Source organism: Nuphar pumila, chromosome 16 (assembly GCF_984573655.1).
Source record: "Nuphar pumila chromosome 16, dmNupPumi1.hap1.1, whole genome shotgun sequence".
Classification (NCBI taxonomy): Eukaryota; Viridiplantae; Streptophyta; class Magnoliopsida; order Nymphaeales; family Nymphaeaceae; genus Nuphar; species Nuphar pumila.
In genome coordinates, this window is record NC_143264.1 from 65,040,415 (window position 1) to 65,112,503 (window position 72,089).

Below are 72,089 nucleotides of genomic sequence, written 5' to 3' on the forward strand. Positions count from 1 at the left end.
TGATCGTCGGAGAAAGGTCTCCATTCTGTGAACTCAGAAATCATCTTCCATCCAAGACTTATCAGGCTAGATAGATTTCCCCCAGCCTTGCGACTAAGGGCATCCGCAATAACATTTGCCTTTTCGGGATGGTACGAGATTGTAAACTCATAGTCCTTGATGAACTCGAGCCACCTTCTTTGTCTCATGTTAAGTTCCTTCTGAGAAAATAGGTACTTCAAACTTTTATGATCAGTGAAGACTTCGAACTGCTCTCCATATAGATAATGTCTCCAAACCTTTAAAGCAAAGACCACGGCTGCCAACTCCAGGTCGTGAGTGGGGTAATTCCTTTCATGAATCTTCAGTTGTCGTGATGCATAGGCAATGACCTTGCCGTGTTGCATCAGTACACACCCCGGTCCAGTACCAGAAGCGTCCGTGTACACCACGAATCCTCCGCTTCCAGATGGTAAGGCTAACACCGGAGCCGTGGTAAGCTTAACTTTAAGGGTTTGAAAACTTTCTTCACTCTTCTCATTCCATTCGAACTTTACCCCTTTTCGTAAAAGCTTTGTCATTGGCATAGCGATTCGAGAGAAGTCTTGAATGAATCGCCTATAGTAGACGGCTAATCCTAGGAAGCTTCGAATTTCACTGACATTCTTTGGTTGTGACCAATTCATCACAGCTTCGACTTTGGCAGGATCTACTGAAACTCCATCCTTCGAGATCACATGTCCAAGGAACATGACTTCTTCAAGCCAAAATTCGCATTTCGAGAACTTGGCATATAACTGGTGTGTCCGGAGGGTTTCTAAAACGATCTTCAGATGTTCTTTGTGTTCCTCCACATTTTTTGAGTATATCAGTATGTCATCAATGAAGATAATGACGAAGGAGTCTAAGTATGGCCTGAATACCCGATTCATCAGGTCCATGAATGCCGCTGGGGCATTCGTGAGTCCAAATGGCATCACCACAAATTCAAAATGCCCATATCTGGTTCGAAATGCTGATTTTGGGATATCTTCATCCTTTATTCTCAACTGATGGTAACCTGACCTCAAATCAATTTTAGAAAAGACCTTTGCTCTTTTCAATTGATCAAATAAATCCTCAATACGGGGTAGAGGATATTTATTCTTCACTGTTGCTTGGTTCAGCATTCTATAGTCTATGCATAGTCTCATAGACCCGTCCTTCTTTTTCACGAACAGGACCGGTGCTCCCCATGGAGACGTGCTTGGTCGTACAAAACCACGTTCCATCAGTTCTTGCAACTGCTTCTTCAGTTCTTCCAACTCTGTCGGTGCCATCCGATAAGGTGCTCTTGATATTGGCTTTGTACCTGGCATCAGTTCAATCCCAAACCCGACTTCCCGCTGAGGAGGAAGTCCAGGAAGTTCTTCTGGGAATACATCAGCAAAATCGCGGACGATTTCCAGCTCTTCAATCGGAGTCAGCTTTCCTTCTCCTCCGATCATACTGACTAAAAAAGCCATATCTCCCCGACGGAGATACTTTTGGGCCTTGAAGGTCGAAACAACCTTTTTTTGAATACCTGGTCTTGCTAGACGAAATACAACCTCTGGCATGTTAGGTCGAGACAGGACAACCTTTCCTTCTCTACAGAGAATCCTGGCGTAATGTTCAAATAGCCAGTCCATACCTAATATGACATCATACTCGGTCATATCGAGTAATACTAAATTAGCAGGTAGGTTGTGATTCCCTAATATGATCTCTACTTCTGGCATATAGTTCACACAGATTTCATTGAGCCCTATGGGATTGTATACCACTAATTCATGGTTCAGTGATTCTGTGGGATTTCTAAGTTATTTTGCAAAATTAACAGATATAAAGGAATGTGAAGCTCCACAATCAAATAAGACAAGGGCAGCTTGGCTCGAAACAAGCACGGTACCTTGCACAAGGTTCCCCGTCTCCAGTTGGTCAGCTGTGGTGGCATACACGCGTCCTGCTACGCGTTGTGGAGCCGCCTGAGGCTGTGGTGGTGGTGCACGGTGTTGTTGAGGTTGTTGTCCTCCAGTACCACGTCGTGCATCATCGGCTTGCTTCTTCCGACACTCCTTGATATAGTGTCCCATTTTTCCACAGTAAAGACACCCTCCTGTCTCCCGGGGGCATTGTTGTCCAGGGTGAAAGCGATTGCACTTCTGACACCTTTGATTCTGTCCTGGCCTGGGTTTGGTGTCATTCTCGTGTCGTGGCTTCTTGTTCTGAGGGTGGAATCGCCTCCCACCAAACTTCTTGAATTCGGGCTTTTGAACCCCGATTTTGTTCTTCTGCGACCTTTGTCCCTCCTTCCAGTCGTCATCAAGGAGAGTCGCCACCTGTGTGTCCAGGACAGACAGGAACAATTCATTACCATTTAATGGTTAACGGTACCTTATAAACTTTTATGTAACTTATGACACGGAGAGAAATGATCTTTTACCTGAATAGCCTCCTCTAGGTTCTTGGGCCCTCGAGTGTATAGACGGTTTCTCAGGCCCATCTTCAAGCCTCGAGCAAACTTCATTGCCCGATCCTCGTCCGATGTGTACACGTTCGGACAATATCGTTTCAAACCTGTGGAACTTAGTGATGTAGTTTGCTAGGGACATCTCACCCTGTTGCAGGTCCAAGAACTCCTGCATCTTCTTTGCCCTCTCGTGCTTGGGAAAATAGGTGGCATTGAAGACTTCTACAAATTCAGTCCAGGATACTGGGCCGTCTTGGAACTTGATTGCCCTGGTGGTTTCCCACCACTTTTCAGCATGATCCTTGAGACGATAAGTCCCAAAGTCCATCGGACGCTCCTCGGGCACCTCCAGTACACGGAAGATACGTTCAATCTCCCGAATCCAACTCTCAGCAGCTTTTGGATCCGTCTTTCCGGAGAAAGCAGGGGGATCCATGTCCATGAATTTCTTGTAGGACATAGTCCCACCGTTTGCACTCCTCTCATGGGCCACATGGTGTAGATTGTCGCCCATCTGTTGCATTGTCGTAGCTTGCTGGCCTACTACTTCGGCCAGATTATGTAGTGTTTCCATAATATCGTTGCAACGATTTGCCCACGCCATCTATTCGAGCAAATAAAATTCATTACAACCTGAGCTATGATTTTGTGAATTAATCATACACACTCATATGTTTTTATTTCTATATTACAAAAACAACTTTTCTACATACTTACAGAGTCATCGCGGTCGCTGGAAGAGCCAAGATCTCAGATTATTCAGTCCTGCTCTGATACCAAAACTGTAACACCCCGACTTTTTATAGTAAAAATTTTAGAGTAATTTTTTTTTTGAAATAGCGGAAGTGCGAAAACACAAGTCGGGTGCATTACAGGGTAAAACAAAGAAGTACTAAACATACCATTCATTAATTGAAACATTAATGTCATTAATTACATCCCATAACAGAAATGTCAATCTACTAATCAGAGTTCGAACAGTAAACACTGAAAAACTGAGATTTCTTGACTACTTCCATACGCGACGCCAACGATGCTCCGATTTAATTACTACCTGAAAAACATTTAAAGCAGAAGGGTCAGACTCCCCTGTCTGCGTAAGAAGCATTATATTTATATGTGGTGCTCAGTGTCATGTGTACAAATATGTGCAACAACTATAGATATAACCAGCATGGAAATTTATATCATTCTAAGAAATTGATTATGCTTTCTAATCGTTGATACAGTACAACAGATAACTGAACTAAAGTTACATTTATTCACATTAGCATAAGCTGTAGATTCTACAAGTTTTGCAAAAGTCATAACGACAATTCCCGATTCTTCAAGAATGAGTATTTCATTTAACTTAAATTATTTAATGTTTATCTTACTCTTACGCTGTGGGTACGCACAGGCATAGACCTCGTAGCGGATCGAGACCATACGGGCGTCTATTGTTTAATAACCCATATGACTAGCCGTACGGATATCCAAAGGGGACGGTCAATGACCGAGAGAGAACTCCCCAGTGGCTAGAACAAGAATTATGATGCACCCTGTACTTCTGCAGAAGACTTGGATCTACCACCTAGGACATACTGGTAGTCCTGGTCCCCTAACTTCGTGGACTGGGGACCTGGTGAGACGCCTAGCTCTCACGAAAACAAGAATGTCCACGAAGCTTGTACCACCTACCCTCTCTGAGGTAGATCATGGGTCCAGTAACATACACCATCTTTCAGGTGTACCCAGAGCCCGAAGAATCCGGTAACATATACCGTCTTTCAGGTATACCCAGAGTCTCAAAGGTTTTATATTTCATTTTACATTTTTCTTTATAACCAAGTGCGAGCTATCACACTACGAGGGGTCCGGTAACATATACCTTCTGCCAGGTATACCCAAAACCATGTGATTTGATGTTTTACATTCTTTTGTTTGTTTCTCCTGTGCGAGTCATCGCACCATAATGAATTTTCCAAAAATCCCAAACCCGCCACGGGGTTCACACCAATTGTATGCATTTTATAGTCTAGGTGACATATGCACCACCAATGAGTGAAGTTTCCTTGGGATCGGCTTGGCCCGAAAACCCACGTTCAACAATTTAATTTTATGGTGTACTCTTTTGTACCCTAAAATAACAACATATCGGTGGCAAGCATTGTTGTCCCTCCTTATGCGCTTTACATTTTGACTTATCGGTGCCATTGTGGCCCTCGCCACAACTGTCGCCCAAACCTGGTGTACACACTTCCACTTGGTTAAAGTGGGTCGATTGGGTTGCAAAAATGACTAACCACATCCCGTGAGTACAACGACCACCAGGTCATTGTGGTCCGCAACAATGGTGCAACCTAAAACAAAAGCCAAGGTCAAGCTGTCTTTTGTCAAACCCATGCACGGGTACTGTGGTTTTTGGCAAACTCACATGGAGTTCCAAACACAACTCTGACATTCAGCCGGAAGCAACATTAACGGGTTGTTGATCCAGCTATATGCTGGATAGGCCAGCATCACCAAAGTGATAATTCACGGTTTCGATCAGCCGAACACGTTGTGTCGACGTCATATGATCACCCAACAGGTGTGGTCCATTTGCAGCCTACTCACCACAGCTCCTCAGCGTCGTGTGTGAATGTATAGCAATGCCATACATGGTCACAACACAAATCTACGTGTTTTATTTATATATATATATATATATGTATATGTATATACGTGAGAGCAAATGCGTTCCATAAAAGAAATGCACACAGTCTGATTATCAACTAATGACTGTTGTAAAAATTAAAACCACGTAATCCTAAAGGATTTCTAAGTAAAAATCTCATTCCTCTTGTTCATATTATAATATGTAAGCACTTTATGCAAATTTCTGTTAGGGGCCTATAAAATACATACAGAATAATAATACATGCATGACAGAAATTTTTTTTTTTTTAACCATGGGTAAACAAAGAATACAGTCATAAACTAATATGCTTGAGATGCAATAAACAAAAAAAATAATATTGATTCAATGAGGAAAAGACCACGCATATATATTTTTTTTCCAGTTTTCAAATAATGGTAAAAAAAATAAAACGCAGATCCCTATTCATGGACTTAATAAAAAAAAAATGTTTGGTTGCCAACACTTTGACCGTGTTTTTTTTTTCTTCCAGATTTTAACTAACCACCATCCACCTAACAGATTTAACATTTTTTTTTTAAAACAACTCAGGTCTTCACGCATGACCCTTTTCATAACAGTTTTAAAGTTTGAAAAAAAAAATTCAGGTCTTCACGCATGACCCATTACATAACAGCATTAATGTTTGTAAAAAAAAACAAATTCAGGTCTTCACGCATGACCCTTTACATAACAGCATTAATGTTTGTGAAAAAAAAACAAACTCAGGTATTCACATAACAGATTTAACGTTTTGTGCATAAAACTCAGGTCTTTCATGCATGACCATCACATAACAGATTTAACATTTTGTAAAGAAAACTCAGGTCTTTCATGACCATTCTCATAACAGATTTAACGTTTTATAAAGAAACTCAAGTCTTCACCAATGACCATTCACACCGGAGAAAATCGAGAACTTATCTTTGTATATCCTTACAAAATAGACACAATGCACTAATCACAGAACCAATATAATAAATATTATACAACCTTAATTAACCGAAAGAGAGAGCATTTAATAACTATCCAGATACATATATAAAGATACCTATATAGGTATATCTATATACGTCTATGCATAACTTTATATGTGTTATATAGCACCTGTGTTCAACCGCGCTGGGTTGGGAACTCATAACTAACCACGGTGGGTATGGTTTGATACTGGGTTTTGGTGAACACCAGCCTCATAATCGTACCACACGACAAGGAATACAACATATAAGCATAACACCCCTTACCTCGTTCGAAGCTTTGACCGGCAACGATGGTGGTTTCTTCTTCACGTTGGAGCCCACTACGATGCCAATGGAGTCCAGTCGTACAACAATAGAGATTTACACTACCAGCAGCAATGGAGGTTGACCCTCACAATGGAAGAGAAGGAGGAATAAGAAATGTTGAGAGAGAGAGAGAGAGAGAGAGAGAGAGAGAGAGAGAGAGAGAGAGAGAGAGAGAGAGAGAGAGAGAGAGAGAGAGAGAGATGGGTAGTCTCGTATGGCTCCCCATCATAACTTTCTCATTTAATCCCCCCCCTTCTTAGGGGAGTTTAGGTTTTTCAAAAACTCAACTTCCAGCCCACCTTTTTAGTGGGTGCTTGGAAATTCCAAAATTGCTCCCTTCCTCTCTTTAGAAAATTTATCTCAACCACCTATACTTGTTGCTTTAGTGGTACCCTTCTCCCTTATTGGTGGGATTCCACTACAAATGTGAAAACGTGTAATGAAGAAGCCTAAGTAGTAGGATTGGCTAAGATCCCACGTTTTTACCCTCTTCTTTATTTATTTATTATTTTTTTCCACTAAAGTAAAAATTATCACTTTTCTTGTGCAAAAAGGAAAAATCCATGCACAGGGGGTTTTGAATTGGGGTCTCCAACCTAAGGGGTAATGAGCCCCACCACTTGTGCTATGTTGTTTTTCATTGCAAAGGGTGTGAATTAAATTGTATATAACCCATTCAATTTTGTTCCGGATTTCATAAAAAAAATAATGTTTTTCACTTCTATGTGGACGCACCGTGAGTTTCGAATTTGAGATGTGACTCCAAACAACCATGTGCCCTACCACTACACCACACTATCACTTGGTGTTTACTTTTGCAAGAAAATTTCTTTTATGTCATATTTGGACGTTTTTCCTTGATGTATTTCTTTCATTTTCAAGTGAATTTTTCACCCGTTGGTTCTAAACTTGTACTCTCTCACCATAAATGTGCTTTGGATCTTACGCTATTATCTCAAAAACATCGGATTTCTCCACTTGGCCTCGTGAACCGGGTCGGATCATCGGATCTCGCTAAAGTTTGGATCCAAAAACCACCTTTAAGAGTTTGTTACAGGTTTCATTCTAGAAACCACAAGTCATAAAAATTGTACTGCCTAACTTAAAATCTTACTATTTCACATAACTGTTCCCTTTTTTTCATTTAGAATTTTGTAAATTTCACGGGTTTTACACGGTGTCCCCAGTCATCGGAGTTATGGGATGAAGCTATCAAATATTATCCAAAGTAATAAACTCCATGGACTTCTTTAGAAGTTGGATGCATCCTTTGCCACAAATGGTTTTAGAGAATCTTCTCTCGATCACCGACCGTCCCCTTAGAAGCAGACTTAACTAGTTACCCGGGGTATCAAAATACAAAGAATAATAAACCCCTAGGCAATTCTCAGTTATTTTTACGTTTCTCCTGTATGTACACTCAGAACAGTTAATATCAAAACAAAGTTATCATGTTCACTTTACTTATATTAAAATTGCTTATCATGTATGTAGTCAAGCATGTGTTAGTTTTGTCCTACAACTGTTATACTTATGCACCTAACAGTTTTTCATAAATCTGACTCATTTTATGGGTACAAGTGTTGATTAGGTCTGAGTGACAGGTGATGGCATCAAGATCCCATTGTTTCTCTTAGCTTCTCGCATCCTGGATATACTCTTTTAGTTTACTTTCGTATAAGAGTATCCTCAGAAAATCCCATTTTTGTATAAATTGAAATTTCCTTTTTATGCATATGGCTTCAAATGTTGTTTCAATGATGCAATTTCGTTATGAAACGGAAGGTCCGCAGTAATGCGCCCAAGGTTTGCTTACTTGTTATTTAAAAAAGAATCATTTTTTGTTGATTTGCTAAGTCAAAACTCTGAAAAATAAGGATTTCTAGTCTCTTTTAAGTTCTTCTAAAAATTTTACAAGTTCAAAATTTCGGGGTGTTACACATCACTCTTGGCTTCTCAGTAAAAGAACACTTTTACTAGCACTATTTTTCTTAGCGCTAGTGAAAAATGACATATTAGCGCTATATATACTGCACCAATATAATTAATTTTTTCTGGCACACATCATTGTATCATTGAAGATTTTTTTTTCTGGTGGAATGAAAAAGTGCACCAGTAAAAACAATTTTTTTTCAATAGAATGAAGAAGTGCATCAATAAAAAGAATGTTTTTCTGGCACACATAAAAAGTGCACCAATAGAAAACCCGAATTAAAATATGTTTTGCCCGTCTCTCTCTCTATTTCTCTCCCTCTCTCCTCTTTACACTGGTGAACGAGTGAGGACCACTGGCCACCACTGCGACCTGGCCACTAGTGCCCTTTGGTTACACTCTTTGAACTATTGGCCACTGCCACCCATCGGCCACCAGCATCGTCTCTCTCTCTCTCTCTCTCTCTCGCTCGCCTCTTTACCTTGGTGAATGGGTGAGGATCGCCAACCACCAGCAGGACCCCACCACCAGCACCCTCCGAACTTCCGACCACCACTGGCCACCGCCTCTCTCTCTCTCTCTCCCCTCTTTACCTCGATAAACGAGCGAGGATAATTGGCCACCTCTGTGACCCGACCACATGCACCCTATGGTTTTTCCCTTCGAACTGACGTCCACTAACTTCTATCGGCCACCAACTCTCTCTTTGTAAGACCCACAATTTTTCAGTATCTTTCAGAATAAATTCATGAGGCATTTTTAAGTAAAAATAACATTCGAACTCGAAATGCGAAACAAATCGATTTCTACGAACCAATTATACTTAGGATATTCATATATTCACGAATATATGCTCAAATAGTCAGAGAGTCATAACTTCTCTCCTGAATAAAATTAAGAGATTTGTACGAGCCAACTTTCTTAGTTACGTCAGTACGAAGAGAATGGCATACTCAGAAATTTTCAGAAAAATTGGCGAAAACTTGAAAGTTTTGCGAGTCCCACGAAAATGTTGGTGGAACCTACAAAAGTATTCCTCAAAAAATATCTTGTGGGACCCACATAATATTTCATAGAATATTCCAGATGGGCCCCACACAAAGGAACCTCTTGGAATTTCTAAAATAGCAAGGGCAAGAAGGGGAAAGAAGACCTTTGGATTTTTCTAGAAAAATCCAAAGAGGTGGGTTTGGGCTATAAATAGCCCTCCCCACTCTCTCTCCTTTCATAAAAGTCGACCCCCCCTCTCTCTCCTAAACCTTCCCTACCTAGCCTAGCCTAGCCTAACCTGAGTGGGTCTGAGCCTACCTGACCCGGTCTGAACCCACCTGACCTAGTTCAAACCCACTTGACTTGACTTGAACCTAGTTGGGTTTAGTCAAAGTCAAAGTCCTTTTTGGTCTCAAAGCCTAGTTTGGTTCGCTTGACCCAGACCCAACCTACTTGCGCTAAGTCTGAACATGCTTGACCCAGTTAACTTGGACCGAACTCAGTTTGGTTCAAACCGCTTAGGTTTAACAACTTGACTTGCTCTTCTTCTTTCTCAACTAGGTCGAACTCATCTGACCTAGTTTGACCTCTTGAAGGAAGGATCAAACCTTATTCGAAGTAGTCAGAGCGTTTCAGAGTCGTTTTTTTTTTTATCAAGATTAAGTTCGCTTCATTGATTTATCTCTCTCAAGTATTTTCTTGTTTGTATATGGCGTATACCTTCTGAAGTAGTATATACCCTAGTCCTTGGTTGAGCCCTCTAAGACACTTCGGTGTTCACGTGCTCACCTTGTGACTATCGTCGGATATATATATTTTAATGCACAGTATATGCATTCTTAAAAATGATATCTTGCTTTAGTTCTTGGTTGAACCTTCTAAGACACTTCGGTGTTCACGCGCTTGCCTTACGAATATCGTTGGATATAGATTCTCGTGTATATTGTATTTTGTCTTGACGTCACGTTATATAATGCCAAGGCTCTTGCTTTATATAATTTACATTATACACTTACATTACGCATTTTGTCTTGCCATCGCGTCGAACGATGCCAAGGCTCCTGCTTTCTGTAATTATATATGTAAGATATTTTGTTCGGTTTCACCCCCCGAACAATATGTATATACACTCCTTTACGCCACTGCTATATAAAGCACATGCTTCTACTTATACTACATATAGTGCGCGTAAATAAGCGTTCAAATGAAGATCAACTCTAAATCGCTGATATGATTTTATTGTCATACCTCGATCATGATTTTACTTGACGAATGAAGCTCCTATCAGAAAGACTTCACTTTTGTGCAAAACTGTTTTTTTGTAAAGACCTAAGTCACTTGCGCATGACCTGAATATGGCCCAAGGTTCTATCGAAGAAGAAAATGAGTTGGATCTAGGTAAGACCCATGCGTGACTCAAATTCGCCTCACTTGGGTTTTAACTGCAACTTGTTGGGTTTTAACTACAACTTGTCTGGCATAAATATGCTTTCCCTTTTAAATCATATTTTTGACTTGTATGAAATTATCAAGAGGAATAAATCATTTCCTTCCACTCTACATCTCTTACTACTGTCAACAATGCAATAATAATTAATAAGATATACTTTTCAAGTGATCAAGAGGAGTGAGCATAGTCTGGCAGCAATCCTAGGGTTGTCCCGGTTTCGACTGGCACCGATGTGAGGGTGACTTTAACTGGTGGGCCCAATACCACTAACCCCACGTGCGCATCGCAATAGAAGAAAAAGAAAAAAATATGGGTCCCTTCTGCCTAACTAGCATCCCTGTTTTTTCAGGACAAACGGGGTGTGACTATTTTGTCCAGGCAACTCGTCTTGGACAAGTTGCACCAATTGTCAAACAACACCTAAGTCCCCATCATGCTAAGTGACGTTGAATGAGTTAGCAAAGTTGCTCTATTCTTTCTTGAGTTGTAAATCACAATTGTTTTCAGATCTCGACAATCGCATTGCCTGCATACCATTCAATTCCATAATCAACTGAATGCTTGATTACTTAGCAGGACTTTAAGGCTTGACATGGCCCACCTGATTTTTATGCTTTTGAACTTGGAGAAATAGGGGGTAAGGATGTCAACGGAGTGATTTCGGGTCAAATATCCCACCAAACCTGAATCCATTGAGACAGATTATATAGATGATGCAAAATCCAATTAATAATCTACCGTTTTTTACATTTGATTCCTGATCAAAATCAGAACTGAATCCGGAGGTGATGGATAGTCTGAAGCCGAATAGATATAAAGATATGTCCGATTAGCTAGTCGGATCCAGAACAAGTTTCGGGTTTTCCCTTTAGACTCCGAGTGGGATTAGGCAATATCTGCTTAGATCAGATTTAGTAATCCCAACTGGAACCGAATCCAACCCTTTATATTCATCAACAGGAGAGATAGAGAATGTATAGGAATGGCCAACAAAAATCTGGGAATGAAGTGAAATTATCTTGTAGTCCATTGGATCGGACATCAAGTTCCCGTCATCATAGTCCTAACTCCTGAGGACATTGGTGGAGACTTCCCACCAAGCCCATTTTACAGTGTCTTTATTAACAAAACCAGGGCAAAGAGGAAAACTGAGTCAAATTCCCACTTCTATGGTCTCGGTAGCATTACGCATGTTGTTTTATATAGGCTCAACGACCAAAAAGGTTGGGTTAATTGTAATTTCATATACCAAAGCGGATCATTTCCTAACCATAGTTGCAAATCTCGGGAAGACATCGGTGCGGAAAAATCTGATGATATTTTGAAAATTTTATTTTTTAATACCAATAACTATAACTATAAATAAATAATTACACACACACATATATATATATATATATATATATATATATATATATATATATATATATATATATATATATATATATATATAAAGTGTTCATGCTAAGAATAAGTTAAAAACATGATAGCTTCACAATAGGTGATATTTTGAAATCGTCATGTTTTTTCATTAAAATTTAAAACTTTCAAATGTTGAGATCAAATTTCAATTTTTTTAAAAAATATTGTTTGAGATATTTGTGACTACGTTCCCAACTTGAATCAATGTATGTTGAGTAATGGGCCACATTGAAGCTGCACCAGAAAGGCAAGCTCTAGGTTGTTCCGGTCCAATTATGTTGTGTGGTGGGTCTAGCACTACAAGAAAAACATCTTTTACTGGTGCATCCTGCCCGCGTTTAAAAAAAAAAATGTTTGGATTCAGGTTGGATCCAACCAGATTCATCCTGGATCTAGGTCCGATTCCCCCTGCCACCGTGTGCTTCTTATTTAAACCCCGGCAAAGGGGGGGGGGGGGGGTGAGGGGTGTTCTTTTTAAAAATAATGAAATCCCCACCCCCTGCGCTCCTCCCTCTCTCCTCGACTTTCCCCCTACTCTTTCTCTCTCTCTCTCTCCGACGCTCTCTCCCCCTGCACCCCCGATGTGCCCTCGCTTCCCCCCGAGCTCTCTCCCGACCTTCTCGCTGGAGCCACCTTCGCCGAAGGTTCTGCTCGACGCCGTCGGCGTATGAACTCCCAGGTAAGAAGCCCCTCTTCCTGCTTCTCTCCCTCTGTCCTCTGTGGAGACATCAGGAACCACCTACGATGGTTTGCCCCCACCCTCCTCTCTGATTGGCGTTGGCAGGAGGGCCCCTGTACTCCTGCCTCCCTCTCTCTCTTCTCATTGAGTGATGCCGACCCTCTGACTCTTCTCTCTGTCGACAGGCGTAGGAGCGCATAGCCCTCCTGCCTCTTTTATTATGGCAATAGAGGGGGGCCACCTCTCCCTGTAGTGGAGGGGCACCATCCCTCCCTGCTCTCTCTCTCTCTTTTCCCTTTTCAGTAGAAGAGGGCACACCTCCTCCCTGCTCCCTCTTCTTCCTTTTTGTTAGCAGGCAGAGGCGACGCCCCTACCCCCCCCCCCCCCCCCCTACCCTGATTAACAAGCAGAGGTGATGCCGTTGCCTCTTTTTTTTTTAGGTTAGCAAGTAGGAGGTGACACCTCTGCCTCTCCTTATCTTCGTTGTTAGTAGGCAGGGGCAACACCCTTGCCTCCTCTTCTCGATTAACAAACAAGGGTGATACCCCTGCCTCCTTTTTTTCGGTTAGCAGGCAGGCGCTACGCCCCCGCCTCCTCCTCTTCCCCGCCTTTCGCTAGGCAGACATAGTGAAGCTAGGCCTAGCTAGCATCGAGCCCAGCTCGATTCATTGTCGGCATGAGCCCGACTCAGCCCAGTCGGCTCGAACTAGATTCGGGTTCGACCCCTGGGATGCAAGCATTTCTTTGTCCAATAACGTAAAAAGGTTTTATCATTTTCTTTGCAGCATGACCAAATACCTTTTTGCGCACCCTATCAGTGCAATAGATGTGGCACGTGCACCAAGGCAAGAGTCCTTGAAAACCTACACACAAAATCGTACCATCTCTCAGTTGGAAGAAAGTTGCATAATGAACAATAAAAGGACAATTCTAATACTTGTGAATAAATTTAAATTTAAATTAAAAAAAATATATAAATAAATAAATAAATAAATATATATATATATACACACACTTTTAACTTAAGGACACAGTTTTGTTATTCTTATCCTTTTCTTTTATGTCATTTACTTTGCTGTTGCGCTATCATGTGCATAGGCTACTGCTTATGCATTTATTCAACTCGATGTGTGGTTTCGCACATTGAGCCTTACATTATGTTATTTACTTCACCGCTGCGCTATTACGTGCACAGACTACTGCTTATACATTTATTTATCTCGATATATGGTTTCGCATATCGAGCCTTGCTTTGTGTTATTTACTTTGGTGCCACACTATTATGTGTATAGCTACTGCTTACATGTTTTATTTGGTCAAGATACAATTTTGTACCTCGTGCACTACTTACGCATTTATTTAGCCAATGTATAGTTTTGTAACTTATGCACTGCTTATGCATTTATTTAACCACGACACGATTTTGTACCTAGTGCACTACTTATTGATTTCACTCGATGTGTGGTTTCACACATCGAGTCATGTTGTATACATTAACGCCACACTCTAATGTGCACAAACCTGCGTTATGTGATATATGTATTGTACATACATATTCATAGGGTATGTGGTTTGCATACTTTGCCCAACCTTGTATCATGGTTACCATTTTCAAAAGATGCGGATTTCGCTCATGTGTGTCAATGCTCTAAAGGTAAAGATATTTCTTGTGAAAATTCGGTATTCAAGTATACGTGGTTTTGAAAAGTAAAAATTGAAAATGGCTAAGGCCAGGGATTTCTTTTGAAAAACCTGAACCCCATTTATCGTAAGTAGTATCACTAAACATGTGTCACATGCTGATACTACAATAATTGGATGAGAGATTCATGTCAATCTCGTAACGTGCAAACTGCACAATGATATAAAAGTGGTATATCTCACAAACAGTGATAATCACCTTCACAGACAAGATGCTCGAATGAGTTCAATAAACCAAAGCATGTAGAATGAGTCATCAGTTAAAATAGAACCTGACACACCTATTCGTCTCCTTAGTTACATCAAGAGAGAGTATGAGATAATATAAAAACTCTGATGGACAGGTTGTTAACAACTATGCTCTCCGATTAGCAATTGACTCTGTGTCTCCAGTCATCAAAGTTAAGGGATGAGGCTATCAAATATTATCCTAGGTGATAGACCCCCTAGACTTCTGCAGAAGTTGGATGCATCTTTTGCTACAAATGCCTTTGGAGAATCTTCTTTCGGTCAACTACCATCTTCTTAAGAGCAGACTCAACTAGTTACCCATGATATCAAAATACAAAGAATAATAAACCCCTAGGAAAATCTTAGTTGTTTCTACGTTTCTCTTGTTCGTGCCCTCATGACAATTAATATCGAAATAAAGTTATCATGTTCACTTTACTTATGTTAAAACTGCTTATCATGTATGGAATCATGTACGTAATCAAGCATGTGTTAGTTTTTTTCTACCACTGTTATACTTGTGCACCTACCATTTTTTCATAAATCTGACCCGTTTTATGGGTACAAGTGCTGATTAGGTTTGAGAAACAGGTGATGACGTGAATGCAAGATGGCATTAAGATCCCATTGTTTCTCTCAGCTTCCTGCGTCTTGGATATACCCATTTGGTTTAATTTTGTATAAGGGTTTCCTCGGGAAATCCCATTTTTGTATAAACTGAAATTTTCTTTTTATGCATATGGCTTCAAATGTTGTTTCAATAATGCAATTTCGTTATGAAACAGAAGGTCCGCAGTAATGCGCTCAATGTTTGCCTACTTTTTATTTAAAAAAGAATCGTTTTCCGCTTATTCGCTAAGTCAAAACTTTAAAAAATAAGGATTTCCAGTCTCTTTCAAGTTCTTCTAGAAATTTTACAAGCTTGAAATTTTGGGGTGTTACACATCCCGCTTGGCTCACCAGTAAAAGAGCACTTTTACTGGCACTATTTTTCTTAACGCTAGTGAAAAATGACATATTAGCGCTATATATACTGCACCAATATAATTATTTTTTTCTGGTGCACATCATTGCATCATTGAAGAAATTTTTTCTGGTGGAATGAAAAAGTGAACCAGTAAAAAGAAAGTTTTTCAGATACAATGAAGAAGTGCATCATTAAAAAGAATGTTTTTCTGGTGCACATAAAAAATGCACCAATAGAAAACCCGAATTAAAACATGTTTTGCCTCTCTCTCTCTCTCTCCTCTTTACACTGGTGAACGGGTGAGGACCGTCGGCCACCACTTTGACCCGACCACTGGTGCCCTCTGGTTCTGGCCTTCGAATTGTTGGCCACTACCACCCATCGGCCACCACCGTCGTCTCTCTCTCTCTCTCCTCTTTACCTTGTGAATGGGTGAGGACCGCCAACCACCAACATGACCCAACCACTGGCACCCTCTAAACTGTCGGCCACCACTGACCTCTCTCTCTCTCTCTCTCGCTTTACCTCGATGAACAGGCGAGGATCGTCATCCACCTCCGCTACCCGAACATAGGTGCCCTATGGTTTTGCCCTCTGAACCGCCGCCCACTAATGCCCATCGACCACCGATGCTCTTTCTCTCTCTCTCTCTCACCTCTATCTTCATTTCATTTGACCGCCAGCCACCACTACACTCCTCTCTTCAGTGTCCATCACTCCCAATGACATCCTCTCTGGTATCCTCACCAAAGGTGCTCTCTCTTCCTTCATGTGCTATGAGGGTTTTTTTTTTATTTTAAATCAGATTCTTATAATTTAATGAGTAAATGTGGGCTAAATTCAAAATTTTTATGTCGTGTCTACTTTAGATTTTAAGGGTTTTGTATGTTTTAGATTTTAAGAGTTTTGCATTTTAATCACTATTTATGCAATTTAATGATTGAATGCATGCTAAATCCATTTTTTTTGTTATGTATGTTTTATATTTTATGATATTTGCATTTTAATCATTATTTTTATAATTTATTGAGTGAATGAGTGCTAAATTCTATTTTTTTTGTCATGTATGCTTTAGATCTTAAGGGTTTTGTTTTTTAATTGTTATTTTTTATAATTTATTTATTGAATGCATGCCAAATCCATTTTTTTTGTTTAAAGAGGACTTTAGAGATTTTGCATTTTAATTGCTATTATTATATTTTATTTATTGAGTGAGTGTACGCTAAATCTGATTTTTTTTTGTATAGTTTAAATTTTGAGGGTTTTATATTTTAATAACTATTTTTATAATTTAATAATTAAATGCATGCTAAATTCATTTTTTTTCAAATACGATTTAGATTTTAAGGGTTTTGTATTATAATTTCTAATTTTATAATTTATTGAATGAATAAATGCTAAATCCAATTTTTTTCTTATGTATGCTTTAGATTTTAAGGGTTTTATATTTTAATTATTAATTTAAAAGTTTATTTAGTAAATGCATGCTAAATCTGAATTTTGTTCAACTATGATTTATATTTTAATTACTAATTTTTAATTTATTAAGTTAATGAATGCTAAATCTGATTCTTTTTTTAATTATGAGTTAGATTTTAGGAGTTTTATATTTTAATTATTAATTTTATAATTTATTAAATGAATACATGCTAAATCTATTTTTTTGTCATGTATGTTTTAAATTTTAAGGGTTTTTTATTTTAATTGCTAATTTAGAAATTTATTTAGTGAATGCATGCTAAATTTGATTTTTTTTCAAGTATAATTTAGATTTTAAAGGTTTTATGTTTTAATTGCTTATTTTATAATTTATTGAGTGAATGCATGCTAAATCTATTTTTTTTCAAGTACGAATTAGATTTTAGGAGTTTTGTATTTTAATTGCTAATTTTATAATTTATTGAGTGAATGTATGCTAATTTTTTTTAAGTGACTTAGATTTTAGGGGTTTTGTATTTTAATTTCCAATTTTATAATTTATTTAGTTATATAAGATTTAAATTTTAAGGGTTTTGTATTTTAATTGCTATTATTATAATTTATTTAGTGAATGCATGTTAAATCCAAATTTTTTCTTAAAGATGATTTTGAGGGGTTTTGCATTTTAATTGCTACCTAAATTATGTGTGCCTTCTCAAAAAGGCTTTCTATGGGTTAAAACAAACTCCTTGCGCTTGATATCAGCGGTTAAAGTTTCTTTTGGCCTTAGGGTTCAAAATTTCTAAGATAAATACCTTTCTCTTTATTATGCATAATTCTAATGTGACTATATTTATCTTGATCTACGTTGATGATATCATTGCTACGGGCAGCTCACCTACACATATTAGTCATCTTATTAGTTGTTTTGGGCATACCTTTGCTATTAAAAATCGTGGCCAGTTGCACTTTTTTCTTGAAGTAGAGGCTACTTTTAATGATCATGGTATTTTCCCTTGTATTTTCCTGTCCCAACAAAAATATATTATTGAGTTGCAAAAAACAAAGATGGCTAGTTTTAGTTTCAAAATAATTTCTACTCCTATGCCAGTCAACACTAAGCTCTCTTCAAATGACAACCCTTAGTTCTCTTATCCTACACTATATCGTAGTGTGGTTGGTGCATTACAGTATGTTACCATGACCCATCTATTCCCTTAAAAAAATCATTGGGTGAATGTTAATGCATTCTGTGTATTATAAAACATGCTTTGGTATTCAAGTGCATAAGTCAAGCTCTCTTGCTCTCATGGGTTCACCGATGCTGATTGGGCAGCTGCCCTAATGATAAAAAAATCTATGAAGGCTATACCATGCATATGTTTGGGAAAGAATACCATATAATGGAGCTCTCAGAAGCAATAAGTAGTCACACGGTCTAGCAATGGGACTGCTGAAATACATTCCCTTTGAAATGGGCATACCCTTGTCTAGTCTAACCTTTTGGGTTGACAATATTAGTGCTATTTACCTTGTGGCTCATCCATTTTTTTCATAAACATAGTAAACACATTGCAGTGAATATTCAATTTGTCCGAGATAAAATCGCCAAGCATGAGTTGCTCGTTTGATACATTTAGGATAACCTCCATTGCCAATGGAATTTTCAAGTATGGCCTCCATGAAAAGGATGTGGAACCAGATCAAAGTCTGGATTAACGAGTCCCCTTTATGATTTGAAATAAAAAAAACAAGAAAACACACATTTTACGTGTGTGGGCTAAGTGAATGGCGAGATCCATCCCTTCGATGGATTGGATCTCCCGTCATTAGCCAAACATTAAATGAAGCATCATGCCTCCCTAACGTGTTTTGTTTTTTTTTATTAGCATCATCATATAGGTTTTATATTTCTCTTTTATTTAGCATTGCATTTAGATTTACTTCTTAGTCATACATTCATTTTCAATTTTATTAACATCTAATGGTTAGTTTATAAGTTTTTGACTTAGACATACAAGCAAAAAAACCTAGATCCATTCGGGTTTTTGAGAGAAGTGGATGCGGTTCCTTCAAATGACTCAAGGTCCAACCATAAAGATCTAGAATACAAAGGGAATCTTGTGAGGAAGAGGATAAGCCAAAGACAGGTTATGGAGAGAAAGTAACGTGATTAAGAAGGAGCATGAATTTAGGAACTGCATTAGAAAACTCAGAATTAGAAAGTTTCCTGCAGCTTCCATCATGTACTATAAAAGTGTATGCCATGTATTAGGTTATGTTGAAAAGAGACAAGCTCAGAGATGTAAGAGAGAGTGGATGTGGGTTTTAGTACAAGAACCAATACTACAAAAAAATTGTTAATTAGCGACGAAAATTTGCGACGGATTTTTTCCGTCGCAAATTAGCGACAAATTAGCTAGAGAAAACTTTCTTCATGAATCCGTCGCTAATTAGCGACATATTAGCGATGAAAGTTGTTTCATCGCTAATCCGTCGCTAATTAGCGATAGATTAACGACAAAAAAATTTCGTCGCTAATTCTCAATACAAGAAAACCATTTTAGCGAGGGATTTAGAGAGAGAATTTTTCCGTCGCTAATTAGCGACGGAAAAATTCTCTCGCTAAATCCCTCGCTAATTTTCGATTTAAACTGAGCGCGAAATTTTCCCTCTCTCCTCTTTTGAAATTTAAATCGACCGCGCACGATTTAAACCGCTCTCTCCCCGTCGAAGAGCGCGCTGGAGAGCATGACGCCGATGAGGCAGTTTCACGAAGGATGGCGACGCCGGAGGACGGCGACGCCGGAGGACGGCGACGACGGAGGACGGCGACGTCGGAGGACGACGACGATGGAGGACGACGACGACGGAGGACGACAACGATGGAGGACGACAACGACTTCAGAGGACGCATTTTCATGGAGGACGGCGATGACTTCGGAGGACGCAGTTTCACGGAGGACGGCGACACCAGAGGACAACAACGACTTCGGAGGACGCCGTTTCACGGTGGATGGCGACGAGGCTGAGCGATTCTTGGAGGACAGCGACACCGGTTCACGGAGGACGGCGATGCCGGAGAGCACCGGTTCACGGAGGACGATACAAGTCTGTGCAATGCCTGTCGGGTGCGGTATAAGTCCGGCTTATTGCTGCCGGAATACCGCCAGACAGGGATCAATTTTTTTTTTTATTTTTTTTTTTAAAATTTAGCGACAGATTAGCGACGGATAATGTCCGTCGCTAATATGTCGCAAATTTGCGACGGAATTAACGACATATAAGTTTTTCGCCAATTAGCGAGCAAAAATTCGCGATGGCCTCTATCCATCGCTAATCCGTCGCTAAGTCGTCGCTAAACTGTTTAGCGACGGATTTAGGTCATCGTTAATCCACAGGTTTCTTGTAGTGCAAGCAACGTTAAATTGTTTGGTCCTGTTCTTTGTGTACATGAATTCTATTAGAGGCCTCCTCTCTCTCTAGTCAGGATCAGGTGCCATCACATGGCACATTTTGAGTGGGCCATGTGATTGCACCTGATCCTGGATCCCTCGTTTTTGGTATTGGAACTAAAAAATGTCCACCTTAGTTGCTAAAGAGCAAACACTTAGGACATCTACAGCCACCATGTACTTTCACCAGTCGTGGTAATTAATTGTCAATCTCTTCTTTGTATTTTACAAATTCAAATCCCCTACCAGTTACACACTATACCATTGGGTTTTGAACCTGCAACCTCCCAACACAAGGTAATGTGCTTTTTAGTACATTTACTGAAATGTTGTATTCTGTCTGACCAAACTTTGAACGGCTTTGACCTAGGACCGCGTCAACGTGCCCGGTATGATCCGATGACAACCCATACTGGATTTAGTAAACCAGGTTTGGTAATAAAGAAGAAGGTTTGATTAAGATTTAGGTTGAACTCATTGGACATGATTAGCAATGGAGCCTAGTATAGTTTATGAAGTTTTTATACCAGACCTGAGTTCCATTTATAATCCACAAATTTTCAATATAAAAAACATGAAAAATATTGCTCTGTATGGACCGGGTCTAGTTTATATAATCCTCAATGATTTGGGTATGATTTTTTTTCTTATGGTAGGTCCGTTGGACCCCATGTTCAGACCCGGCACCAGCACCTCAACATCGGATCTGGGTCCAAACCCACGTGGACCTAGTGAAGGTCTGGTCCGTTAATACCCCTATACTTTGAGCTGGTTATATCTCGGTCTTCCTTTGGTGGTAAGTATTTAAAGACTGGTAAGGTTGAGTAATGTGCAGCCAAGCTAGCTAACTACGATGACTAGAGTGGCTATGTAGATACGTATTTTTTTTGAAAGGCAAGCTGGGGTTAAGCAGACCCCTACCAGCTATACAATGATATTTGAACTTGGAACGTCTCAACACAAGGAGACGTGAAGTTTTTCATTATAATTATTTCAATTTATACGTGTTTACAGTGAAGTTTATTTTAGAAGATAATATCTAATCCGATTAAAAACAGGTCTGTTTAATATCAAACTCATTTATATTTGAACACAATAGCCCATATGAGTCCACAATTTAATCACCATACCCAGATTTGAACTTGAACCATACCCAAAATGAAATTGGGCCATGACCTGTTTATACCCGAATCTGTTAACCCATATTGGTCTACAAACTCATTCATGATATCCAAACCTGAACTTGAAGCCGAATCAAATTGGGTTGGTCTACTTAAGATTCTACCTGTTTATGCCTGACTAGTTGTCCAACATGTTAACCCATATGGGTCGACAGTCTCAGTCATCTACAGAGTTGGACTTAAGCCTGAATCAAAATGGGTCAGGTTCAGATCTATTTTTAGACTCAATTAAAAGTTGGGGAAGACCTGACTCAAACTGACCCGCTTACCACACCTAAAACCCCATGTGCTTAAGTTTTTAAGAAAACATGTATTTTCCTTTTCTTTCTCCTTGTGGAAAGTAGCTCTATGTAAATCAAAGAGGGATCACAAATCTATATAGTGCCTATTAAATTTTACTCTTTAACCATAGAAGACAATCTAGCAATGGCGGGGTCCAATGTGCATAAGGATTGAGCGAGATCTGTAATTATCGTACTCCATACAATCAGTCATTGCTTTATACAATCTCCACTGCCCATCTCACTTAGGCACTGAATATCTCACTTGGGATGTGTGTCACACCTCCATCAAGTGAGTTGTGCATTGGTGATGGAACTAATATATCCAGTTATATACAATATGACCCCAACAACTCTCTTATAGAGAATAATAAGGATCTTGCTCTTCAATGATTGAAATAAAGGGATCTCAAATGGATTCTCATATGGAATCAATACCAGGCTAGCTGCATAGATTCACTCTAAGATGAGCTTTGGGTTAAAAGTAGAGATTGGTTTGCATATATCCAGCCTTGGGTTAATCTAGGTGGGCTTATTGTAGAGTTGAGGTTGGGTGGAGTCAGAGTTGGAGGGAACTGATAAAAGGGGAGGCCATCGAAAGGAAAACGGATCCCATCATTTGAAATAGGATGGGTTCCATCATATATTCAATTCTAACCGTCCAATCAATGTCTAAATGGTTCTGATGGATTGCTAGGATTGAATGTATGATGAAACCCATCCTATTTCAGATGATGGGATCCGTTTCCCATCGGAAGGCTCACTGTACAACCATAAGTGGTAGTATCTGTCAGTTATTGGCTGCTGGTGGCTCACCAAGAAATCTTGTTTGGCCAGGACCTGTCATACAGATGAAAACAATGTGTTTATAATTAAGAGAGGACATTAGTGGAATTGGATCGAGGACCTAATTGATAAGGATAACAATAAGGCAGTTGAAACTGATAAGGCAATCAAGAATAAATCTTTCTCAATAGGTAAATCCAGTGTCAAACCTAAACAAAAGTTGGACTCCTTACATGTTGGTCGATCTTACCATTTGGATAAGCCAAAGAAGTTAACGTGATATCAAGAAATAATTATCATTTTTGATAATTATTGTTATGTATGTAAATTAACAGTTTTGATAATTATTGCCGTTATCATGTTTATAAAAAATGTGTAATCATTTGAAAAGTTTTTAGATCTACTGTAACCAATAATTTTATATAATAGAATGCTCAATCCTCTTGGTGGACAAGAGAGTGATTATCGAGTTTATTCGTCATATTTATAGCTTTTTCATGGTATAAGAGCAATCAAGCTTAAACGAGTTTTCAATGGCCTCCTCATCATCCCATTCCTTCCCCACAACCCAGTGGAATGCAATAATGCTATCGTCAGTCTCGTTTTGATAAAATTAAACCGAGACAACTATTTACTGTGAAGATCTCAACTCGAATCAGTCATGATCAACCAAGATCTCCTCAAGTTTGTTGGCGACTCTTCACCTCAACCTAATCAACTCATCATTGCATAAGATGGAGGTAAAATAGAGAATCCAAATTATTCTGTTTGAGTTCGTTCTGATCAATTGGCTCTCAACTGGATCAAGACAATTATTTCTGAGACTGTTGTTGGTCAAATTATGAGAACAAGAACAACACGTGAATTTGGCCAGTCCCTCAGTGTGTATTTGGCCAATCTAGACTAACAACTCATCATGTAAAACCATCTTCATGAAAGACAAGTGATTCAAAATACTTTGCATCTCATTCAGGTAGTTGGTGCTATATTCACTCTCTCTTAATTTTAAATTTATGAGCTTTTGTAATGGAAAAACTTAATTATTAAAAATTTTCCTTTTATATAGGCCATGTGAGACATGATCAAACATGTCTCAGTGGAGACATGATCAAACATACTATCATTTAACCACTGAGGATTATGACCAATCGCCTTTTGGTTCATCTTCTCCTAACCAACATTATTTTTCTCTTTTGGTTTGGCATTATTATCATTAACAAAGACATATAGATCCTTTGCATCTAAAAAAATCTCCATTTTGGCTTTTGAGATTAGTCAATTATTTTCATTAAAGCTAACTATTAAATGTCGCCCATGCCATTCATTTCCAAGCTAATCTACCGATCAAATTTTGGGGTGAATGCATTCTCACTACCACTTACCTCATAAATCGCTTTCTATCAAAACCCTTGATGGGCAAGACACCATATGAGGTACTCTACAACAAAGCACCCAAAATTTAAATATATATTAGATGTTTACTGTAAATTACCATTTTATTAACTTATTTTTCTATATTCAAATGTTTGTATTATCTTTATCCTTTCTCATGTATATCAGGAAAGAATCTGCCTTCCCAACCATAATGCGCATATGTAGGAACTAAATGAGCAAATGGAGGTATTGCCTTATCATGAAATAAGGCCTGTATTTAATTCATTTTTTCCTTAATGAGAAAACGGTAATCGTTTCTCATATTTATCCAACTTTCATGGTATCAGAGCGGGTTCTCTATCCTTGCTCATGTCTTCCTTAATCTGTGTGAGTGCATCATTGTGATCGTCTGATCTTGCAGACAATGTCGCAGTCCATGTCGATCCCCGATCAGAGCTCCACAATTCTCATGTGTGCGTAACTCTATCTCACCTTGTTCGACTACCTCATCACCTGTCAAAGTTTTTTCTACTGAACCAACTTCCTTCGATCTATGTGTTCATCTGTCTATCAAGCTGTTTGTGTGACTGCATCTTAGCCAAACATAGTTTCTATAACTGAAATGAATGTTCCTGATTTGCAGCCCATATTATTCCTAGGTTGTCACCGTCCCTTTCGAACTTACTTCCTACAGATCAACAATGTTTATTCTCTCTCGATGGTTTTCGACAACAACAACAATGGGATTTTTTCTGCCAATAACTCAACAAACAATTTAGAATCGCCAGGAAATTTGTTCTTTCTTCACCATTCTGACAATGCGGGAGCTCCGCTCATATCTCAGCCACTCGCTAAAGACAATTATTTTATGTGGTATCATGCGATGTGCATGGCCTTAAGCACAAAAAATAAATTAGGCTTTGTCGATGACATAATTTCCAATCCTACTTCATCTTCACCAAACGTTGTTTCATGGGAGCAATATAATAACATGGTGTTATCATTGCTACTCAACTCGATGCACAAAGACCTGACATCAAGTGCCATTTATGTGGATTCTGCTGCCGAGGTTTGAGCAGAACTCCGAGAATAATTTTTGTAATCCAACACTCACTAAACCTGAAGCAAGCTTAATCATCAGTAGCAACATATTTTTACCAAACTGAAGGGGATGTGGGACGAAGTGTCCACTTACATCAACATCCCTCCTTGTTTGTGCAAAGCCATGAAGGTCATCCGAGAACTTCAACAACAAGAGAGGATCATGTAGTTTTTAATGGGCCTCAATGATAGTTGCAATACTCTTCAGAGCCAACTTCTTCTCGTGAATCCTCTACCAAACATCAACAAAGCATACACATTAATTATCCAAGAAGAATGACAACATGATCTTTGGCTTGCCCCTCCACATGAATCAATTGCTGCTGCTGTGGATAAAACTCACCAATTCAACAAAGTTGATCAGCCAAAGATGATTTCAAGGTTGTGTATGACCAAAATGTGACCCTACGGAAAATTGGGACACGTCAAAGCGAAATGCTATCATCTTCACAATTTTCTAAACTGACCAAGGAGTTATTCCAATGATCAAATTTTGAACGGTTAAGCTAATGCCAATGTTGCCATGACAGTACCAGAGATGCCAAGTTCAAATCCCATTGTTCCTCAACTTACCCAAAAACAATATGACAAACTCATGGCTATTGCCAACTTAGGTAACCAAACTTCATTACTTATGGCCAACCTCGTAGGTAATTTTTTTAATCCCTCTGCATGTTAATCTATGTCACAATTTTAGATCATTGATTTAGGAGCCACTGATAACATGACAAATAGTTTGTCTAATATACCATCTCTTGTTAGCTTCATGCCCCCGTCTGTTTGTCAAATGAGTTTTCCACTCCAGTCACTCACATTGGCTGCGTCACTTTATCGCCGACACTCACCTTGTCAAATGTTCTATATGTTCCCCAATTTCAATTCAATCTTATTTCTGTTAGCAAATTAATTCATGATTTAAAATATGAAGTTGTTTTTAAATCTGATTATTGTTTTTTTCAGGACCCACACTCGAAGATGAAGATTGGAGTAGGTAGGTTATAAAGTAATCTTTACATCCTTGAGGTTGATGGTAAATATGTCTTAAATGCTTCTTCCAGTCCATTTATTTGGCACCTTAGACTTGGACATTTGTCCAATTCTGGACTTCAGACTCTTGTTAATTCAAATAAAGTGCATGAACGCATATCTCATGACCATTGTTCTATTTGTCATATGGACAAACATACCAGATTACCATTTTTCAATAGTTCTATAGCTTCTTCTAAGCCATTTGAATTAATCCATTGTGATATATGGGGACCATATCAAACCCCATCATTGTTAATAGCTCAATACTTTTTTACCATAGTTGATGATTAGAATCGATACAAACAGATTTATCTCATGAGATATAAGTATGAGACTTATAACATTCTTAAAAATTATGTTGTATTGATTCAAACTCAATTCAGTACCAATCTTCCAAACATTAGATTTGACAATGGTACTAAAATTTTCTCTGATGATATGACCATATATCTTCAAGAAAAAGGGATCAATCACCAACATAGTTGTGTCATGAACCCATAATAAAATGGGGTTGTGAAACACAAACACAGGGACTTATTAAATGTTTCCTGTGTCATTCATTTTCAAGCTAATCTACCCATCAAATTTTGGGGTGAATGCATTCTCATTGCCACTTATCTTATAAATCGCCTCCCATTAAAACCCTTGATGGGCAAGACACCATATGAGGTACTCTATAACAAAGCACCCAAATATAACCATCTCAAAGTTTTGAGGTATCTTTGCTATGCTTACAATATTCATCATACCCATAAATTTGATAGTCATGCTCGACAATGCATTTTTTTGGGATATCCCTATGGTCAAGTTGGGTATAGAGTCTATGATACCAATTTTCACTAGCCAAAATTTCCCAAAGTCAAAGGTTCAACTCAAGGACTCGTCAAAATCTATATTGAGTGATTATTTCACGAAGAATTCTTGAAAACTTTGCCAATTTGCTAAAAATATTTGTTGATTCCAATATTTTTACTACACAAAAGAATCGTCTCTGATTACCTCTAGTATTCTCTCCAAAAAGGTGAAACTTTTTGCGAAAAGGGGGTAAAATTCAAATCTTTTTCTGTTGATCAACCAAAAGGATGTAAGAAATATCCTCGGTATGATTAGAGAAAGAAATATTCAATGATGTTGAAACGCCGGAATTTTCCATAGTTTGTTAGTTAGGTGTTTTGTCTTCTAGTGTAGCATTTAGTTCATGTTTACATTAGTATAAATTATTATTAGTTCTTTCTCTAATAGGTTGAAGTAGTTCAATTGTTTCATTCTCTTGGCTTTTAGTCCTTGTATTTCATAGTTAGTGCATGCCTTTATTTCAGTTTTTGTGATTTTCTTTATATTTGCCGTTAATTTTCTTGTACATTTCTCGTTTCTGCGGTGTGTTTTGCTTTTGTGTTTTGCAGGAAAGCGTTTGGACGTGCGAGAGAAGCAATTTTGAGCCTCTGAAGAGCCCTCTAAGGTCCCCTCAAACCCTCAAAAGTGCCATCTGAGAGCCCTCCGAAAAGCAAAAGTTAAAGAAAACATACATTACCTCAAGAAGGGACAAGAAAACTCGAAGCACTGAAGCCTTTTCTTTTTTTTTTTAGATTAGGGTTTTATTTTATTTTATTAATTGGGTATATAATAAAACCATTTATTTATTTTGGTTAAGCCCTCTGAGTAGGGAAACACTCTTAGTTATTTTATTTAATTAATTCTTTTATTTTGGCAATAAAGAGTAGTTTAGCTTCTGTGTTTGAATACAAGTATCTCCCGTTTCGTGAGATCGACCCAGACTCCACCACTCGTGCGAGCCGGTTTTTATATTTTTGGTGTCTGGCTTTCACTTGGATTTTATTAAAAATATTGTTTTAAAAAAGTGTTTTCATAAAACTCACACCAAAATTTTGGTGCCGTTGCCGGGGAACGATGAAATACGATTATTCACTTTATTGTCTTGTGTTTGTTCTCGTATTTTAGGTTGTTAGTTCACTTTCTATTCACTAATTAGGGCTGATTAGTTTGGTTTTTGTACTTAGGATTAGAACCACACATTTGCATAAGATAAAGACCAGTTTACTTTTCATGCGCGACCCACCTATTAGGATACCCTTAGAGGTGATTGCACACGATTATTACCGTGCTTTTAGTTTGCTTTTCGCAAATTCCCTACTGATTTCAAGTGTGTGGTGTTTTGTTTATTTCTAGCTCTTCATTATTGCTTTTTGGTTTGAGTGGTTTGGCCGCTTAGTGCGTTAGTTAGGTAGAAAATCCAAATTTAGGACATTTGCCACACCGGTCTACTCCATTGGTGCATGTAAGGGTGATGATTGCTCGACCCCAAGTTTGTTGAGCCTATTGAGGATCATGATTCTCTTGTTAGGAGAGCTTATCAACCCATCACCATGGCCGATGATCAACCGTTGATCCATCCTCTTAGGGAGTATTTCATGCCAAATATGTATACTCTCGCCTCCTGCATCATGAGACCTGATGTAGGATCAAATCATTTTGAAATAAAGGCCAATGTCATTCAAATGTTACCATCGTTCTATAGCCTTAGCAACAAAGACCCCTACCATCATCTTGATGAGTTTATTGAGATTTGCTCCACAGTGTGGATCAATAATTTTGGGAATGACGTGTTAAGGTTAACGTTGTTTTCTTTTTCTCTCAAGGATAAAGCCAAGTACTGGCTAAAGGCTCTCGACATGGTTCAGATTACCACTTGGGAAGGAATGCAACATGAGTTCCTTAAAAAGTACTTCGCAATTGGTAAGACGAATCAGTTTCGCAAAGCCACCACCATTTTTTCTTAGATTGAGGGAGAACAATTCCATGAGACTTGGGAGAGGATGAAAGATATTTTTCCCAAGTGCCCCCACCACCAGGTGCCCCGTTGGCAATTGGTGCAGTATTTTTATGATGGCCTGACCGAGAAGGACAACCAAATGGTTGATTCATCGTGTAAGGGCATATTCATGCTCAAAAGTGAGGATGGGGCATGGTCTTTATTTGAGACTTTGAGTGAAAATGCCATGCATCATGCCTTGTCTTCATGGCTCGATAGGACCACATCTGTGTCTAGCGGTCGTAGGAAAGTTGGGGTTTCAGAAGTAGGGTCCGAACGTGAATTGCAAAGCAAAGTTGACTAGGAAGTTAAATCAATTCCTAGCCAATTCATCTTCGAAAAGTCCAGTAGGAAAAGTGTGCGAGCTATGCGCTAGTCCTGCACACTTTGTTTCCGAGTGTCCGACAACACCACTATATCTTGAATTTGTTCAGAAACAGGTGAGGGCTGCTCAAGGTTTCGTTAGACCCATGCACGATCCTTTTGTACCTACATATAACCCAAAATGGCAAAACCACCTCAATTTTAACCCACCCCAGACACAACATAGACAAAGTAACTTTCCACAAGATTACTCACATCCCACATTTCACAGATCCACCCCCCAATTTAGTCTGCCTTCTCCTTAGGAGGCCACATCGAGCATATTGTTTTAGAAGAAAATGTTAGAGGCCTTTTCTGACATTAAGGTCACTTTTTGTTCTCATACGCAGTCGATAGCCAAGATAGAGACTCAAATGGGACAGTTGACTGAGTCTTTGAACAGGTGCAACGAGGGGAGCCTACCTAGTCAACCTGTTGTCAACCCAAAGAGAAAGGATCCCATGTCATTTAACTTGCATCTCCCATATTCTCACCATGAGCAAGTCAAATCTATTATATCCCTTCAGAGTGGGAAGACATATCACTCCATTCAGGAATCGACTGACGAATGCATTGTCATACCTAATGACCAGTTGATCTCCTCCACCAGGCCCCAGGAGAATGGGTAGGGCCCACAACTTGAGTTTTCATCATATATTTTTTGAGCCCCAGCTCCCCAGGCCTTTGAGCAACTGATTGCTTTTAGCAAGCAAGCAACCTACATTCACAAGATGCTTGACCTAGTCAAGCAGGATCCCATCCATCCCTTGCTTGATGTTGCATATATTGATAGTCGATCGGTTCTTGACTCTTCTTTTGAGAGTAGTCTCCAAGAGGAGACTAACCTCCTGTCATCCAACGTCGAGAGTCATGATATCACTTTTAGGAGTAGACTGGATGAAAACAAAGTGCACAGTGTCACAGGTGACTCTTTTTCTCATAGAGCCCGATTGAGCATGACTTCATGTCTATTGATCTCATGGACGGTGAAGGGTTTTCCAGAGATCCGTCTGGCTGGGGATGTGAAACTTAGCGCCTTATGGGAGGCAACCCATATGTTGTATATTATTAGATTGCCTTTAGGATTTATAGATTTTTTTAGGTTGTATTTCTTTTCTTTTCTTTTCATTCATAAGTTTTATGCCATGTCATGTGCACATTACCTTCTGTGTAGTCGTAGGACTTGCATTCATATGTCATATCAGTTTGATTCTACTCTTTTCCCTCATTTATTTGGGTCTCATGTGCATTCACTTAGTTTCATATAAGCATGGGGGAGTGTCACTGGGACAATGTCATTCAAGCATGGGGGAGGGTGTAGTTTGCACACCTTGATTTTTTTGTCTACGTACTTGCACATGTTTACACATCATTCACAAAAATTAGGTTTTAAAGAAAGAGTTTGAGCTTATATGAATGTTATTCAAAATCTAATGTTTTTAGAGGATTTTTAAGCCCCACAATTTTTTTTTCTGACATGGATCCAGAAATTGTGGTTGTTTATGTGGATTTCAAAGAGATGATAATAGATGCATGCTAGAGTTTATTTTGAATCACAAATATGAATATGCACAACGTTATTTTTGAAAAACTAAGCAAATGAATAAAAGCACAAAAATGAGCTCAAAAGTGTAAAAGAGCATGCATTAGGTTTTTTGGATATATTTCATGATCCGTAGTAGTTGGGCTCAGACGCAAGTTGAAGCGTTTGAGTTTCATTTTGAAAAGGAGAGTGGAAGTCTTCATGAACCCTAGTAGCTGAGAGCAGACATAAGTTGAAGTGTGTGAGTCTCATGTCAAAAAGGTGAATGAAGGAAGTCACTTTTGTGTCCTAGTCAATATCTTTGACATATATTTAAAAAGTATAAAAGATATTGGCATTGCACAGGGCATAAAAGCAGACCATACAGAAGCCATAAAAATAGTGCGCAAAAAGAAAAAGTGTGAAAGATTGAAAATCAAGAAAAAGAAAAGAGCTCAAAAAGAAAGAGTTCACTGCTTAGAAGTGTGATTGAGAAAACCTAGGCAGAAAACATAGGAGTGAGAATAAATAAATAATAACATGTATTTATTTGATTTTTCAAGAATAAAACATAAATAATTGTGATATTTAGAAAAGTGAAAGAAATATTTTATTATGTGGTGGTATATAAAAGTCCCTAATTATGTTTTGGTTATGTAATAACATGAAATATTTATGAAAACAAAGTCTTTAATTACCTACTGCTTGTGAAGATGAGTACTTATATGCATACATGATAGAGATGTTTGATGGTAGCATCATTGCAAATCCTCACGATACCTTACTCGTACACAGAGGTAACCCAGGCGTTGAAAGGGCTTGTTGCATACGCTAAATGCAACAGTGATTCCTACAAAAGTGAGTTAGGTTTTGCTTTAATTAGTTAATTTAGTAGTTTTGCTTTTTGCTTCAGTTTGCTCGAGGACCAACAAACGATAAGCATGGGGGTATTTGATCATGCATAACATTCACATTTTATTAATCATTATTTATTCATGATCTATGTTAAAATCGCTGTAAAAACCCATTTTTATCGTTAGTTTTGAGAAACCACATCACATTGAATTTTATCAGAAAATCACATAGTTTAGGATTTTCTTAAGTTTAATTAGATTAGGTTTTAATCAATTGAGTGATAATTAGTTTAGGAATGTGTGTCTTATGAAACACATTTTTCAAAAGACCTTTTTCAGAAATTATTGAAAAATTATCGGATTTAATTTGAAAAAAATGTGTTTTAACCTAGTTTTAGAATATAAATAGTATTGTTTAAGAGGGAGGAGACATTTTTCCAGCCCTTGAAGTTGATAACCCCTCTCTCCTTGCTCTTCCTTCCTCTTTCCCCCTTCTTTTATATGGGTTTATTCTTCCCCTTTTCTTTTTCTTCTTCTTCTATTTCTTCTCTCTTTTTCTTTCTCTTCTCTTCTTCTTGCTCCTATCTTTGCCGGTCTTTCTTTCTTTTTCGTCGGGAGGTGTTTGCAACAAGTGGAAAATATGCTTCTTCTTCTATACCAGTCCGTCGAAAGCGAGCCGCGAGGTGATCTTCTTCTCCCCCTTCTCTTTATTTTATTTCCATACAGATTAGATTTTTGTCTTCTATGCACAAAAGTTCTATTTTGCACCATTGGATTTCTGCATAGTAGTTGCATTTAGATCAAAGTAAGAGTCAATCCCATACAACATATAGTTTAATGCTAATTTTTTTTAGCAACGTCCATCCAAGTAGATTGAACAATTTTTGAATAGTGTTTTGCATATTAGATGTGTGTGGCATCGTAAAGTAGTTTGTGTGTGTTCTTGATGTAGTTAATCAATAGATATTGATTTTTAAAGAAAACACAACAGCTATATTTTGTTTATGGGCCTGCAAACAGCCTGCAGGATTGAGTATTCAAGCAAGGCTGTTTGATCGTATAAAAACCTCGCAGATCGGTACGGTTATAAAATTCATCAGATGCTATTTATCAATTTTGTTTTTCTTTTGAAAAATCATAATCTATGAATCACATAGACCTGCGTGACTCATAGATCATGACTTTTAGGCAAGCAGAGTCACAGTCGTTGCTGCGTTAATGGATTTTTTTTAGAGACCAAGCTATCAATGTCTCTTTAGTGGAGTCAGTCCGATTAGGTTATCTGCATATAAAATATTATTAGGATAGTTTACGAGTTTTTATAGCTACTAGTTAGTTCAACCGTGGTTGTATCAGTAGTCAGACTATTTTAGAATTTTTCCTTTACCGTATAACTATTAAGCCCAGAAGTAGCCTACATTTTTCTTATTTAGTTACTACAATACATTAACCTTGATTCATTATGGCATTTACATTAGTTATTTTGTAATTGGTTAGACCTAATAGTTAATTTGGTTTTCAATTAACGTTTTCTTGCATTCACATGGTTAGTTTCCTTTATATAGTATGTCAGTTGACGTTAACTCCTTTCATATAGGTTAGATAGCATGTTGCATTAATCTTGTTTTTCTTATTTACATTAGTTATTCATGTTAGACGTTGAGTACATTAATTTGATTACACTAGTATGTGTTTTATATACCTCTTTTGGTCAAGCATTAGTTGTGATTTAGTCAATGTAAATTAACGTTTTCCATAGTTTGTTAGTTAGGTGTTTTGTCTTCTAGTGTAGCATTTAGTTCATGTTTACATTAGTATAAATTATTATTAGTTCTTGCTCTAATAGGTTGAAGTAGTTCAATTGTTTCGTTCTCTTGTCTTTTAGTACTAGTATTTCATAGCTAGTGCACGCCTTTATTTCAGTTTTTGTGATTTTTCTTCATATTTGCCATTATTTTTCTTGTAGATTTCTCTTTTCTGCAGCATGTTTTTCTTTTGTGTTTTGCAGGAAAGCGTTTGGACGTGCGAGAGAAGCAATTTTGAGTCTCTGAAGAGCCTTCTAAGGTCCCCTCTAGAGATCCTCAAACCCTCAAAAGTGCCCTCAGGGAGCCCTCAGCAAAGCAAAAGTTCAAGAAAACATACATTACCTCAAAAAGGGACAAGAAGATTCGAAGCACTGGAGCCTTTTCTTTTTTTTTAGATTAGGGTTTCATTTTATTTTATTAATTGGGTATGTAATAAAACCATTTATTTATTTTGGTTAAGCCCTCTGCGTAGGGCAACACTCTTAGTTATTTTGTTTAATTAATTCTTTTATTTTGGCAATAAAGAGTAGTTTAGCTTGTGTGTTTGAATACAAGTTTCTCCCATTCCCTGAGATTGACCCGGACTCCACCACTCGTGCGAGCCGGGTTTTATATTTTTGGTGTCTGGCTTTCACTTGGATTTTATTAAAAATATTATTTTAAAAAAGCATTTTCATAAAACTCACACCATAACACCACTCAGTTCATGTTGCTGTTGTCTTTTTTTTTTTTTACTCTATTTTTTTGTTGGTGTCTACTGTACTAATATTGTAGCAGGGTGATGCCTCGTCACTCTGACATAATTCCTGTTCTGTTTTTTACACATTGAATGAATCATTTTTCTTAAAAAAAAAACACTAATATTAGAGATTACCTAACTTTCTTCCAAGCCTCAAACTAAATCTATATCCATGCATTCCTAAGAGATCTACCATTCTAGTCTAGGTCTCTATTTCTCCATAAAACCCCTCTTTCCCTTTCAAAAATCCTTAAAAGAGAGAGAGAGAGAGAGAGAGAGAGAGAGAGAGAGAGAGAGAGAGAGAGAGAGAGAGAGAGCTGAACAAATCATCAACATTACTAAGACAAAGGGTCAACAAACGTTGAGCCTGCGAGCAAACAAACAATAGACCCAAACCAAAGGCCAAAAACACGAAAGCAAAAACACAAAAACATAAGGACATAAGGCCAAAAAGAACAAAATTCAGACAAATTCAGCCAGGGCCAGGAGGAAGAGAGGGCGACTGAAGGTGGTGGAGACCAGGGCAACAGATGCACAAAATTGCATACTCATCAGCCAAGACGCAATGCACGAGCTTATTGAAAACAACCAGAGTTTGATGGATTATCGCATTGTTGCGGGTCATCAAACAGCCCACCATGAAGTGAGAAGCCAAGTTCTCCAGATCAGCCACCATCTCTTGCAACTGCGCACCTATGGCGAGCCCCACAGAAGATCAAGCATGAAGGAGTCCTGTCGCATGTTGACATCATGTTTGTTCCACATACTCTTGAAGAGATCCACAAAGATGGGGCAGACCCAAAACAGATGATAGGTGGATTCTTCTGCCGCATTATACAAGACACACCTACTTGGAAGCTGAAAACTCATTCTTTTGAGGAAGTTGTCTGTCTGGACCCAATCATGCAAAATCAACCAAGCTAAGAACCGAGAATGCGGAGTTGGGCCTTTAGCCCATAACAAATGCCTAGAGATCCAGTCAGCTCCAGGAGGAAGAAGAGACCGATAAAGAAAGAGAGAGAGAGAGAGTTTCTATGCAACATAAAACAATTCAATTAGTGAAAAACAAGCATATATTGAAGGAGTGGACAACGAGAACAATTGGTATATGAAAGGTTTCTTGTTCATACATTGAGAGAAAGAGAAATGAGATTGGGTTGAAGGATAGAGAAAGCAGTGGAAGTGGGGAACGTCAGGCACATCTAAGGGTTTAACATCTCATGCCTCTTGCTGGTTATGTAAGACAGTCCTTGAATTTTCTGTAGGTGATATCAAAAAAATAATAAGAGAGAAAACTCCAAAAAGGTGGGGAAAGTTCTTGCTTTGAATATATATTTTTTTGAGGTAAAAAAAATCACAATGGATATGTCAAGTCCTTATTAGAGGTGGCCACTGCCTAAGCCGTCCTGATTATCTGAACAAAAAAAAAACGACCACCCGTTGGGTGATATCAGAACTTATACAGCAGGGAGGGAGAGAGCATAATAGTATACCTACTAATTGATCATGAATTCATGATCGAACAACATAGATTACACAAAGAAGATAACTTTCTTGTTTATTGGGTTGCGCACAAGGAATCAATTATACTTTTTCATTTAAAGAAAACATTCATTCAGTTGGCAAAAGATCATCAGAAACTTAGCATGCATAGGGGACGAGATGTCACCCTAAAGCCAATCATGAAGAAAGAGAATAAGAACAGAAATTAAAATCAAAAGACTCTCCTCATACGGAGTAACGTACCGATCCTCCAAAAACCAATCCAATCTAAATCCAACTCAGGCCACTTTAGCTTACACCTTTGCCTGAGTACCCACTGAATCATATCAAGAATGACGCCCCTCTGCTTGAAGGTACCATTGAAGGTCGGCTTATTCCTTTCAATCCAAATTGTCCTCCAAGCTATCAGGAACCAGCAACGTCTCACATAGGCCTATTCCGAGCCTTGCATATGGAAGTCTCGTGCCAAGCGCAAGTCCCTAAACGAATGATGGCCATCATCCAATGAATCAAAATCCCCCCATGTACTTGTACGTAAATCTCTAATGAACGAGCTGTTATGAAATAAGTGGTTTGTTGTCTCCTCATTTGTGCCACACATTCTAAATTTGCTTGCCAAATGGAAACCTCTTGATTTAAAAAACAAATCCGTCTTTACCTTTTCTTGCAATATCAGCCATGCAAACGTAGAGCCTCTCGACGGAAGTCCCTCCCCCCAAAGATCTCCCTTAGGTAAATAATATACATCTGGACAGAGAGTTCGATAGCATGACTTCACTGTGAATTTCCCATCCATGGAAAATTTCCATTTGATCCTATCATCTTAATCCCGAGGATTAACATTCGAGATGAGCAAAATAAGCGTTTCTTTCTACACCATCCTTGTTGTTCCGACCACATCGTGGCTACCGTATGATTTGTGCCTACTACCACAATGAAAAAGGTTTGGAAATCGGTCCCTCAAGGCCGAGTCTTACACCACACGTCCTACTAGAAACTCGTTGAGCACCCATCACCAAGAGTCACTCAGATTGACCCAAGAAAACCCGGCAAAACTGATACGAGACCCTTCAAAAAATCGAAACCATTCTCCCAACGTGTGTCCTGCACCCATTGCCATGGCCAGCCTTTGACCCCGTACTTCTCCTTGAAGCATTTTGCCACCAAACTCTCTTCTGTGCATACCACCTACCACCATTTAATGAGCAGAGCCGTGTTGGCATGGCAAAGATCATGAATGCCAAGCCCACTGATTTCAGTTGGCAATGATATCGCCTGCCAATTAACTAGGGAATCAATTATACTTATGCATATCTAAATCTAAAATGGAATGCTATGATGGGTATATCATAAAAACTGAAATAATTTGTTTGTCCATATAATTTTATGTTTCCAACCACCTTCATAAAGTGGAGGTTTCCTCTACTTTGGTACGGTATTTATTCAAACCAACAAGATGGAATCAATGCTAATGGATGCCCAACTACCACGGTAATGGAGCATTGACTGCTATTTTCGATATTGTCTTTGAATAATTAGTCAAAATTTGACATTTAAATAATAGAATAATATAAATCCTTAATGCACTTGAACGCCATTCTCTTGGCTGATCACTCTCATCCACCGATTATTTTTGGAAACGCACAAAAGATAAGTTCAGGCTTGAACTTGAAGAAACTTTCATGACCCTTAATGATAACTAAAATGGTAAGACCAACGGGGGCTCCGCGTGGTTGGTAGGATCTGTGAGTGCATGTCTCCCTGTGGTGGGACGATTGCAGTTGTACGGTGAATAATAACTGACGGGAGTCTCCCTAATCTCAGCTTGCCTTCAACAAAAAAAACTAAAATGGCAAGAGTTTTAAGGGGAATAAACACCATCCTCCCCCAACAAGTCTATCTGGTGTTAATGTGGTGATACATAGTGTTATTTTTAATGTTTATTCCCCTTAAAATTCTTGCCATTTTAATTTCTTTTTTTAAGGCAAGCTAAGATTAGGGAGACTCCCGTCAGTTATTATTCATCGTACAACTGCAATCGTCCCACCACAAGGAGACATGCACTCACATATCCTACCAACCACGCGGAGCCCCCGTTGGTCTTACCATTTTAGTTATCATTAAGGGTCATGAAAGTTTCTTCAAGTTCAAGCCTGAACTTATCTTTTGTGCGTTTCCGAAAATAAACGGTGGATGAGAGTGATCAGCCAAGAGAATGGCGTTGAAGTGCATTAAGGATTTATATTATTCTATTATTTAAATGTCAAATTTTGACTAATTATTCAAAGACAATATCGAAAATAGCAGTCAATGCTCCATTACCGAGGTAGTTAGTGATTCTGTTGCTGATATCGTGGAGCTGCACCAGATAGTCGGTTGCTGAGATTATGGATTGTTGCTGATATTGTGGAGCTGCTGCTGCTGAGATCATGGACTGTTGCTGATATTGTGGAATTGTTGCTGATATTGTGGAATTTGTAAATTAGCTAAAACCGTATTGCTACTGTAATTAAGAACACTAATAAATATATCGAAAATTGAGATTCGGCTAAGTCGTCTTTGAAGACTTTGCAAACTGTACATGGTATCAGACAACAATCTGAATGTTGTCCATCAAGAAGTCGCCGTTCCAAATAACAATGAAGGTAATTCTTCGAGTCTTTTTTATATATATCATTCAGATAGTCCTAGAGCACTGCTTGTCACTCAGCCTCTTGATGGAAAAAATTATTCAACATGGAGCAAGGCAATGTTGATGGCCCTTAGCGCCAAAAACAAATTAGGCTTCATAGATGGTTCAGTTAACAAGCCTAATTCTAACTCAAACAGTTATGCCTTGTGGATGAGGTGTAACCATATGGTTCTCTCGTGGCTATTGAATTCCTTGACTCGAGAGCTTGCAAGTAGTGTTATATATGCAACTACTGCAAAGGAAGTTTGGGCACCGCGTATTTATCAAATTCAATATGGAATTTCTCATCTTCAGCAAAATACTGACTTGGTTGCGGTTTACTTCACAAAGCTCAAAGCTCTATAGGATGAACTGAATTCATATTGCCCGATGCCTTCTTGTAGTTGTAGAGCAATGAAAGAATTGGCCTCTCAACAATAAAGAGAAAAGATTATTCAATTTCTTATGGGATTGAATGATTCTTACAATAATGTAAGAGGCCAAATTCTACTTATGGATCCCTTGCCAACAATTTCCAATGCCTATTCTCTTGTCCTTCAAGAAGTAAAACAAAGAGAGGCAAGAATATGATCAGTTGCAAATTCAGATCGAGTAGCACTTGTTACAAATCAACAATCATTCAATAATGATTTTTGATCGGCCAAAGAAAGATTTTCTCGTAACAACACCAAAGGCGTATGCACCTACTGTCATAAGCCAGTCCATATCAAAGAAAAGTGTTATCGTTTGCACGGATTTCCTTCAGAGAATAAACGATAAGCTCCACGATCATCTACTCCTGTAGCAAATTTCATCCAAAACCCATCAAATGATTCAACAGTTAAAGCATCAAATGGTGAAAGAGATATGGCAACCACTGCTGGTGTTCCTTCATTCACACTTGAAGAATACACTTAAATAATGGTACTCGTCAAACAAACGTCTCCTATTGCCAACAATGCAGGTTTGTCTCATAGCTCGACTATGTCTCGATGGGTCTTAGACTCAGAAGCAAGTGAGCATATGGTAAATTCTGTCCTTTCATTGTCAAATATCTCTTCCAAGCCCAACTTACCTGTTCGTTTACCAACCGAAAGTTTAACTCCTGTCACTCATATCGGATCCATCAAAATAAATGCTGATCTTGCACTTAAACATGTTCTTTGTGTTCCTTCCTTTCAATTCAATTTGATTTCCATTAGTAAGTTGACTAAGGACTTGAATTGTTCTATAACCTTTTTGCCAAATTCTTGTGTTATCCAGGACCTTGCTACGATGACGATGATTGGAACAGGTGAAGAACAAAATGACTTATACTATTTAAAAGTTCAACATGACATTCCCACCAGCCTCACCTCTCATCAATTTCAAGATCTTTGGCATTATCGTTTTGGTCATCCTTCTATTGAACGAATGAGACTCCTATGTGATTATGATTCAAGCATTTTTTATGAACAATAATAAATTGTGTGAAATTTGTCCTCGTGCTAAACAAACACGAGTTCCCTTTGCCTTGAGTGAAAAATCTAGCAAACTCCTTTTGAACTTGTTCATAGTGATATATGGGGACCCTACTCTCAGGCTTCTTTAATAGGAGTACATTACTTTCTTACTATTGTTGATGATTTCTCTCGATATACATGGGTCTTTCTCATGCGACATAAGTTTGAAACTCAATCTCTATTGAAATGTTTTTTTTTTGTGGATACTCAATATAGGTCCAAAATTAAAAATATTAGGATAGACAATGGATCTAAGTATTTTTCTATTGATATGCAAAAGTTTTTGACCAATCATGGTGTAGTTCATCAACATAATTGTGTTGGTACTCCACAACAAAATGGAGTTGTGGAGCAAAAACACAGGCAACTTCTTGAAGTCGCCCAAGCTCTTCGTTTTGAAGCTAACTTATCTTTAAAGTTTTGGAGTGAGTTCATATTAACCGCAGCCTACTTGATAAAGCTCACTCCAACACCCAAATTAAAAGAAAAAAGTCCTTTTGAATGTCTTAACAAAATTCAACCTTCGTATAAACATCTTAGAGTCTTTGGTTGCCTATGTTTTGCTACCAATTATAGCTGCCATAAGACCAAATTCGATTCTTGGGCAAGAAAGTGTGTTTTTCTTGGGTATGCATATGGTCAAAAAATATATAAAGTTTATGATTTGGAAAAACAAGAACTTTTTACCAGTCAATATGTCATATTTCATGAAAATGTCTTTCCGTTTCATAATATACATGAGTCTCATTCGGATCTAGTTCTACCTATCATATCAAACGAAATTGAGGAGTTGTTTAACTCACCAGAATCTTGTGATACTCACCTCCATCAAGAATCAAAAGACTTAGAGCCACAACCTGAAGAACAAATTGTTGATACATCATCAAATACCATTGAAAATCCTCCACATCGATCTGAAAGGATCAAGAAGCCATCAGTACTATTGAAGGACTTTTATTATGAAGTCGTGAGTTTTTCATCCAAACCAACCTCCTCATCAACGCCAGGCACAAGGTATTCGTTGTCAAACTTTGTTTCATTTGAAAATTTTTCTCTATCTCATAAATCCTTCCTTGTGTCAATTTCAAATGAGTTTAAACCTTCTTCATATAATCAAGCCATTCTAAGTCATCATTGGTGAGAAGCTATGAAATCTGAACTTCAAGCTCTTGAAGAAAACAACACATGGACCATAACTCAATTACCTAAAGATGCTAAAGCTATTGGTCATAAGTGGCTGTTTAGAATTAAATACAGATCAGATGGATCTATTGAAAGATATAAAGCTCGGTTAGTTGCAAAAGGCTATGCTCAAGAAGAAGGAATAAACTATCACGAAACCTTTGCTCCTGTGGCAAAGTTAACCATAGTTCATTGTCTTCTATCCATTGCTACCACAAAAAATTGGTTTCTTAAACAAATGGATGTTCATAATGCCTTTTTACATGGAGATCTACATGAAGATGTCTACATGACTTTACCATAAGAATATCACAAATAGGGGGAGAAATTGGTAGGTAAATTACAAAAATCACTTTATGGTCTCAAACAGGCCCCTAGAAATTGGTTTGAAAATTTTTCCAAGGCTCTTCTTAAGTTTGGCTTCAATCAGTCTAAGGCAGACTATTCCTTGTTCACCTATCAAAAGAGAGGTCACTTCATAGCTCTCTTGGTATATGTTGAAGATTTAATCTTAACAGGGGGCAGTGAAGTTGAAATCAATCATGTCAAAAATTACTTACATCAGCAATTCCATATGAAGGACTTGGGAAATTTGAATTTTTTCTTGAGTATTGAACTTGCTAGATCAAAGAATGGGATATGCTTGTCTCAAAGAAAATATGCTTTGGAAATACTTGATGAAACAGGGATGATAGCTAGAAAATCGGCTCATACTCCTATCGAGCAACACACTCATCTTTAAATCAATGAAGGAAATCATCTTGAAAATCCCTCAAAATATCGATGTCTCATTGGCAGGTTGATTTATCTAACCTTAACATGTCCTGACATCACATTTGTTGTCAGCATGTTGAGCAGATTTATGCATGCTCCTCGTGAATCCCATATGAAGGCTGCACTCAGAGTGGTTCGATACATAAAAGATAAACCTGGTCAAGGAATTTATTTATCAAGACTATCTCCGATCAAACTAAGGGCATTTTGTGATGCCGACTGGGGTGCATGCCTAGATACAAGGATGTCTGTGACATGATATTGTATTTTTCTAGGATATAATTTAATTTCCAGGAAAACCAAAAAGCAAAATACTATCTCACGTTCATCGACGGAAGTAGAATACTGGTCTGTGGCAAATACAATGTGCGAACTTGCTTGGCTACAATATCTTTTGAGAGACTTACTGGTTCATCATTTACTCCCTGCAGAATTGCACTGTGACAATCAAGCAACATTGCATATTGATGCAAATCCTGTATTTCATGAGCGAACTAAACACATCGACATAGACTGTCATATAGTTTGCAATGAAATTACTCAAGGAAGGGTCAAAACTGCGTATGTTCACACAAACAAACAAATAGCTGACATTTTCACTAAACCGCTTGGGAAAGAAAAATTTACACATGCAGTTAATTGACAACCTGGGCATACAAAATTTGTATGCCCCAGGTTGAGGGGGAGTGTTGAAATATTTACTGTGTCTTACCACTACAAGAAAAATGCTAATTAGCGACGAAAATTTGCGATGGTTTTTTTTTTTGTCGCAAATTCGCGATGTATTAGCAAGAGAAAACTCTCCCTTGCTAACATTCAAAATATTTGCAAAATTAGCGATGAAAAACATTCCATTGCTAATCCGTCGCTAATTAGCGATGGATTCGCGACGACAATTTTCTGTCGCCAAACATTACAAGAAAAATGCTAATTAGCGATGAAATTAGAGAGGAAATTTTTTCGTCTCTAATCCATCTCTAATTAGTGATGGATTAGCGACAAAAAAATTTCGTCGCTAATCCCTCGCTAATTTTTGATTTAAACTGACCCATCTAGGGCACAAAATTTTCCCTCTCTCCCCGTGCAAAATTCAAACGGGCCCAAAAATTGTTCGATTAAAGCACCAAACGGCGTGCTTCTCTTTCAGATCGTCCGGCTTCCCCGAGAAGCCTCGCAGGTGACGGCCGAAATCTGAGGTCACCGAAGTTCGTCAGACGGGAGAACTCTCGCCGAAATAACCGGCGATCTGCAACTGCGCTTCAATGTGATGTCCAACTGTATCATTATCATCCTCTCCAAGATGAGTCATGGTTCAAATCTGGATCGCTTTCTAGATGACATGACTCCATCCGTGCCTACGATACCTCTAAAAAAGGTGCCACGCCTAACCTTATGTTTTCCGTCTAGCTTGCTTGAATCAGATGGACTAATTCGAACCTCTTCCTAGTGATTTGTTTAGGGCTTAATGATTTACTGAACACAGGAGATGGGGGAGAGTAGAGCGTGAGAGCCGTTGGAGGAAATGCCGACTTAGTACTTCAGGTTGGCTGATCTGTGGCACTGCTACAACGAGTGGAGCACGCACGGGGCGAGAATGCCAGTCCTCGTGAATGGAAGGGAGAGGGTGGTCTAGTACTACATCCCCTACCTCTCCGTCTTTCAAATTTACACCACCACTCCCCTTAACCGGGTCGGGCTGCTCGGATCTAAGACCCCGTGCAATGCCTGTGTGGTGCAGTACAAGTCCGGCCTATTGCTGCCAGAATACTGCCCGGCATGGAGCAAAATTTTTTTTATTTTTATTTTTAAATTTAGCGATGGATAATATCCGTCGCTAAAAATAACGACAGATAATGTCCGTCGCAAAACCAAATTTTATCAACGGACTCACGACGGTTCATGTCCGTCACTAATCTATCACAAATTAGCGACGAAAGTAGCGACAAATAAGTTCTGTCGCTAATTAGCGACCAAAAAATTGTGATAGACGCTATCCATCGCTAATCCGTCGCTAAACAGTTTAGCGATGGATAGCGTCTGTTGCTAATCTAGGATTTTCTTGTAGTGTACCATGTTTAGATATGTCAACATATTTTTTTGTTACGTTAGTGATTTTGATGCTGATATCGTGGCGCTGCACCAGATAGTCGATTGTTGAGATTATGGATTGTTGTTGATATTGTGGAGCTGCTGACATCATGGACTGTTGCCAATATTGTGGAATTGTTGCTGATATTGTGGAATTTGTAAATTAGCTGAAACGGTATCTGCTACTGTAATTTTTTGTATTTATTCATTGCTGCTGTAATTAAGAACACTAAGAAATATATCAAAAATTGAGATTCGGCTAAGTTCTCTAGAGACTTTGCAAACTTTACATTCATTAGCATTGATTCCATCTTGTTGGTTTGAATAAATACCGTACCAAAGTAGAGGAAACCTCCACTTTATGAAGGTGGTTGGAAACATAAAATTATATGGACAAACAAATTATTTCAGTTTTTATGATATACCCATCATAGCATTCCATTTTAGATTTAGATATGCATAAGTATAATTGATTCCCTAGTTAATTGGCAGGCGATATCATTGCCAACTGAAATCAGTGGGCTTGGCATTCATGATCTTTGCCATGCCAACACGGCTCTGCTCATTAAATGGTGGTGGGTGGTATGCACAGAAGAGAGTTTGGTGGCAAAATGCTTCAAGGAGAAGTACGGGGTCAAAGGCTGGCCATGGCAATGGGTGCAGGACACACGTTGGGAGAATGGTTTCGATTTTTTGAAGTGTCTCGTATCAGTTTTGACGGGTTTTCTTGGGTCAATCTGAGTGACTCTTGGTGATGGGTGCTCAACGAGTTTCTAGTAGGACGTGTGGTGTAAGACTCGGCCTTGAGGGACCGATTTCCAAACCTTTTTCATTGTGGTAGTAGGCACAAATCATACGGTAGCCACGATGTGGTCGGAACAACAAGGATGGTGTAGAAAGAAACGCTTATTTTGCTCATCTCGAATGTTAATCCTCGGGATTAAGATGATAGGATCAAATGGAAATTTTCCATGGATGGGAAATTCACAGTGAAGTCATGCTATCGAACTCTCTGTCCAGATGTATATTATTTACCTAAGGGAGATCTTTGGGGGGAGGGACTTCCGTCGAGAGGCTCTACGTTTGCATGGCTGATATTGCAAGAAAAGGTAAAGACGGATTTGTTTTTTAAATCAAGAGGTTTCCATTTGGCAAGCAAATTTAGAATGTGTGGCACAAATGAGGAGACAACAAACCACTTATTTCATAACAGCTCGTTCATTAGAGATTTACGTACAAGTACATGGGGGGATTTTGATTCATTGGATGATGGCCATCATTCGTTTAGGGACTTGCGCTTGGCACGAGACTTCCATATGCAAGGCTCGGAATAGGCCTATGTGAGACGTTGCTGGTTCCTGATAGCTTGGAGGACAATTTGGATTGAAAGGAATAAGCCGACCTTCAATGGTACCTTCAAGCAGAGGGGCGTCATTCTTGATATGATTCAGTGGGTACTCAGGCAAAGGTGTAAGCTAAAGTGGCCTGAGTTGGATTTAGATTGGATTGGTTTTTGGAGGATCGGTACGTTACTCCGTATGAGGAGAGTCTTTTGATTTTAATTTCTGTTCTTATTCTCTTTCTTCATGATTGGCTTTAGGGTGACATCTCGTCCCCTATGCATGCTAAGTTTCTGATGATCTTTTGCCAACTGAATGAATGTTTTCTTTAAATGGAAAAGTATAATTGATTCCTTGTGCGCAACCCAATAAACAAGAAAGTTCTCTTCTTTGTGTAATCTATGTTGTTCGATCATGAATTCATGATCAATTAGTAGGTATACTATTATGCTCTCTCCCTCCCCGCTGTATAAGTTCTGATATCACCCAACGGGTGGTCGTTTTTTTTTGTTCAGATAATCAGGACGGCTTAGGCAGTGGTCACCTCTCTCTCTCTCTCTCTCTCTCTCTATATATATATATATATATATATATATATATATATATATATATATATATATATATATATATATATATATATATATATTGTGACGTGATGACTCCTGCAAAAGCATGCTTATAGTATAGTGACATGTTTCTTTGCTGGCATGGAAGAAAGTAATCCATACTTCTACATATTGGCATCTAATGAGCTATACGAGATTTAACTAAATTTTAGTCTCATCACCCATTGGTAACCTGTACACAAATTCCTAAGATCTCAGATGCAGATTTCTCCAGACCCATTCTTTGAACCAGAAATACAGGATGTTGTTTAGAGTAAACCTCAAAGCACCGGGTTGGGACAGTTTTTTGGGGAACCTGTTTAAATGGTTTTAGGATGTCATCAAAACCGACCTTTCATTGTTTTTTACCGAATTTCATCTGGTAAATCGGAGCTGATCCTCGTCCCGAAGAAATCAGCCACACGCAACATCACTTGATTTAGACCCATCTCCATCATTGGGGTTGTCTATCGGATTCTCACCAAAGTATTGACAAATCGGCTTCAACAAATCATCACCAAAGTTGTCCATAATTCACTGCGTGCCTTTAATTATCCCTAGTCGTAGGGTTCAAGATTGTATCGTTACGACGTCTGAGTAAGTCCACAATCTTAGCAAGTCGAGCAGACCCTCCTTCATGCTGAAGGTGGATATATCAAGTGTTTGACTCAGTTTTTTGGGCATACCTTTTTTGATATCCTGCATGGCATGGGATTCAGTGAGAAATTTTGTAAATGGGTGGATACAATCCTAGCCTTTGCCTTTGCCATTATCAACTTGAATGGGATCATAGGTGAATTTTTCAAGCTAGAGAGAGATCTATGATAGGGTTGTCCTCTCTCCCGTTTCCTATTTGACATTGTAGCTGAGGGCATCTCAATCGTGATCCGAAATTCCATTGAAAGGAACTTAGTCTAGTTAGGACCAAGATTTTAGCATCCTGCAATTTGCTAATGACTTTGTCCTCTTTGGGGTTGCATAAATTGAATAGATGTTTAGGGACATTCGAATTGTTATTGGGCCTCAATGTCAATGAGAGCAAGTGTGAGATCTTTCTCTTTTAACGTTGACCCTCTCATCAAAGCTTTCATTGTATCGATTTTTTGATACAGGATTGGGTCATTCCCTACCACTTACATTGGTCGCCCCATTGACAATCATTTGATTTGTGCTCATTCATGAAAACCAGTCCTTGATAACATTGACAATTGTCTTCAAGCTTGGAAGACAATGTACCTAGCACGAGCGGGCATAATCGCTCTAATCAAATCCACTCTCGCTGCTATCCCAAGCCTTTTCATGTCCGTATATAAAATGCTAGCTAAAGTCAAGAAACAAATCATAAAGAAAATGAGGGATTTTCTGTGGTGTCAATCAATGGACCATCGATGCATGCCTCTCATTGCATGGTCGATGATCTCGACACCGACCCAACGAGGTGGTTTGGGGATGTGTTCCTTACAGCTTCTAAATGTCACCCTCATGTCCAAATGGTTGTGGGAGCTTTATACATCTTTGGATGACTGGTCGCGATACTTTAGAACTAAGTATGGTCTCCAAGGTTCCCCACGAGATTGGACCCCTCAAAAACAAAAAACATGGGTCCTCTGTTTGCTACTACTTTTGGTGCAGAACTTGGCCAAAGTTCTGCTCAAGAATTGGCCCACTTCATGATGGTTCAGCTGACTAGAGATGGTTGTGATCTGAATCCGGTACATTCTCTGTTGGCTTCTTCTACTTCTCAATGGAACAACTGTGAACACCTCAATTTTTTCAAAGATTTGTAAAAATGATTTTTTTTGCCCTTGACCCCATCTTCTGAGAAAATCAAAGCAATTTCAAAGCTAAATTTCAGTCATTCTTCAGATTTTCTGGATTGAATTCCATGTTGATATATTCAAATTCGATTTCGGATCTGGATCCAGTGATTTGAGCCTCATCATCCAAATTTTCAAATTAAAATTTTAAAATACCAAAAGCAAATTTTGAATGGCTCAAACAACTCATCCAGCATCCATTTGGATCCACTATTTTATATTTTCTCGATTCGAGGTCCAAATCTCAAATATCACCTCAAACTCTGGGTCCAAATTCGCTTTCTGAAGAATTTTTCAAAAAAAGAATAACTTTGAAATTCTCAAAGAACCCCTTTTGTAAATATTTCTCAAAAAAACCAAAAAATAGTTTTGTCTCTCGTACTGCTTAGGTTTTAAAGTTTTATTTCCAAAATAACAAAAAAATTAGAAAAAAAACAAACAATTTTTTTTTCAAAAAACACGAAGAAAATACCAAAAATGATCTCTGAGAAAATTGCTTGCGATGGTTTCTTCTCGAACTCTGTCTCGACAGCATTCCGTCTCGCTCCCGTACTTTCTCTCTCCATCTCACCCTCTTTCCGTCTCGATTCCCACTCAAGCCTTCTCCCGTATTCTATCTCTGTCTCGGTCTCTCTCACAATATCACTCTTTCTCTGTCTTGCATCACCCTTTCTCTATCCGTATCGCGTTTTCTCTCTCTCTCCTTGTCTCGTTCGCTTTCCGTTTCACCCCGTCTCGGTCCCCCGGATTCGCGCTATCTTTCTATCTATCTCTCATAATCTCATCCTCTCTCACATCGTCTCGGACCCCCCCCCCCCTCTTCTCTTCTCGGTTCTCCCTCCCTCTCGCAGGCCCTTCCTCTGGAAGGTTCCTGATCACGCACCCTCTTCTCCATCGTAGGACCCTTGATCACCAACGGAACCCCAGTCTCCTTCCTCAACCCTTCATCGTCAATGGCCCAGCCTCGCACGCCTCCTCTTCCTCCTCAACCATCGATGCATAACGACCCTTCTCGATGCTTCCTCCTCCCTCTATAAAAAGGGCACGCAGAAGAAAGGAAGGGCATCCACTAAGCAGCCAGTCATATTGATCATCGTCGTTCCTCTCCTCTCCCATCGAGTCTTCGACTTTCTCCTTCAGGACGCTCATCTCCCCCCCCCCCCTTCAGAACTTTCACGAACATGATCAACCCCTGGTGTCGAGCAACACCCTTCTATCTCCCATTGTTCACCTCTCCGTCCCTCCTTCAGAATCATAGCAAACAAGTCAAAGCCCCCAACCAATCGCCTTCAACTCCAGAGCTCTAACAAGATCACAGTAAGAATCTCCCATTCTCCTTTATTCCTTCTGTGAATTTGCTCCTTCCCTTTTCAGTTTTTTCTTTTTTGCTAAAAGCAAGCTCGCAATATCGGTCCGCCTTTAGTGGCCCGATTTGCATTTTGCAATAGAAATGCAATCCTCTTCTGGGTTACATCTCCTCCATTATTGATTCATGTACCTTTTGTTTCCTGTACTGCATCTCCATTGCATCATGGTTACGGTAAAATCATTGTATCTTGTTCTATGTGTTTAATCGTTCCCCCGTGTTCTTATGCATTTTGATTTATATCCTGCTCTTCATTCCAATGATAGTTCATATTCTACGTTTAGATTTGTGCCTGGCTTTTTATTTGACTTTGATCATTTGTTTGCATCCGATTTCCATTTTTTTCACACTTAAGGGTGTTTTGTTATTCCATTTTTTTTTTAATTTCATTCAACATCGCACATTTGATTTCATCTGGCTGCATCATGTGGCCTCCTCCTATTCAGCATTATGTTTTACCTCGTAGTTTGCCTCCTGTATTTTCGTTTCTATGCCTCAGTATTAGCTATGTTTCTGCAATATGCTATCAATCTCCGTATAACCCCTACCAAGCATATAAGTTATCAATCAGATGATAGTTTTTCAAGCATGTAATCACTGCATAAAATTTTGAACATTATTTGTGAATTCAGTGTGATTTTTCTATTAATATTATAACTGAGTTTTATGGTTGTTATTACTCTTTGAATTATTCACATTCTGCCTCTTACGTTGCATGTATGAGGTCCTCTGTATGTATTGTTCCTCATCCACTCACGATGGGATCTTCCATCTGCCATATAATGGAGTACTCTGTAACATAGGTTCTTCACATTAAGAGTATCACACAGTTGATGTCTTCTTTTATATCGTTGTAATTTTGAAAAGATTTTTATATGTAAAACATGTGAAAACCAGACATCAAATAATAAAAACCGATTCTCACTAGTGGATGAGACCGGGTCGAACTCAGGGAACGGGAATATTTCATATTCAAGCAAACAAATCTAAATTATTCTTTATTGTCGTATTATGAAATGTAAAATGTACGAGAAAAGTAAAAACAACTAACTATTACAACAAATGAATACCCTTTGCAGAGGGCGTAAAAAGCGATATTTACAAACCCAAAATTATATTCCTAATTCTAAACTGAAAATAACAACTTCTACTCTTTTGCTTCCCGTGTCACGTTGTAAACACCCCAAATTTTCCTCATCCATTCTCAAACAACCCTCCTCGTGCAGTGTCAACCCTGTTAGGTCAGTGTAGGAGTCAAACCTCGAGTCAGTTTCAAAAAATCACCACTTTACCCATTTTCATTAGGAAAATTACCATTTTACCCCTAGGTCATCCCGAACCCCAGTCAGTTGGAGTCAACTAAGCTTATTGGTTAGTTCAAAATATTTAGAATATCAGTCATTTCAAATTCATTTGAGCTCACATCGAGAAAGTCATTTTCATTTCTGACAATTCCTGCCAAAATGGGATCATTTCTTCAGAAATGAGCTCATTTCTCACTCAAATCCAAGCCAATTGTCTCCGAGTCAGTCCTTTACAGTCAGTCATATTCCCCAAAGTCTAACTTGAGCTCACCAGGAGTTCAAGTGCTCCAGTTTCAGTTCAAAACCATTTCCAAGTGTCCAGGAGCCCATTTTAGTCCATTTCAGCTCTTTTAGCTGAAATTGAGCCGAGTTTAGTCAGTTGAGCTAGTGTTTGAGCCTCGATTTTAGTTTACCTTAGTATTACTAACCTTTGTTTCAACTCAAACCCAGTTCAGGTACGTAATTCACTTCATTCCATACCATTTCTCTAAAAATGACAACTTTTCTTGAAAATTCAGTTGAGAAGGTCAGTTGAGTCAGTGTCTGGTGAGTTCATTTGAGTTCTGAAACTCTAAAACCCAGCTCAATCTAGCTCATATCAGTTCAATCCAGCTCGAACCCCAATTTTCAGTGTCACTCTGACCCAGTAGAGTCCCGGAAACCATTTCTTGAGCTATTTTGCAAATTTTGTCAATTTTAATGCTTTTTAAACTGGTATAGCTGCCAATCGGAGTCTAACATCTAAAATTCTCCATTCAGGGTCTGCATTTCGCATGTCATTTCTCATCATTTCATAACATTTCATCACATTTCATTTCATTTTTGAAGTCCAGAACTCCAGTTTTATAAATTTCAATCCAGATTGAGTTTTAAAAGTTTTCAGAAATCAATTTCAAACCTCAGGTTTTTCAAAATTGACATTTTTTCCCCTGGGATTCTAAATTTGGAAATATTTTCTTGAGAAAAACAATCTGGATTTCTTTTAAAATTAAATTTTCAAATTCTATAGTGGATTTGCTTCGCAACGAGGTATTGAACCTCAAAATCCGAGCTCGTTTCAAAAACTGCCAAAAATAGCTCGTTTCGTCTGGAAATAAATTTAGAAGTATTTTCTCGAGAAAAACAATCCAGTTTTTTTTCAAAATTACATTTTTAAATTCTACATTGGATTTGCTTCGCAACGGGGTATTGAACTTCAAAATCCGAGCTCGTTTCAAAAACTGCCAAAAATAGCTCATTTCGTCTGGAATTTTTTTGAAAAGACTATTTAACCCCTTTAATCATCAAAATAAATTTCAAAAGTGGAATTTGGACCCACTCTAAGATGGCCCATCCATTTGCATTTTCTTGTTTTAATTTATAAGAAAAGAAAAAAATTATCTTTTTCTTTATTTTATTTTGTTTGTTTTATTTTATTTTTTTATTTTATTTTCTTATTTTATTTTTTTAAGGTGGGATCCACAAAGGGGTCTACCACCCCAGCCCTCAATCCAGCTCATTTTCTTTCTTTCTTCCTCCATTTTCTTTTTTTTATTATTTTTTTAATTTTTCTTTTCTTTCCTTCTTTCTTTCTTTTCTTTCTTTCTTCTTCCCTTTTTCTTTCTTTCTTTCTTTCCTCCTTTCTTTCCTCCCTCTCCACTTACGTGCATCTTTTTCCAGTCCCCCTCTTTCTTCTTCTTTCCCTCTCCTTTCTTCCCTTTTCTTTCCTTTTCCTTCTTCCCCTCTTCTTTCCTTTCCTTCCCTTCCTTCTTTCCCCTTTCTTCCTTACCCCTTTCTATTTCCTCCAAAAACCAAACGGCTGCAGCCATTTTTTTCTTCACGTATAGCCACTTCATCAAGGCTATTGGATATCATTAGAAACTTATGTCTTGGCAAATCAAAGACCTAAGTTATTAAAACCAAAAACAAAAAGAACGGCTGCCCCATCTTCTAACCTCACGCCTCTTTCTCTCTCTCACTCTCTCTCTCCCTTGGTTCCTATCATACACAGCCACCATTATACACTTGCAGCAGCCTCCAGCTCCTCCTGCCACCCCTTTTGGAAGCAGCTACAGCCGGTGCCACCTCTTCCAAAGGCTCACACAACATCCAGCCACACAACACCTTTGCTTCAGCAGCCACCGTTGCTGCCACCTCTTCCAAAGGCTTCCACTACCTCCAGCCAGTTCACAAGCCAGTGTAGCAGCTCCAGCAGCAACCCTTCCTCCCATCTTTAGCTATCTACAACAATGCACAGCCTTGCTTCAGCAAAAACAAAAGCCTACCTTCATTGCAGCCCTTGCAGCACAACCACCTTCAACCTACGGTTCCAGCAGGCTTTGGAGTAGCATCTACCCCTTTGAAGCCTCCATTGTTGCAGCTCTTCTTGCTGCATCTCCATCCAGCCAACGGTCACCAGCAACTTATTTCTTCGTGACAGCCACTGCAGCCACCACATAAGACACCAGCCACGGCTCCTCCTCCATGCCCAGTAGCACCAGCCGGCTCCTCCTCGCTTCCAGCAGCACCAGCCGGTTCCTCACACAGCATACCAAAGGAAACGCCCACCACTTGCTGCCGTAGCCTCCATTGCAAATATCTGCTCCCAGCCCATCCGTTGCAAGGTAAGGCCCTTGTTTCATTGGTGCTTGTTTGATTTTCCTCTTTCTTCGTACTGTTATGAATGTTTTTTTCTTTTTTTCTTTTTTTTTAAAACGTAATATAAAAATCAGTTTAAGACTGGGTTTTTGAGTTTTCTATCTTTTATGTCAAGGCCATCTAGGTGAGGGGATCCATCCGATGGATGGATTGGGTCCCTCTCACTTGCAGGCAACATCAAGTGAATGTCATCCCCCTGATTTTTTTATTTTTATTTTTATTTTTTATTTTTGCTCATAGTTTTAAATATATTTCATGTCTTTCTTGATGTTACATTTATTTCGTTTTATTTTTTTAGCTATTTAGTATGATCTCAGTAATAGCACATAATTTTGATTTTAGGCACATATTTCAATTGTTATTTTATGAATAATTTTTCACTAATAAATCTTGGTATTTTTAGTGTAAACACATCTACGTGTCTGTGATTCCACGCCAAAAATCCGGATTATTTTGGGTTTTTGAACCCCTTTGAACAAATCAAACCCTAAATCGGGTTTTCTGCTTCTCTGAACTTCCAGTTTCTACTTTAGCAGACTTTAACCTTCGGAACCACCCTTGTGGAAGATCCGGATTTTCCTCCAAAAATCACAGTGGATTCATAATCAAATCTACTTATGATCTGAAAAGTTTGAGGGTTTTTCAAGTAGTTTTGAAATTTGAAAAAAATCGGATTTCCCAGACCCTTGGGAAAATATCAATTTTCCTTTGCCAGGGTATAGACAGACCCTAATGCATCAAGTCCGCCAAATATGTAACCTGTCTGCTAAAACTTTCAACATGAAAGTTGTTCCCAACATAATTTCCTGTCATTTACCAAAATTGGGGAATTTTTGAATCTGTTTAATTATTTTTCCCGGATTTGCCCTTTCTGTCTAACAGATTCCAATGTCCAGAAATCTCAGAGATTTAGGTCTCTGATAACAGTATGGCCTTTTCCAAACCATAACCAGAATCCCAATGGTGTTAAAATATAAAATCTTACTATGTTTGTCAGGGATATTTTCCCACAATTTCAGCCTTTTTCCCATGTTTCGTTTATTTTTCTCATGTTTTCTACCGAAACCTATCTGTTTTCCCTAAATCCTAGAGTCGCCGGATTCCGATCCGACTTGCCGGAGTGGTACAGCTCCGGCCGTAGGTCAAAACCAGAAAGTGTTAAAGGCAAAAATCTTTGCCTTACTGTCCTCTGTCACTCCATAAAATTTGGGAAATTTTTATAGAAATTTGATATCCTAAATCTCCTTTAGAATCAACATTTTAGGCAAAAATCACAAAATTTAGGGTTTTTATTTGAATTTCCATATTTAAAAATACAAAAAAATGTATTTTTGAGCTCAATTATGTTTCTAGGGTTATTTTAGGTGTCCATGCCAAATTTGGTTTAATTCCAAGTTCATTTGCTCCATGTGTTAGTTTATCTTTAAATTCAGAAGCGAAAATCAGGCGAAAATCAGGTTAAATTCGATGTTTTATGATATTTTCGCCATTTTAAGGTTTTTATCATGTACATAAGCATGTAGAATCATATTAGGGTTAATTTCAATCTCCTTTGCATTTCATATTTTTCAATTTTGCAAAAAATCTTTCAGAAAACCCTGATTTCAAGGTCATTAGGGGTATTTTGGTCATTTTGACCCCAATTTCGAATTTTCAAGTTTATTTTAGAAATTTATTCATTATTTATCATGTTTATATCAAAGGGGGTATGAATTTGGGTTTATATCTGAATAATATCTGATAATTTCCCATATTTTCGGATAAATTCAAAAAAACCTACATTTTTGTGCTAACCTTATTTTCTAGTTTTGCAGGAACATTCAAGAAGAAGACTTAGCTTTTATTTTTTTTATTTCAATTCAATGTAACCTCAAATGTAATAATTTGGAATAAGAGTTACTTTTCTGCTTAGAATAGGGTTGCATTGCATATAGTTTAATTTATGCAAATTTCAATATGTGATGTATGATTCATGCACATTGTTTCAAATTCACTATGGTTTACACGAATGGCACGTGCATAAGCTCTTATAGAGTTTATAAACTCTGTGGGATTCGTATTTATGGCCATAGTCAGAATACGAAGAAAACCAAGATTTATGATCTTCGTATTAGCCACATTCAGCCTACACTCTTAGGCTAACTTCAAAAATGCACTGCATTTCTCAAAGTTTCAAAAGGATTTCCCAATTCCTTAATGAAATTCCCTTTTTCAAATTCATATTCATTCATTCATATCATTCAAATTGCATTATTTTAAAACTCATTTTCCATTTTCAATTTCAAAAAAAATCAGTTTTCTCAAGAATTTCCAAGTTTTTCTCAAAATCCTAAGTTTTCAAAAGAGATTTCAAGGCATTTTTTAAGTTCAACCAAAAATTTTCAATGTTTTAAAATTCTCAACTTTCAAAGTCTCAAGTTTTAAAAAAAAATCAATTTTCTCAGATTTCCCACTTTTCTGAGAACCCAGTTTCCTGAGAATCCATTTTTCATTTCAAGTCATTTCCAATGAATTTCTTAGATTTCCTCAGAATTCTCAAATCCATTTTCTTAGAAAAGAAATTCCAAATTTCAAAAATTGATTTTCCCCAAGATTCAAATTTTCCTGAGAAATCACTTTCCAATGCAAATTTCTGATTTTCAATAAAATTCAATGATTTTCCCAGGAATTCCATTTTCAAGCATTTTCCAGTCCTTTTCTAAATGCATTTCAATTTTCCAAAGTAAACATCATAATTTCTCAAACTTGCATTTTTCAAAATTCCATAGCACAAGCCTGATTCTTTGTGCATTCTAGGAAAAATAGAGCATAATTTAGATATTTGAGTCAAGTTAAAGCACATAATTGATCCTTGGTTCAATTACCCCTGGTAAAAGTGCCAGGAACGGTTGAATCTCGTACCGACAGGCGGATCCCATTCTATGGAATTTTCTCGTAGATTTTCAAAACGGAGGCGAGTAATTTTCAAAACCAATTTCAAAACTTTGGTCGAGTTTGACTCACAAAATTCGTTTCTCTCTCGCAAGGGAGGGAAAAAATTTTGCGATGATAACAGGTTTGGTGACCGTGATGGGACCTGTCTTTGTCTGATCAATTATGTGCTTTGACTTAGCTTAATTATCAAAATCGTGCTCTATGAACTGTCAGCTTTTAATTCCTGATATCATGTGAACCTAGGAGCCTAGACTTGAACCCAGCTGACATGGATTGCATGTAGACTAGGCATGGTTTGGTAGGACCATATTGAGGAGAATTATGCATGCTCACTTAGACTTAGGTCTAAAATACAACACTCCTCAATCTAGGAATTGTATGAAAACAATGTTTGCTTCTTCAAAAGTTTTCAAAATTCTATCTCTTTAGGACTTAGAGCCCTCTGTTTGCCTGCATGTGATCATATTTCAAAAACCACCCCACCTATGTCTACCCGGTCTTCACGTTGTTGGGCTCTCTTCCAGAACCATAGTTCGGGACAGAGCCTCACAACTGGGCCACTTATTTGGGCTAACGCCCCCCTGCCACGTACCAAGGGTCATAGTCCAACGTATATCGGCCGGCGCTCAAGGATGTTGGGAAAACACAAGCCTAGACCCGAAGATGAATTTTTATGCCACGTACATTGAGCCTTGGTTCGAGTATATCGGCATAGCATGATCAGACACAGTTGATCTGAGCCTAGAGTCAGGATTAGAGTCCTAAAGCTCTTTCAAAATTGAAGCATTTAGAGTCAGCTTCTTAGGGATTGTTGTATGTGCATAATTGTTTGTAATTGAATATATGATATTCATTTTCGCCTTATTTTCTCATATTTTTCCCAATTTTTCCAAAATACCGAACCATTTTCCAAAATACCTCATTTTTCATCTTTTATGAAATATCTCCTTTTTCTTAAAAACCCTGGACGATTTTTCTAAATTATCCACCTTTTCCTTCAAAACTCCAGGAGATTTTCCATTCTTTCGTTCCTCTGGACTTCGAATTTCCAGCTTTCATTTTATCCTGCCTGCAATTTTCAAAATTCTTGTATTTTTCCAAAGTCTAATTCCAGTCTTCTTGTCTTTCAGTCCAATGGCATCTAGTCAGCTCGATTCTATTTTTCCTGAGGGTCACATCTCCTACGAGGTGCGACAAAGTCTTCCTGAGCATCGATCTCTTAGCACCAGACCCTTCTTCCCCCGGTGGTACTATGTCTGGTTCAAAAACTTCTCTCGTATGTTTCCGGACCACTTGAGCGATTGCGGGTTGGAATTGGCATCTGCAGTGGGAAAGTTGACAGTCAACGACAATCTGATTCATGCACTGGCAAAGCGGTGAAATCCGCGCACTTGCACGTTCTGGTTCCCATGGGGCGAGATGACCCTGTTGATGGACGAATTTTCAGAGATTATAGGACTGCCCGAGCCAGTCGGTCAGCCTGGAGATCCATTGGAGCAACAATTTTTTTGATCATTGTCAAGGGTCTGGACCCTAAAGATGTTGTAGCTCGCATGACAGGACGCAAGTCTTGGCCACTGATTGAAGAAAATGGAAATGACTATGTGAAACTGATCGAGATCTACCAACAATATGAGGCATTTGCAGAAGTCAGCTCATTATCCAGAACAGTTCGAGAAAGAATTCAGTATGCGATGGTCATATGCACTGAAGGGCTCGCTTTCTTCCTAAATATACATATGTGTATGGCAAGCAGTTCAAGCTACTTGGCTCATTTTCCTGTACCTACTACTATCCAGAGCGATGCGTCAGGCAATTTTCTTAAAGACATAAGCGCGTAGAAGCTCGCCTACTATCAGGGGTTATGCTAGAATTCAACCTTGCATCAGCGCAGTGGTCCAGAACATACCATTCCGCTAGATATGACTGGGATTCTTTCATCATTCTTACTCTTTTCCTCGGTCCTCGTGTCTCTGCTGATCATTGAGAGTGGTGGCAGACTGTCTATATGCTCCCTCTTTCTCTAGTCCACTATTGATGCAATCATATTTTTCCTTCAATAAAGAAAAAAAAATCTTTCAATTTTCATTCTATCATGGTTTGACGACCTCGCCTAAGTGACAAGGCATATTTGCAGTTGTTCGTTCTCCTTGCAAAGAATGACAACATAATTTTTGTGACTCCAGCGGCGACCCAATCCCTAGTAATGGGATGTTCTTCCAATTGTCTACCAAATTCTCATCAAATATTTTTTCTATATTCATTTCTATCCTAAATCTTCATCATCGAAATTTAATCATCCATTCTGCAGAGAGCATCAATATTCCCAAGTGGTTCAGATCAGATCAAGCAAGAAGACACCACTGTATCAAAGCATCAGTGATTTTAGAAGCAAGCAAGAAGAAATGGATTCTCCAAGATCTGCCAGAAGACAGAGTCTGAATGATAGGGATGACATTGATCCTGCTACATATTAGATGTTCAAGAAAATGATGTTTGGGATGATGTCTGAGCAAGCTGGGGACAGTTTCAGAAAGGCTCCCATCAAGAAGAAGACATTTGTCTCCTTCTCTCAGAATATCACTAGTAAGAGCAACGAGTGATTCAGTGCATGTCAGGCCGATATTTTATTCTCGTCGATGTTCTCTATCATTGTGGATTCAGTTCTAAATATTCCAGATGCCTAGACGAAGATGAAGCCAAAGAAGTTGTGCAATAGGTACACGAAGGCATTTGCGGTGGTCACGTCGGCTACCAAACTCTTATCAAGCAAATCATCTAGGCGGGATATTATTGGAAGACTATGCTACAAGATTGCTACCATTTTGTGAAGAAGTGTGCTCTATTCCAGATACATGCACCTTTCATTCATGCGTCAGCAACATATTTGGAATCTGTTATCTCTCCATGGCCGTTTTCTATGTGGATCTTTGATGTTGTGGGCCCCATCACTTCTGCTTCAAACAGCTACAAATATTTTCTTGCCGCAATAGAATATTTTACTAAATGGGTCGAAGCTATCACTCTACGCATAGTAGAAGGTCGACATGTGGTCTCGTTCATCCACAAAAATATCCTATGTCGTTTTGGCATACCGCATGATATTGTGTCAGATAATGGCAATCATTTCAAGAATGAGAAAATGAGAACTTTCTGTTCGAAGTTCAAAATCCACCATCATTTCTCCGCTCCTTATTATCCTCAAGGGAATGGTCAGGCAGAGGCCACCAATAAAATTCTTATTAGAATCTTGGAGCGAACTTTGAAAACAGGTCGTGACTGACATGAGAAGATCCATGATGCATTGTGAGCATACAGAACCACCATTTGAACTCCAATTAATGCTACTTTGTCAGAACTTGTCTACGGAACTGAAGTAGTATTGCCTCTACATGTTCAAAACCTGCCTTGAAGTTCACATCACTACTAGAGTTATCGTTTGATCAATATCAGTAGCAGCGATTGGTACAACTTGATTTGCTCAATGAAAGAAGACTCAGAGCAGCAGAGCACGCTCAATCATATCGTCAGAGGATAGCCAGACAATATGCAAAATTTGTCATTCAAAGGAAATCTTGAGTCAATGATCTAGTGCTCAGATCAACGGCCTATCTCAAGCACCGTCTGGGTGACAAATGGTCACCGAATTGGGAAGATCCCTATGTTGTCAAAGAGGCATTACATCATAACTCATATCGGCTCATCAATGCCGACGGAGTGGAACTATCAGGCCCCATCAATGCTCAACATTTGAAAATTTTCTATACTTAAATTCTCTATTCCATCCTTTGTAATTCCTCAATATATTTTCTTCAATAATGGTCAAATTCTTCTTTCCCAGTTACATTGGGGCATTATTTTGAAAATTGTTTTCAAAACATCTTGTATGCAGGCAGGATCAAACAAATCTCTCATTTTGCATGCATGTGCATCATTTTGCATGCATGTGCATCATTTCGCATTCATTTGCATATATTCGCATTCATATGCATCAATTTGCATTTGCATCGAGTTTTCCCTTCAGGTTAAGGGATAAACCTGAGTTTCCCCTTCAGGTTAAGGGATAAACCTGAACTACCCATTCAGGATAAGGGATAAATCCTGAGACCCCGACAGTTGTCTAAGTCATCGTGAGGATGAAGATTGAAAATCTCTCATCAGAATCAGTTGGGTAAATTTTCAAAAATCCAGTGTTCGTGCTGGTAAGATTTTCAAAAACCAGTGTTTGTGCTGGTAAAATTTTCTAAATCCAGTGTTCGTGCTGGTAAATTTTCAAAAAAAAAAAAATCCCATGTTCGTGCTGGTAAGATTTTCAAAATCTAGTATTCGTGCTAGTAAAATTTTCTAAATCCAGTATTTGTGCTGGTAAATCTTCAAAATTCAGTGTTCGTGCTGGTAATTCTTCCAAAAACAGTATTCGTACTGATCCAATTTCAAAATCCAGTACTTATACTGGTTCATTTCTAAAATTCGGTATTCACACTGGTACATCTTTCAAAATCCAATTGTTATTGGTCGGACTTTCAAAATCCAATTTTTATTGGTCAAACTTTCTAAATCTGGTTTACTGGTTAATGTTTTCAAACCTAATTCATGCTAGTCTAGTTTTCTTTAGGATTCGAGTTTCGACTTGAATTTCCTTTTCTTCTAACCGGTCTAGTTTTCCTTCGGGATTTGAGTTCCGACTCAAATTTTCTTTCCTTCTAATTAATCTAGTTTTCCTTTTTTATTTGAGTTCCGACTCGAATTTTCTTTTCTTCTAATTGATCTACTTTTCCTTCAGGATTCGAGTTTCGACTCGAATTTCTTTTCCTTCCACAATGGATCTTGTTTTCCTTCAAAGATTCGAGTTCCGACCCGAGTTTTCTTTTCCTTCTGAATCGGTCTAGAAAATTAGAGTTCCGACTCGAATTTTCTTCCAAATCCAATTCGATTGGCTTTTCTTTAAAGGTTTGAACTCCTACTCAAACTTTTCTATAATTTAGTAATTGGTCTAGAAGATCCAAGTTTCGACTTGAATTTTTCTTTCAAAACCCAATTCATTTAGTTTTTCCTTGAAGATTTGAATTCTGATTCAAATCTTCCCTTAAAACCCAGTTTAGCACCTGGTCCATTCAAAGCTCACAAGTTGAATCCTTACTTCTTAGACTGTGATCCCTAGGTTAAATTCCTATGGAATTGATAGTTCTTAGGCTGAATCCCTATTGAACCCATGTCGTTCCCAGTGAACCAATGTCGTTCTCAACAGAACCATTGTCGTTCTTAGGTTGAATTCCTATTGAACACATATTTTTCCCAGTATGCCAATTCTCAATTTTGACTTACAGGTCATCCAATTTCCAATTTTCTAATTCCCAATTCTCTATTTCAACCTTCGGGTCACTCAATTTCTAATTCTGACCTTTGGGTCATTCAAATCCTCAATTTCGACCTTCGGGTTATTCAATCCTTCAATCTCAACCTTTGATTTCCCATTTCGACCCCTTGTGTCATTCGACTCCCAATTTCGACCTTCGGTTCATGTAATTCTCAAATCTTGACCTTCGGGTCATCCAATTTGATCAATCAGGCCTCTGGGCCGTCCACTCTATCAGATTCTCAATTCAAGCCTTCGGGTTACGATCTTACCAACATCAATCATTCTCCTGCCTTCGATTTACAACTTTGTCAATATCTATCACTTTCCAAGCCTTCGGGTTACAATTTCATTAATGTCAATCATTTTTAAATCAACAAAATCCTACTTTTGAGCTGGTCGGTCAACAAATCCTGCTTTCTAGCTGGTCGGTCAACAAATCCTGCTTTCGAGCTGGTCGGTCAACAAATCCTGCTTTCGAGCTGGTCGGTCAACAAATCCTGCTTTCTAGCTGGTCGGTCAACAAATCCTGCTTTCTAGCTGGTCGGTCAACAAATCCTGCTTTCGAGCTGGTCGGTCAACAAATCCTGCTTTCTAGCTGGTCGGCCAACAAATCCTGCTTTCGAGCTGGTCGGTCAATAAATCCTGCTTTCTAGCTGGTCGGTCAACAAATCCTGCTTTCTAGCTGGTCGGTCAACAAATCCTGCTTTCGAGCTGGTAGTTCAACAAATCCTGCTTTCGAGCTGGTCGGTCAATAAATCCTGCTTTCGAGCTGGTTAGTCAAAACAAAACCCAACTTTCAAGTTGATCTTTCACTGAGTCTTTTCAGGACTCAATTTGGTCATGGATGTGTCAATTAGACCTCAAGCAATTTCTTTCACCAAGGATTTCAAGAACATTTTGCCAATTTGCCATTAAATATTTGTTGATTTCAAAATTTTTATTGCACAAAAACATTACCTTAGAATACCTTCAATATTATTTTCGAAAGGTCAAAGCTTTTGTGAAAAAGGATTCAAAATTCAAATTCTTTCTATTGGCCAACCAAAAGGATGAAGAATAAATCCTCGATATGGCCAGCAAAAGGAAATTCAATATTGTTGCAAAGCCATAAGTGATCGGTATTGATCGCAGTCAATGGCACATTTTTAAAGATCATTCTTGAAAAATAAAGCAGTCGAAATATCCTGGGTGATACAAAAAAATCTATTAAATCCCTATATCTCCTCAATCACCTAAGCTGCAATTAAATATCTGCAAAAAGGATCTCTCAATTGTCGTCAAGATGAAGGCGAATTAGGCGAGTAGACCCCCGGGGCCAAAGAAGATTTGAATCATCTCTAAGATGACGGAGTTTGTGACGGATCCTTCCAGGGAAAGTTCAGAGCACCGTCAAGATGAAGGCGACTGTGATGAGCCTCCCGACAAACCCTAAAGAATATTTAATTTCCGCTATCATCAAGAGATTTCCAACCAATAAGCCAATAATCGTCGATATAATCCCTGAGAGAAAAAGAAGGATCGGAACATCTCCAAGATGAAGGAGTTTGTGACGTACCCTTCCAAAAAAAAGAGAGAAAAAGTCAGGACATCTCCAAAATGAAGGATGATGTAATAAAATCCCAAAAAACCTAAGAGAGCTCTAATTCTGCCAAAAAAGAAAAAAAAAGTGGGCAGAAAGATCATCATGAGGAAAGAATCCCAGGATATCAGACTGCCAAATTTGCCAAAGAATCTTCTTTAATTTTGTGAAATTCTATTATCAATATTCTTTCACCAATTGCTCTCACAATATCAAGAATAGTCTCTTTTCTGCTCATATCAAGGAAATTGATAGCTTCCTTGAAAAAAAAAGCCAATTGCAAGCAATTTGAATTCGAATCTTGATTCTATAGAGTTAAGCCCAGTCGGAGGTAATACTTCAGGTAGAAAAGAGGAAAGATTTTCATACCAATATACATCAATTTCAAGCATTTTGAATCAACAAACAATTTTTAACATTTTGGCAATATTTTCTTACTATCTTGACATGAAGTGAAGAGCTCGATGTCCATCTTGATACATCCTGATATCACCTTTTACCTCCTTGAGAGAGTAACCTTTATCATCTTTCGCGTTGTTGAAAGATTAGCCTTTTCTGTGAAAGGATCGCCTTTGTTATCTTTCGCGTTGTTGAAAGAATTCATCTTTTGCGTTGTCAAAAGAATCGCCTTACTCCTTTGGATCGCCTTATCATCTTTCGCGTTGTTGAAAGAATCGCCTTGTTCCTTTGGATCCCCTTTTCCATCTTTCGCGTTGTCGAAAGAATTCATCTTTTGCGTTGTCAAAAGAATCGCCTTGCTCCTTTGGATCGCCTTATCATCTTTCGCGTTGTTGAAAGAATCGCCTTGTTCCTTTGGATCGCCTTTTTCCATCTTTCGCGTTGTCGAAAGAATTCATCTTTTGCGTTGTCAAAAGAATCGCCTTACTCCTTTGGATCGCCTTGTCATCTTTCGCATTGTTGAAAGAATCGCCTTGTTCCTTTGGATCGCCTTTTTCCATCTTTCGCGTTGTCGAAAGAATTCATCTTTTGCGTTGTCAAAAGAATTGCCTTACTCCTTTGGATCGCCTTGTCATCTTTCGCGTTGTTGAAAGAATCGCCTTGTTCCTTTGGATCGCCTTTCCCATCTTTCGCGTTGTCGAAAGAATTCATCTTTTGCGTTGTCAAAAGAATCGCCTTGCTCCTTTGGATCACCTTGTCATCTTTCGCATTGTTGAAAGAATCACCTTGTTCCTTTGGATCGCCTTTCCCATCTTTCGCGTTGTCGAAAGAATTCATCTTTTGCGTTGTCAAAAGAATCGTCTTGCTCCTTTGGATCGCCTTGTCATCTTTCGCGTTGTTGAAAGAATCACCTTGTTCCTTTGGATCGCCTTTCCCATCTTTCGCATTGTCGAAAGAATTCATCTTTTGCGTTGTCAAAAGAATCGCCTTACTCCTTTGGATCGCCTTGTCATCTTTCGCGTTGTTGAAAGAATCGTCTTGCTCCTCTGGATCGCCTTGTCATCTTTCGCGTTGTCGAAAGAATTCATCTTTTGCGTTGTCAAAAGAATCTCCTTGCTCCTTTGGATCGCCTTGTTATCTTTCGCGTTGTCGAAAGAATTCATCTTTCGTGTTGTTGAAAGAGTCACCTTATTCCTCTTCAAGAAAATTGTCTTATTCACCATCCAACTTACCATTTTCATTTCCCGGTCAGGTTAAGGGTTAAACCTGAGCCTCCTTTGATGAGGTATTTCATTTTCCGCCCAATCAGGATAAGGGTACAAACCTGAGCCTCCTTTGATGAGGTATTTTATTTTCCGCCCAATCAGGATAAGGGTACAAACCTGAGCCTCCTTTGATGAGGTATTTCATTTTCTGCCCAATCAGGATAAGGGTACAAACCTGAGCCTCATTCTGATGAGCTATTTTATTTCCCAGCCAGGTTAAGGGTACAAACTTGAGCCTCCTTTGATGAGGTATTTCATTTTCCGCCCAATCAGGATAAGGGTACAAACCTGAGCCTCCTTTGATGAGGTATTTCATTTCCCGGTCAGGTTAAGGGTACAAACCTGAGCCTCATTCCGATGAGGTATTTCATTTCCCGATCAGGTTAAGGGTTAAACCTGAGCCTTATTTTGATGAGGTATTTCATTTCCCGGTCAGGTTAAGGGTTAAGCCTGAGCTTCGTTTCTACACGAGGTATTTCCCGTCCCATCCAGGTTAAGGGCAAAACCTGAATCTCACTTCTTTTTGAAGTAAAACTTTCTTCTTCATTCTCCGCTTCATATCTACCATTTTCATCAGGGCTAATCTCTTTATATCCAGCTAGATCCTTCTAACTGGGGCATTTTTATAGCCCAAATTTGGTGTGTTTTCTTTGCCACTAAGCTCGTCTTCAAGACGGCTTAGTAGCAAAGAGGGGCATCTGTAAACACCCCAAATTTTCCTCATCCATTCTCAAACAACCCTCCTCGTGCAGTGTCAACCCTGTTAGGTCAGTGTAGGAGTCAAACCCCTAGTCAGTTTCAAAAAATCACCACTTTACCCATTTTTATTAGGAAAATTACCATTTTACCCCTAGGTCATCCCGAACCCCAGTCAGTCGGAGTCAACTAAGCTTATTGGTTAGTTCAAAATATTTAGAATATCAGTCATTTCAAATTCATTTGAGCTCACAGCGAGAAAGTCATTTTCATTTCTGACAATTCCTGCCAAAATGGGATCATTTCTTCAGAAATGAGCTCATTTCTCACTCAAATCCAAGCCAATTGTCTCTGAGTCAGTCATTTACAGTCAGTCATATTCCCCAAAGTCTAACTTGAGCTCATCAGGAGTTCAAGTGCTCCAGTTTCAGTTCAATACCATTTCCAAGTGTCCAGGAGCCCATTTTAGTCCATTTTAGCTCTTTTAGCTGAAATTGAGCCGAGTTTAGTCAGTTGAGCTAGTGTTTGAGCCTCGATTTTAGTTCACCTCAGTATTACTGACCTTTGTTTCAGCTCAAACCCAGTTCAGGTTCGTAATTCACTTCATTCCATACCATTTCTCTAAAAATGACAGCTTTTCTTGAAAATTCAGTTGGGAAGGTCAGTTGAGTCAGTGTCTGGTGAGTTCATTTGAGTTCTAAAACTCTAAAACCCAGCTCAATCTAGCTCATATCAGTTCAATCCAGCTCGAACCCCAATTTTCATTGTCACTCTGACCCAGTAGAGTCCCGAAAACCATTTCTTGAGCTATTTTGCAAATTTTGTCAATTTTAATGCTTTTTAAACTGGTATAGCCGCCAATCGGAGTCTAACATCTAAAATTCTCCATTCAGGGTCTGCATTTCGCATGTCATTTCTCATCATTTCATATCATTTCTCAACATTTCATAACATTTCATCACATTTCATTTCATTTTCGAAGTCCAGAACTCCAGTTTTATAAATTTCAATCCAGATTGAGTTTTAAAAGTTTTCAGAAATCAATTTCAAACCTCGGGTTTTTCAAAATTGACATTTTTTCCCCTGGGATTCTAAATTTGGAAATATTTTCTTGAGAAAAACAATCTGAATTTCTTTTAAATTAATTTTTCAAATTCTATACTGGACTTGCTTCACAACGAGGTATTGAACCTCAAAATCCGAGCTCGTTTCAAAAACTGCCAAAAAAAGCTTATTTCGTCTGGAAATAAATTTAGAAGTATTTTTCTCGAGAAAAACAATCCGGATTTCTTTCAAAATTACATTTTTAAATTCTACATTGGATTTGCTTCGCAACGGGGTATTGAACTTCAAAATCCGAGCTCGTTTCAAAAACTGCCAAAAATAGCTCATTTCGTCTGGAATTTTTTTGAAAAGACTATTTTACCCCTTTAATCGTCAAAATGAATTTCAAAAGTGGAATTTGGACCCACTCTAAGATGGCCCATCCATTTGCATTTTCTTGTTTTAATTTATAAGAAAAGAAAAAAAATTTATCTTTTTCTTTATTTTTTTTGTTTGTTTTATTTTATTTTTTATTTTATTTTCTTATTTTATTTTTTTAAGGTGGGACCCACAAGGGGGTCTACCACCCCAGCCCTCAATCCAGCCCATTTCCTTTCTTTCTTCCTCCATTTTCTTTTTTTTATTATTTTTTTTATTTTTCTTTTCTTTCCTTCTTTCTTTCTTTTCTTTCTTTCTTCTTCCCTTTTTCTTTCTTTCTTTCCTCCTTTCTTTCCTCCCTCTCCACTTACGTGCATCTTTTTCCAGCCCCCCTCTTTCTTCTTCTTTCCCTCTCCTTTCTTCCCTTTTCTTTCCTTTTCCTTCTTCCCCTCTTCTTTCCTTTCCTTCCCTTCCTTCTTTCCCCTTTCTTCCTTACCCCTTTCTATTTCCTCCAAAAACCAAACGGCTGCAGCCATTTTTTTTTTCACGTATAGCCACTTCATCAAGGCTATTGGATATCATTAGAAACTTATGTCTTGGCAAATCAAAGACCTAAGTTATTAAAACCAAAAACAAAAAGAACGGCTGCCCCATCTTCTAACCTCACGCCTCTTTCTCTCTCTCACTCTCTCTCTCCCTTGGTTCCTATCATACACAGCCACCATTATACACTTGCAGCAGCCTCCAGCTCCTCCAGCCACCCCTTTTGGAAGCAGCTACAGCCGGTGCCACCTCTTCCAAAGGCTCACACAACATCCAGCCACACAACACCTTTGCTTCAGCAGCCACCGTTGCTGCCACCTCTTCCAAAGGCTTCCACTACCTCTAGCCAGTTCACAAGCTAGTGTAGCAGCTCCAGCAACAACCCTTCCTCCCATCTTTAGCTATCTACAACAATGCACAACCTTGCTTCAGCAAAAACAAAAGCCTACCTTCATTGCAGCCCTTGCAGCACAACCACCTTCAACCTACGGTTCCAGCAGGCTTTGGAGTAGCATCTACCCCTTTGAAGCCTCCATTGTTGCAGCTCTTCTTGCTGCATCTCCATCCAGCCAACGGTCACCAGCAACTTCTTTCTTCGTGACAGCCACTGCAGCCACCACATAAGACACCAGCCACGGCTCCTCCTCCACGCCCAGTAGCACCAGCCGGCTCCTCCTCGCTTCCAGCAGCACCAGCCGGTTCCTCACACAGCATACCAAAGGAAACGCCCACCACTTGCTGTCGTAGCCTCCATTGCAAATATCTGCTCCCAGCCCATCCGTTGCAAGGTAAGGCCCTTGTTTCATTGGTGCTTGTTTGATTTTCCTCTTTCTTCGTACTGTTATGAATGTTTTTTTCTTTTTTTCTTTTTTTTTAAAACATAATATAAAAATCAGTTTAAGACTGGGTTTTTGAGTTTTCTATCTTTTATGTCAAGGCCATCTAGGTGAGGGGATCCATCCGATGGATGGATTGGGTCCCTCTCACTTGCAGGCAACATCAAGTGAATGTCATCCCCCTGATTTTTTTATTTTTATTTTTATTTTTTATTTTTGCTCATAGTTTTAAATATATTTCATGTCTTTCTTGATGTTACATTTATTTCGTTTTATTTTTTTAGCTATTTAGTATGATCTCAGTAATAGCACATAATTTTGATTTTAGGCACATATTTCAATTGTTATTTTATGAATAATTTTTCACTAATAAATCTTGGTATTTTTAGTGTAAACACATCTACGTGTCTGTGATTCCACGCCAAAAATCCGGATTATTTTGGGTTTTTGAACCCCTTTGAACAAATCAAACCCTAAATCGGGTTTTCTGCTTCTCTGAACTTCTAGTTTCTACTTTAGCAGACTTTAACCTTCGAAACCACCCTTGTGGAAGATCCGGATTTTCCTCCAAAAATCACAGTGGATTTATAATCAAATCTACTTATGATCTGAAAAGTTTGAGGGTTTTTCAAGTAGTTTTGAAATTTGAAAAAAATCGGATTTCCCAAACCCTTGGGAAAATATCAATTTTCCTTTGTCAGGGTATAGACAGACCCTAATGCATCAAGTCCGCCAAATATGTAACCTGTCTGCAAAAACTTTCAACATGAAAGTTGTTCCCAACATAATTTCCTGTCATTTACTAAAATTGGGGAATTTTTTAATCTGTTTAATTATTTTTCCCGGATTTTCCCTTTCTGTCTAACAGATTCCAATGTCCAGAAATCTCAGAGATTTAGGTCTCTGATAACAGTATGGCGTTTTCCAAACCATAACCAAAATTCCAATGGTGTCAAAATATAAAGTCTTACTCTGTTTGTCAGGGACATTTTCCCACAATTTCAGCCTTTTTCCCATCTGTCTTTTATTTTTCCCATGTTTTCTACCGAAACCTATCTGTTTTCCCTAAATCCTAGAGTCGCCGGATTCCGATCTGACTTGCCGGAGTGGTACAGCTCCGACTGTAGGTCAAAACCAGAAAGTGTTAAAGGAAAAAATCCTTGCCTTACTGTCCTCTGTCACCCCATAAAATTTGGGACATTTTTATAGAAATTTGATATCCTAAATCCCCTTTAGAATCAACATTTTAGGCAAAAATCACAAAATTTAGGGTTTTTATTTAAATTTCTATATTTAAAAATACAAAAAAAATAAATTTTCGAGCTCCATTATGTTTCTAGGGTTATTTTAGGTGTCCATGCCAAATTTGGTTTAATTCCAAGTTCATTTGCTCCATGTGTTAGTTTATCTTTAAATTCAGAAGCGAAAATTAGGCGAAAATCAGGTTAAATTCGATGTTTTATGATATTTTCGCCATTTTAAGGTTTTTATCATGTACATAAGCATGTAGAATCATATTAGGGTTAATTTCAATCTCCTTTGCATTTCATATTTTTCAATTTTGCAAAAAATCTTTTAGAAAACCCTGATTTCAAGGTCATTAGGGGTATTTTGGTCATTTTGACCCCAATTTCGAATTTTCAAGTTTATTTTAGAAATTTATTCATTATTTATCATGTTTATATCAAAGGGGGTATGAATTTGGGTTTATATCTGAATAATATCTGATAATTTCCCATATTTTCGGATAAATTCAAAAAAACCTACATTTTTGTGCTAACCTTATTTTCTAGTTTTGCAGGAACATTCAAGAAGAAGACTTAGCTTTTATTTTTTTTATTTCAATTCAATGTAACCTCAAATGTAATAATTTGGAATAAGAGTTACTTTTCTGCTTAGAATAGGGTTGCATTGCATATAGTTTAATTTATGCAAATTTCAATATGTGATGTATGATTCATGCACATTGTTTCAAATTCACTATGGTTTACACGAATGGCACGTGCATAAGCTCTTATAGAGTTTATAAACTCTGTGGGATTCGTATTTATGACCATAGTCAGAATACGAAGAAAACCAAGATTTATGATCTTCGTATTAGCCACATTCAGCCTACACTCTTAGGCTAACTTCAAAAATGCACTGCATTTCTCAAAGTTTCAAAAGGATTTCCCAATTCCTTAATGAAATTCCCTTTTTCAAATTCATATTCATTCATTCATATCATTCAAATTGCATTATTTTAAAACTCATTTTCCATTTTCAATTTCAAAAAAAATCAGTTTTCTCAAGAATTTCCAAGTTTTTCTCAAAATCCTAAGTTTTCAAAAGAGATTTCAAGGCATTTTTTAAGTTCAACCAAAATTTTTCAATGTTTTAAAATTCTCAACTTTCAAAATCTCAAGTTTAAAAAAAAAAATCAATTTTCTCAGATTTCCCACTTTTCTGAGAACCCAGTTTCCTGAGAATCCATTTTTCATTTCAAAAGTCATTTCCAATGAATTTCATAGATTTCCTCAGAATTCTCAAATCCATTTTCTTAGAAAAGAAATTCCAAATTTCAAAAATTGATTTTCCCCAAGATTCAAATTTTCCTGAGAAATCACTTTCCAATGCAAATTTTTGATTTTCAATAAAATTCAATGATTTTCCCAGGAATTCCATTTTCAAGCATTTTCCAGTCCTTTTCTAAATGCATTTCAATTTTCCAAAGTAAACATCATAATTTCTCAAACTTGCATTTTTCAAAATTCCATAGCACAAGCCTGATTCTTTGTGCATTCTAGGAAAAATATAGCATAATTTAGATATTTGAGTCAAGTTAAATCACATAATTGATCCTTGGTTCAATTACCCCTGGTAAAGGTGCCAGGAACGGTTGAATCTCGTACCGACAGGCGGATCCCATTCTATGGAATTTTCCCACAGATTTTCAAAACGGAGGCGAGTAATTTTCAAAACCAATTTCAAAACTTTGGTCGAGTTTGACTCGCAAAATTCATTTCTCTCTCGCAAGGGAGGGGAAAAATTTTGCGATGATAACACACGTAATCGCTTCCACTCTACTTCTATGCTATCCTGCACAAATCCAAAGAACACGAGCAATACACGAGAGAGATGTAGAAACTATACTAAACAAAATATACTAACTAAATGCTAAGAATACGAAAGAAATCATTAAAGAAATCTAAATGACAATTTTAAATGCAAATGATTTTTTATTAAATCTAGCTAACTAATTACAAAGTAATTAACAATGTTGATTATCTTCCTTAACTAAACTATTTTTAATAGCAAAATGACTAGCAACTATTTTTAATATCAAAGAATCAGTTAATCAATTAACTAAGTGATCTAATATCAAAACACTAAGTAATCTAAGTACTAAGTAATGTCTAAAAAAAAATCAGCAAAGCATTATCATCCGATAATTCGATATCTCAAACCGGATCTGGATATCCAATTAACTGGTCCAGTACCACATCACTCTTGCCGGAAAAACAGATAACAAAGGGATAATTCTGATAAACTGAAATTGTTCAAAATATCTGATCAACTGAAAGATTCAATTGTCAATCCAGAAATCACTGTGATCATCGCAAAAATTTTCCTCTCTTGTGGTTTCTCTCTCTTCCTTCTCTTTTCATTTTCTAGCCTCTATTTTCTTCCTTTTTAAAGGGAGAAAAATAAAAGACAGAAAAGAAAGAGAGAAGAGAAAAGAAGAGAGATGAACTCTTTCG